The 72,089-nt window shown below is 39.4% G+C and overlaps 2 protein-coding genes across 6 annotated transcripts; both read left to right on the forward strand.

The window, feature by feature from the left end:
- The first annotated feature begins 6,539 nt into the window (after positions 1-6,539).
- Positions 6,540-33,453, forward strand: LOC131536494 (uncharacterized). Of its 5 annotated transcripts, XM_058769463.1 has the most exons (14): positions 6,565-6,675; positions 6,965-7,235; positions 11,766-11,850; positions 13,118-13,182; positions 23,241-23,568; positions 23,806-23,946; positions 24,023-24,165; positions 24,350-24,486; positions 24,607-24,700; positions 24,827-24,926; positions 25,092-25,345; positions 25,508-25,694; positions 25,881-25,963; positions 30,783-33,453. In XM_058769463.1, exons 5-14 carry the CDS (start codon positions 23,424-23,426, stop codon positions 31,098-31,100), a joined length of 1,602 nt encoding a protein of 533 aa, XP_058625446.1. In that variant the 5' UTR covers positions 6,565-6,675; positions 6,965-7,235; positions 11,766-11,850; positions 13,118-13,182; positions 23,241-23,423; the 3' UTR covers positions 31,101-33,453. The 5 variants fall into 5 exon arrangements, with proteins under 5 accessions (XP_058625449.1, XP_058625445.1, XP_058625446.1 ...); XM_058769466.1 differs by having other exon boundaries at positions 6,540-7,235; positions 24,047-24,165; XM_058769462.1 differs by having other exon boundaries at positions 6,540-7,235; positions 11,769-11,850.
- Positions 33,454-53,679: 20,226 nt separating this feature from the next.
- Positions 53,680-58,652, forward strand: LOC131536530 (macrophage mannose receptor 1-like). The gene is made up of 4 exons (XM_058769525.1): positions 53,680-53,835; positions 54,257-54,637; positions 56,855-57,205; positions 57,280-58,652. The coding sequence occupies exons 1-4, from the start codon at positions 53,730-53,732 to the stop codon at positions 57,555-57,557; spliced, it is 1,116 nt and encodes a 371-aa protein (XP_058625508.1). The 5' UTR covers positions 53,680-53,729; the 3' UTR covers positions 57,558-58,652.
- The last annotated feature ends 13,437 nt before the right edge of the window (positions 58,653-72,089 follow it).

Here is a 72,089-nt window from a genome sequence, read left to right on the forward strand (position 1 = left end):
TCAACAGGACCAGGACGACGCTTAGGGGGGGGGAGTGTGACGAGCGTCCCGATTACTCATCAGCGTCGCCCTGGAAACGGATCAGGAACACCTGCACTCCCTCATCACCGGCCGCCCGGTCACAGATGCTGCTCGTTATCAACCGGGCTATAAAGCCACGCCGAACCAAGCCACAAGTGAATTCATTCTCCATGAAGCAAGGACTAACGTCTCTCTCTCATCTCTCCCGCAGACAGCAGCAGCAGCTGACCGAGCGGCACACTCCTAAAGCCCAGACTTATCACAGAGCACGATCACACGGCCAAGGAACAGGAGGAGAGAGAGCACGAACAGCACAGAGGCACCGACTTCACTTTACTCACCCTGTTTGAGCACTAATAAATCCACCCTCCGGGGCATTTATACTGCATTCACTTGTCGTGTGATTCTTCACCCCGTGACAACTGATAAACAGAATAAGAAAGAAACAGACAAATATTAGCGTAGATGCCATTCTTCTTACGATGTAACGAGTACATTGTGTGTTATGGGGAGTGTTCCCGGTTCCGGTTGATCTAATTAATGCAGCCTAACAATCCTTTAACGGATTTGAATAATAGAAGCGTATTAGTGTGTTATGTGTACGCCAGGCTAAAGAGATGGGTCTTTAATCTAGATTTAAACTGACAGAGTGTGTCTGCCTCCCGAACAGTGTTAGGTAGATTGTTCTAGAGTTTGGGTGCTAAGTAGGAAAAGGATCTGCCGCCCGCAGTCGATTTTGATATTCTAGGTATTATCAAACGGCCAGAGTTTTGAGAACGCAGTGGACGTGGAGGACTATAATGTGATAAGAGATCGCTCAAGTACTGAGGAGCTAAACCATTCAGGGCTTTATAAGTAATTAACAAGATCTAAAATCTTAAAATCTATCCGATGTTTGATAGGGAGCCAGTGCAGTGTTGACAGAAGCGGGCTAATATGGTCATACTTCATGGTTCTAGTAAGGACTCTAGCTGCTGCATTTTGGACCAACTGTAGTTTGTTGATCAAGCATTACAATAGTCTAACCTTGAGGTCATAAACGCATAAATTAACATTTCTGCATTTGACGTTGAGAGCATAGGTCGCAGTTTAGATATGTTTTTGAGATGGAAAAATCAGTTTTACAGATGCTAGAAACATGGCTTTCAAATGAAAGATTGCTATCAAACAGCACACCTAGGTTCCTAACTGATGAAGAAGAATTGACAGAGCAGCCATCAAGTGTTAGATAGTGTTCAAGGTTATTACATGTGGGGTTTTTAGGTCCGATAATATACCTCTGTTTTTTCAGAATTACTCGTCATCCAGTTTTTTATATCGACTATGCATTCCGTTAGTTTCTCAGTTCGGTCTGTTTCATCGGGCCGCAAAGAAATATAGAGCTGAGTATCATCAGCATAACAGTGAAAGCTAACACCATGTCTCCTGATAATATCTCCCAAGGGTACCATGTAAAGCGTGAATAAATAATGTTTTGATATTTTAATCCTAAAACTTTGAATACTGATATTTGAAATTATTTCAAAAAAAAAAAAAGCCCTTAACTGTCACTAGAATTAACCCAAGAAGTGTGGAAAAAGTGTCTAAAGCCTAAAGCAAAATAATCTGCCAGTGGGGTAAGAAAAATAATCTTGTTTTCTGTTTGACATGAGATTATTTTTCTTACCCCATTGGCAGATTATTTTGCTTGTTTCAAGCAAAAACTCACTTAATTTTGACATGTTTTTTCTGAAAACAAGACAATGATTTTTACTCGTCTAGAAAATACTTCTTGATTTAATAATTTTTAGATATTTTGGCTGGAAACAAGACTAAAAATCTAAGTAAGAAAAGCATTTTTTTGCAGTGTAGCATCACTACTTGTAGCGACACTACTGCCATCACTGCTGATCTGCAGAAATAATGGCAACTAAATGTTTGATCAGTCCTGCACAATGACCCATTTCACAGAACAGTGTAAACACTGTGATGTTGGTGGGTTTCCTCACATCCACTTCCACATTGTCCTTCCACAACATTTCAGTTGGATTAAGGTCTTGACTTTGACTCAGCCATTCCAAAACATTAACTTTGTTCTTCTTTAACCATTCTTTGGTAGAAGGACTTGTGTGCTTGGGGTCGTTGTCTTGTCTCATGACGCACTTTCTCTGGACATTCAGTTCACGGACAGATGTCCTGACCTTTACCTTTAGAATTCACTGGTATAAATCAGAATTCATTGGCCCAAAACAGGCCCAAACCATGATACGACCTCCACCATGTTTCACAGAGGGTATAAGATTTTTATGCTGGAATGCAGTGTTTTTCTTTCGCAAAACATAACGTTTTTTATTTAAACCAAAAGTTATATTTTTGTCTCATCTGTCCACAAACCATTTTTCCAATAGCCCTCTGGCTTGTCCACACGATCTTTACTGCTCCTCTGCAGTTTGCTAATGTTCTTTCAATGTTCCAATGTTCTTGGAGAGCAGTGGCTTTCTCCTCGCAACTCTGCCTTGCACAACATAGTTCTTCAGTGTTTTCCTATTGGTGGACTCATGAACATTATCAGAAGAGAGACCTTTAGTTGCTTAGAAGTTACCCTGAGATTAGGGTACCCTGTTAGAAGTTACCCTGAGATCCTTTGTGATCTCGCGCACTATTACACATCTTGCTTTTGGAGTGATCTTTGTTGGTCGAGCAATCCTGGGGAGGGTAGCAATTGTCTTGTATTTCCCCCATTTGTTCACAATCTGTCTGACTGTGGATTTGTGGAGTCTAAACTCTTTAGCGATGGTTTTATAACAACAACATGAGCAACAACAACTCTTTTTCTGAGGTCCTCAGAAATCTCATTTGTCCTTGCCATGATACACTTTCTCAAACACATGTTGTGAAGGTCAGACATTGCTAGATCCCTGTTCTTTAAATAAAACAGGGCTCACACACTGACACCTGAATGTCATCCCATTGACTGAAAACAGAGCAGGCAGAGCCAAATTTCATCTTCAAATTAACTGCTAATCCTAGAGCTTCACATGCTTTTGCCACTCACAGATATGTAATTTTGGATCATTTCTCTAACTAAATAAATGACCAAGAATAATATTTTCTCAATTGTTTGATTGGGTTCTCTTTGTCTACTTTTGTGAACCATCTGATAATGTTTTGGGTCATATTTATGCACAAATACTGGAAATTCTAAAAACTTCACAAACTTTCAAGCACCACTGTACAGCTCACTCTTATTACTGTATATGCACACCGCCCAAATGATAAATGTGTTCAAAGTTCCTGTCTTTTTGCGCTATTATGAAGTTGGTTTGTTGGTTTCTATAAAACAGAAAAATGGATACATGGGTCACAAGGATTGTCACTGATATATGTTAAATATAACAGAACTGTGAAAAAAAAAAAAAAAACCTTAAATACAACTTACTGCTCTTGATGGATACATTTAGTAGTATTATTTAATAAACCATTTTGCAGTATCATATAATCTTAACCAAAAATGAAGACAATGAGAAATTTAAGTGGGTTTATTTAACATTGTACTGCATTCTTTTTCATTTCTGAATGACTGACTGGAAAGACATTTTATATTACATTGCTTTTAATAATAACAATACATTTTATTTAAAGGCGCCTTTCAAAGCACCCAAGGACACCATACATTGAAATGATAACATAACACAAAATCCTGATGGCAATACAGCAAATAACAATTATAACAATAAATCATTTAAAATTTATCAGAAAAAGCTAATCTGAACAGGTAAGTTTTAAGGCATGATTTAAAAGTAGTCAGGCAGTCACTTTCTCGAATAGATTGTGGAAGAGAATTCCAGAGATTAGGAGCAGCACAACTGAAAGCCCTTAGACCCCATAGTGGCTAGACGAACAGAAGGTACAACAAGGGAAACAGATGAAGAAGATCTGAGAGTATGTTTCGGAATGTAAATATGAAGCAAATCAGCAAGATAAGGTGGAGCAGAACTATGAAGAGCTTTGAAAGTGAGTAATAAAATCTTGTACTCTATGCGATATTTAACAGGTAGCCAGTGAAGGTAGTAGAGAACTGGAGTGATATGCTCGGTGGAAGAGGTTCTAGTAATTATACGGGCAGCTGAATTCTGGATCAATTGAAGCTTATGAAGAAGTTTATGGGGTAGCCCAAAAATAAGGGAGTTACAATAATCAATGCGTGAGGTAACTAGAGCATGTACAAGAGTAGCTGTTGAATTCGGTGTGAGGAATGGATGAAGACGACTAATGTTCCGTAAATGAAAATATGCAGACCGAGTGATATTGTTCACATGCTTTCCAAAAGATAAAGTACTGTCGAGGACGACACCCAGACTTTTAACCCGAGTAGATGAGCAGATTATGGAGTTATCAATAGAGAGAGAAAAATTATTGGACTTTGATAAGTTAGATTTTGTACCAACAAGGAGAACTTCTGTTTTATCAGTATTTAGCTTAAGAAAATTACGTGAAAACCAGGATTTAATCTCTTCTAAGCAGCCTAAAAGAGAGGAAGAAAGAAGGGTAGAATTTGGTTTAGAGGACAAATAAAGCTGGTTGTTGTCAGCATAGCAATGAAAATTAATGCCATATTTCCGAAAAATGTGACCAAGGGGTAGTAGATAAATAATAAATAAAACAGGGCCCAAAACAGAGCCTTGAGGGACACCAGTTGTAACAGGTGAAATGTAAGATTTGAAATTTTTAAGTTGAATAAACTGATTGCGCCCAGAAAGATAGGATCTGAACCAACTAAGAGGGACGCCAGTAATACCTATGGAGTAGAGTCTATCTAGGAGAACTCGATGAGAAATTTTATCCAAAGCTGCGCTTAAATCGAGTAGAATAAGTATAGTTAAAAGTCCAGAGTCGGCTGACATCAGCAAATCATTAACAACTTTAACCATGGCCATCTCTGTACTATGCAGAGGGCGGAAACCGGATTGGAATTTTAGAAACACTTAAAAGGGGTTGATAATTATTTTATTAATTTGTTGATGTTTGGTGATGTTTGTTTGCTTTTTAGATATGTTTTATAAAATTGTACAAGAAAGCTCCACACAATTCATACAGATTATAAAATACACACAAAAAGTCATAGACTTATTTCCATTGTGGTACTCTTTAAAATAAAAAAATAAATAAAAACTATTATTTGCATTTATTTATTAGTGTGTTTTGTTTAATAAATCCCTATTAGGTTACATGGCATCAGATGTGGACATTGCCCATGTCTTATACCACATATGATAATAGTTAAGGGCGGTGAAACATCAATGTATTTTCTGGGGGCTCACAATTCCAAGCTATGGCCCTGCATTTAACAGTCTTCACTGAGAAAAAAAAATAATAATAATAATAATACTCAGTTTTTCACTACACTGATCTAAAGAAAATAAGTCAGGGAGGACACACACCATCTCAATTACTTTTGCCAAATAATTAATAACTTATTGTAAAATGGAACGGAACTCTCCCACAAACCTTTTTATGTTCTACCCTTAAAGCCTCGCCATTTACAACATCTTAAGGCTGGATAATTAAATGTAAAGTTGGCAACACCAAAGCTCCAAAAGTATCAAAAATGTTATTTAAAAAAACGTTTGCATAGCGTGTGACGTTTCGAGCATGAAGGATCTTCATCAGACAAATTAAACAGCACTAATGTGCCACTCTTTATACCTCCAGGTGATCCAAGGTCACATGCAATGTTCCTCTAAGCTTCTTCCACCGCAGCCGCGCAGAGAAATAATGTGCCCCGCACACACAAAAATGAGTTGGGAAAGCCATTTGATTGTACTCTAGTTAAAACGAAAGAATTGCAATGCTCAGGTAAACCGCTATAGAGCTGGTGCCGCTATAGAGTTAGAACCGGTGAATGCTGTTTACAGGTTTCATAGAAAGAGAATGATGTGCACCAGATGAGTCGCTGTAGAAACCGAATACTTCAATGGTTGCGGACGAAAGAGCTCAAATCGAGAGCCAACGCAATGACATGTGAAAATCATGTCCTCATGTATTAAAGAAGAGTGGCTTGATTATTGGTCACATGACCTAACAAATAATAGTAAATGATAATAATAATACATCAACAAATGAAAACTAAATAAACCAAAACAATAGCATATCAACCAAGGAGAAAAAGAACGAAAAAACAAACCGAAAAAAACAAAAAAAAAACAACATGAAACTATGCAAAATACAAAAATATTATTTTCACTGTACTGTTCAATGTGACATGACATGATTGAGAAGTGTTCCCCCGATTGTAAAACTATATTTTTAGTCAGGCTCTCTCTCTCTCTCTCTCTCTCTCTCTCTCTCTGTTGGAGTGGATGCTGGGAGTGGGTGCGTGTGTGAGAGACACGTGTGGGAGAGCGTTTACTAATTTTGTTTTTCCAAGTTATTTTTTTATTTCTTGGTTTTCTTTATTTATTTATTTGTTTTCACACCTTTTTGAACACAGTTTTAGAAAATAGGGTAGGTTTTATATATCGCGTGGTGTGTGTGTGTGTGTGTGTGTGTGTTTGAGGCAGCATGACGTCTACCCCCGTAGGGGGTGCGTCGCCTCTCACCCTCCGGAATGGTTTCAGGTGTACACTGGAGATGAATACATCGATTGAAGATGTTCTCCTTGCGGTTGGAGCTGAGGTTGGTCATGAAAATATTAGTTCTGCTTCAAGAATGAATAAGGCAGTTGTTGTTTTTTTGAGAAATGAAAATCAGGTGAAAAACTTGATTGAAAGCGGCATTTGGATTAATGAAACGTCACACCGTTGTTGGCCCCGGCAACGAAAGTTATAATCTCTAATGTGCCCCCGTTTGTTGGTAATGATGGTATCATTAAAGAATTAACTAGATTTGGTAAAATTGTCGGCGCTATAAAAGAGATTCCGTTAGGTTGTAAAAATGCTGCACTAAAACATGTGTTATCTTTTAGGCGACAAGTTTACATGTTTTTGAGCGCTCCCACTAAAACGCTCGATGTGTCGTTTCGAGTATCTCATGGAGAGAACTCATACATAGTGTATGCTAGTACAGAGACTTTGCGGTGTTTTGAATGCGGAGATATTGGACACAAACGTTTCTCCTGCCCGCACAAAGCACGTAATACTGAAGGAGAAGGCCCATCTGAAGGCCCATCCGATAAGCCGCAGATTGTGACGGAAAGTACACCACAGCAACCTGAAAAGGCAGTCATTAACACTGAGGTAAGGCAAAATGTTTCTGAAAATATTGTGAATGATGCTGAGGTTCCAGGTTGTAGTGATGTTGTTGGTAGGGGAGATGTTTGTGGAGATCCAGAGCAGGAAAACGAAATGCTTGATGGGCAAAGTGAAGAAATGGATGATATGTCTGAAGCAACTGTAGAGAGTTGTAGAGATGATGATTCATGTGTTGACTTTGATGTGACTAATTGTGGAAGTGATTTGTATTCGGTTGAGCAAATTAATGCTTTCTTGGATGAGACAAAGGGTAAAAAAGTTGAAATTGGCAAGTTTTTTCCTAATCTAGATAAATTTGTGTTGTCCGTTATGAAAGCAAGACAAGAATCTAGCTTAGAAGTATTGTCTCAGCAGAAAAGGTTTCGATTAAAAAAATATATAACAGTAATTAGGAAAGGAGTAAAACCAGTCAGGGCAAAACGCCGGGCAGTGAAAAGTAAACTAAAATAAGTGCACAATGGGTATCAATCTTTTCTTTGTTTTTTTCACACTATTGTTTTCCTCTACTTTCCTATCCAATCTTATTATGGATATCCTAAGAGTGGGGTCCCTTAATGTAAATGGGATTAGGGATAGAAATAAATGGTTATTGTTAAAAGAAAGTATAGAGTTAAAAGAAAATCAATGTGATGTTTCTACAAGAAACACACAGTGATGTAAGTAATGAGGTAGATTGGGGTTTGTGGTCTGATGGTCAGTTTGTTCTTAGTCATGGGACAAATTTGAGTGCAGGGGTGGCAATATTATTTTCTAAGAATTTAAATGTAAAGATATTATCTATTAATGAATTGGAAAGAGGGCGACTTCTTTTAATTAAAGCTAAGATAAAAGATATGAGTTTTGTCTTTGTTAATATTTATGCACCAAATGTTGGTAGGGACAGAATTAGACTTTTTGAGATGCTTAATAATACTCTTGGTTCTCTGCCACAAGAAGATTTTTTAATTGTTGGAGGAGACTTTAATTGCACCCTTGATTTTGTTATTGATAGAAATGGAGAAGAACCACATCCTTCATCTGCAAAAGTTTTAAAAACAGTAATCGCTCAATTAGGGTTAGTAGATGTGTGGAGAGAAAAACATAAAAATGTGAGACAATATAGTTGGGTTAAAGTGGCAGTAGGTAGAATTAGTGCAATAATAATCAATGTAATAGGGTGATAGGAGCATATATCACACCTTGTATTATCTCTGATCATCAGCTTATTACTGTGAATGTTATAATTTCAGAAACAAAACCACAATTCTATTATTGGCGTTTTGATGTTAATTTAACTCAAGATGTTATTTTTTATGAGGATTTTAAATTGTTTTGGAATTGTTGGGTTGAGGAAAAAAAAGATTATGATAATCTACTTCAGTGGTGGGAAATAGGGAAAATTCAGATTAAACTATTCTGTCAACAATTTGTTGCATACACTTCATGTAAAATCAAACATGAAATGGTAAAATTAGAAAATGATATTTCAAATATTCAGAATATGTTAATTAATCAAAATGATGTAAATCTACAAGATGATCTTAGTCAGAAGAAACAAGAGCTAAGCAATATGTTAAACAAAAAAGTAAAAAAAGCTCTTGTTAGATCACATTATGTTTCTCTACAGGATATGGATGCTCCTACAAGTGTTTTTATACTAACTATATGCATGCATTACATACTCCTGATGGGAATGTGACTTCGGATCCTTTGGAAATGAGGAGACTGGCAGTTGATTTTTACGCGGACTTATATGCCAAAGAGTGCACAGGAAATCTTGTTGCAGATGAACTTTTTAATAACTTGCCTGTGCTGGAGGAAGGAGACGCAAAGAACTTAGACTCTGATCTGACTTTTGAGGAAGTTACAAATGCAATGAATCAACTTTCATCTGGTCGTGCGTCAGGTATCGATGGAATACCTGCAGAATTCTACAAAACCTTTTGGGAAATAATTGGAGAATACTTTTTAAAAAGTTTTGCAGGAAAGTTATAAAGCAAAGGTTCTACCAAAAAGTTGTCAACGAGCAGTGCTCTCTTTGATTCCAAAGAAGGGAGATCTTTGTCTGCTAAAAAATTGGAGACCAGTGGCTGTTTTATGTTCTGATTATAAAATTTTATCAAAGTGTTTGGCAAATAGACTTAAATGTGTTCTTGATGTGTTAATACAGAAAGATCAAACCTATTGTATACCCAAAAGATCTATTTATGATAATTTGTTTTTAATGAGGGCTATTATGGATTATGCTGGAATATATAATGTTGATTTTGGCCTGCTTTCTCTAGATCAGGAGAAGGCTTTTGATCGTGTAGATCATCAGTATCTTTTTAAGGTTCTTGAGTGTTATGGGTTTGGTGAACAATTTTTATCATGGATCAGAATATTATATACTGATGCTGTAAGCATGGTTAAAATTGGAGGAGGTTTAAGTGTACCAATTCAAGTGAAAAGAGGGATAAGACAAGGGTGTCCTATGTCTGGTCAGTTGTATGCTTTGGCAATAGAGCCTCTACTTTGTTTATTAAGAATTAAATTATCAGGCATTTTAGTAAGTGAGAAACCAGGAGCTGAAGCTATTAAGCTTTCAGCGTATGCAGATGATATAACTGTTATGGTTAGAAATAATTATGATATTCAAGGTCTAAAAGAAGCTCTAAAGATTTATGAAGGAGCTTCATCTGCCAAACTTAATTGGAAAAAAACAGAGGCTTTATGGTATGGCTCTGAAGGAAGCTCTTTACCTGAACTCCCAGAAAATGTTCAATGGGGGAAGTCAGGTATTAAATTCTTAGGAGTTTATCTTGGAAAAGATGAATATAGGATGAAAAATTGGGAAGGATTAGTAGAGGGAGTGCTTGTTAAGTTGTCTAAATGGAAATGGTTGCTACCCCAGTTATCCTATAGGGGAAGAGTCCTGATAGCTAACAATCTTATAGCCTCCACCCTTTGGCACAAATTGATGGTTTTAAATGCTCCTAGAAATATAATAGATGGAATTCAAAAGACTCTTGTTAAGTTCTTCTGGATGGGACAACATTGGTTAAAAGCTGCTGTCCTTTATCTTCCAATTCATGAGGGTGGACAAGGATTAATTGACATTTTCTCTCGAGTTGCTGTTTTCCGTTTACAAGCGGCACTGTAATCTATATCACTGTTCTATATCATCAGCATCAACAATGGATGGATGTAGCATGTGCTTTACTGCGAAAATACAGAAGAATGGGCTTGGACAAGCAATTATTTATGTCTCTTGGAGGAGTAAATCTGGATGGATTGACTGTGTTTTACCAGAGTGTACTGCAAGCTTGGCAGACTTTTATCCTTTTCAAGAGAATGGGATGGATCTAATCTGTGGGTATATGATGAGCCTCTGTTTTTTAACCCACTTATCTCCGTTGAGTTGTTGTGTTCTGATACGGTGAGGTCAGCAATGTTGAAAGCAGGAGTCTCCAAAATATGCCATCTACGCAGGGGACTGAGTTGGATATCTGCGGTGGAATTGGCACAAAAGATGGGCTTCAGGTCTGAACGCTTTATCAAGAAGTTGTTAGTTGTTAGTAAGACATTTTATGAAAGCTGCTCCTGTGGAGAATTGTAACGCTGGAATTAATACGTGCTTTCCAGAATTGCATGTTTCCATAAAGAAAGAAGACTGGCAGGAAGATGACAAAAAATTGCTTTCTATGGATACACCGGAACTTAATATTTTTAGTGTTTTGAGCAGACAAACACTTTATAGAGCTTGTGTAAAAACCATTAATTATCAACATCTTAAAAATGTAAGAGACAGTAAATGGACAATGGTGTTTGAATCAGGTTCTTCCCCGAAAGGTAGCTGGCGGTCCCTGTACAAAAGACCCATTGAAAAGAGGGTGGGCGATCTTCAATGGAGAATTGTACATGGGATTTTAGCTACAAACAGACACAAAGTGCTCATTAATGTTTCAGATGATGAGGGTTGTCCTTTTTGTCAGGTGTCTGAAACAGTTTATCATCTTTTTATTGAGTGTCCACGTTTGCAGCAAATTTTGGGTGTAATAGAAAATTGGAGTATGCAGTTTATAGGAAACTTTAATCAAGAATTATTTATTTTTGGTCCTAAATATTCAACAAAATACAAATCTAAAGTGGTTTTGCTAAATTTTTTGTATTCTGCAGCTAAGTTAGCAATTTGGTGTACAAGAAAAAATTAAGTAGAAGGGAAAGTGTGGATATTGTTTTGATGATGAGAGGTTTTATAAAGAAGAGATTAATGATGGAATATGCTTATTATAATCTTATTAATGATGAGTCTTTTTTTTCATGTGTGGGGAAAGGATTGTCTTATATGTGAAGCTGATGATCAGGGAGGTTTTGTATTTAATTTATGAGTGTAAAAAGGTGTTTTTTTTTTTTTTTGTATGAAAAAATGTAAGTATTTGTATGTTTGAATGTTTAAAAAAAAAATATATATATAGGTCTCAGGTTTTAATGAATTATTAAAGAAGACCTAAAAGTCAAAGTCTCCCTCCCTCTCTCTCTCTCTCTCTCTCTCAGCAGTAGTTTATCATTATTCATCGGCAGCGCTGCTGTGAGGACAGATGGCACCTCTGCTGGCAGACCGGCGTAACGTCACGCTGCTGTACGGATACATTTTTAACCCTCATCATAACGCATGCGTTCGTTTTGACCTGGAAGAGATGCACAACATTTTATTAAAATAAATAAATAAATAAAATGCATTGTTTACGGGTCATTTCTGGGATTCGGTGCCTTTTGTGTCCCCATTAAATGTCATGATATTATTTTCAACAACATCAATTTTAAAGTTGTCTTTGACGTAAAAAAAAAAAAAAAAAAGCAAATTTAAGTTTTTAATTCTATATAATTCTAAACATTTTACAGCATTTTAAACCACCAAATATCACCATTTTTTTCCTATGTCCCCAGGCCTGTGTCTGCCATTTTGATGATGAATACAACACTTAATATGTCACTTAATTTTCTTTTCACCTTCTTTGGTATATGAGTAATCAGGCATGTGCACACATAGATATCAAAGGGGGCTTGAGCACCTGCCCCTTTTCTTCCTTGAGAGAAAGTGCCCTTTTTTCTGAGAAGTTTTTCTTTTCTTTTTTTTAATAAATTAATATATGTATATTTGTGTGCCTGCATGTGTTGCTGTTTGCGCACAGCTTTCCCTGTCAAACAAAAAAAAAAATCAAAATATCAGGTCGGGTCTGACGTAGTGTCCGTGACGTCACTCATAGGTTTCTGAAGAGCATTTTTGAAGCCTAAAGTGGGCGGAGCCGACCACCGCCATCTTAGGAGCACGTTACCGCGCGTCACTCCCGGATAATCGAAAATGGGCAAAAAGGTGGGACGTGGGTGAAGCTGAGCTGAAACCACGCCCCTCTATAGTGACAGCAGTGCTGCCGTGCAAAGACAAAACACCATAATTTCGTTTTTGGTCGAGAACGAGTTATTGATCATTTAGGGACATTAATGACCTCCTTTATCATGTGTTAAGTATCATGGAGAAAAGCCCCGGAGAAACCAAGGCAGAACACAGTATAACATCAGTTACAGCTCTTTGATTTTGTTTTGGAAGGCTCAAATGAAGTTACGGTGCTCTGCATATGTTTGCATTCGTTCGTCAATATTGTGCCGGCCTGGAGTTATACGGTATTCTGCCTTTGTTTTACTGTCCATTAAAGTCTTATTGTGTAAGTCTATATGTGTTGGCACTTCATTAGACAAACAAATGAGAGAGATCATCGCGATCTCTCTCATTTCTCTCATAACAAACTGCTCCATATAACAAAGCACTGTAAGCAATAACGATTCGGTAACTTGGCAACAATAATTAATCGTAAATAATCTTTAAAGTGTTATTTTTTATATTGCAGATCATTCACTCAGTGCCAGCTGTCAGTCTGGGGCTGCTCACTTCTGTACGCGAGGACTCAAATGCGTGAGTGCGTATCACACATAAAATCAATAACTGTTCGCAATTAAATCCGTTTCCTTCCTTTTTTTGTAAGTTGACAAAATCCATTGCAATGAACGCCATCGGAGATGTTTAATTCACAATCATTCGGAGCATCATCCCTACTGATCTACACAAGTCGTTCTTATAGGTTAAGCTATTTTAATTCAGTTCGATGTGAAAACAATAGTGTAAGTATGTCTTGCATCCTGTTTACACTAAAGGTCTTTTTTCACAAAGACCTTTAGTGTAATTGTAAAAAAAAAAAACATTTTTAATGATACAAATAATATATCTTTTTTTTTTTGTTTACTTCTCATCTATACATTAATGCTGTGTTTTGGGAGATATGAAGTACTTTTGTACCTGTTTACCACAAAAATCATTAACTACACCATTAGCTTGCATGTGAAATATTAAATTATTATGAATAAATCTCTTAAATGATGATCTAAATTTAATTTAAATCGTTTCTGGATATTGAGCTGGGTGTTAGGTGTACAATTCTGCCATCTGGTGGTTAGAGAAAAACTTGTAGAAATCACAGTTTTTGAAAGAATAGTGTAATGACCATATATATCCAGCAGAGGCCCATAGAGAGCCATTCATTTTTCTGAAAGTGGTCAACTGCTCCTCTCACAACTTTTCTGATATATATTGAAACATTATAAAATACATTAAAAACAGTATTTTTGCCAAAGTTTTGAATTAGTTTTTGTGGTTTGATGTATTTTGAAGAGCCCGTTTTTGCAATAATGCCACATAAATTTGCAGAAATGCCACACAAGTTGTCACTAAAACGTGATTGCAGGTACATATTTATTTCAATCTAAAAAGTAAAATAAAAACATTTTTTTTTTTTACATAAATGTAAATAAAAAAAAAAAAAAAACCTAAACTAAACTAAAAAACAACAACTGCAATAAGCAGATATGAATGGTGGGTATATGTGTAAGAGAGAGTGTGTGTGTACGTGTGTGTGTGTGTGCGTGTGTGTACGTATGTGAGTGAGTATGCTCGTTCCACATTGCATTTGTGCTCTAGTATCAGGCTTTAATTTTTTTGTGTGGACATTTTCAGATTTATGCAGAATTTATAGATTTTATTTGCCAAATTCTATAAAAAATGCTCTTTGTTGCAGTCACACGTGTGTGTTTTTGTGTGTGTGTGTGCGCGTGTAGGTGTGAGTGAGCATGTCTTTTCTACATTGCCTTTGTGATCTAGTACCAGGCCTTCATTTCTGTGTGAAAATTTTCAGACTCATGCTGGATTTATTATTATTTTTTGACAAATTAAAAAAAAATATATAGGTTTTTTCGCATTTCCCATTCATTTTCAATTGGACCTTATTAGTAAAAAAAAAAATTACATACCTTCAGAACAACCGAATCAAGCCCTTTTTTTTTTATGTGAATACAGATAAAAAATGTTGAAAAGTAACAAAATCTTATTCCACTGAGATGAAGGGAAACATTTTTTTTTATCTAAAGAAAAGTCGATTGGGGTCATACTGACCCCAAGGTGCTTAAGAGGGTTAATGTTAGCGAACATTGCAAATAAATTGGTTGCAAAACGGTATCCACTCACGTTTAACTTTTTGTCTGGTTATGGTCAAAAAAAAAAAAAAAAGAATCACATTACTAGATGTTATAGCCTAGCCAATGATCACTAGATTTTATACACGTTACTACAATGATTCTGTAAATGGTGATCAGCATCCTATATAATGTGGAAGTTACCGCCTTTTGCCTTGGCGTGACATCTCACTTTTTGCAGACAGTGCAAAAGCAGAGTACAATATCAATATAGACGTAAAAATCAAGTTTGAGATCATTTTCATTAAAACATCTAATTGCCAGATTCCCAGTGTCCTGCCTATAATAATTTTTTCTGTACAAATACAAATCTTTAAAGCCAGTTTTCTAAGTTTCACAGTCTAGCGAGTTTCACACTCTGGAGCAGAGCAGCAGTCCACCTGTCATTCAAGTGTCCACACCCTTAATTATGCAGAACTTTAAGGCTTAATATAATTTAAACGGATGAGTTATAAAAAAAAAATTCACCCCCCTCACAGTTGTCACGAAGGGCAAAATTAGCTATATAGATCAAAATAATTTTTTGTACCAGGCTGTAAACATGTTTTTTTTTCTGCTGTAAAGTTGGGCATTTTAACATGGAGAGTCTATGGGATTGACTCCCTTTTGGAGCCAGCCTCCAGCGGCCAGTCGATGAATTGCAGTTTTAGTCACTTCCGTGTTGGTTTCAAGAGAGAGAGCAGGAGGTTGCCGCTTGGTCTCCACGCAGCACAGCATAGTAGCACACATTGATCAGCTGCACATCACAGACAGACAGAGCCGCAGAAGTGAAACCCTCCCTTTCCAGTTGTGTTTGTCTTGCTGTGGATATGAGTGGTGATGAACAAAAGACTAAGTTACCTGTGCCTTGAATTTACAGCTCATTATCCAAAAGGCAAATGTAGTTAATTTGTCTTGCTAACATCCATGACTCATGACAGCTACACAGTAAAATCAGCAGTGTTAATCAAGCAGTGTTATTCTATTTTTACTCTTAAGGAGTTAACTCAACAACAAATAGTGAAAGATACCCCCTAGTGTTGGTGAAAATGATCAGAGTTAAATTCTGCGTCGTTAACTTGACTCTGGTAAGCTCCGCCCCTCAATTTACCCCCTGTGAAGATCTGAACAGGAGTTCCCTATCAAGTTCGGTCTCTCGACACTGCGTAGCTTACGCTTGGGGGGTAATCCCCCTCCTCCCGAAATACTGAAGCCTTATTGCATCACGCCGGTAAATCTTACCGGCCAATGACGCTCGAGCGCTCGAGCTAGGGGCGGAGCCACCCACTATATAGGTCGACGTCCAGCGTCATTGCCCCAGAATCTTTCTCCTTCACGAAGCAAGCATCGAAGACTTGGAAAATTTACTCACCGCCGTTGACAACGCCCTAAGAGGACGCCATTCCTTTTTAGTTCCCCTTTGGCGATCCGGCAAGAAGACAAGATGTCGCTTAAGGAGTGCTGTGCATGCGGGGGCCCAGTTGAGCTCCCTGATGCACACGCGTGTGTCTTCTGTCTGGGCCGAGCCCACGCAGAGGCCGCGCTGGATGGGCCTGACTGTCCTTCCTGTGAGGAAATGTCAGTCAAAACCCTCCGGGCCAGGATTTCCGTTATCCTAAACTGCGCACCGGCTAATCCATTGCCTCCGCCCCCCGTTGCCGTCGAGCCGCGGGAGGAAAGGCCGAGGCAGCCACGTGCAGTAGTCCCCTCAGATGAACGCATATCGACTCAGTTCCTGCATGCTCATCACTCAAGAGAGCCACCTGTTTCTTACACGAGGTCCAGCCACCGCTATACTAAGCCGCCGCCCGTCGAGGAGGCAGTTGCAGCACACCTGTGTCCGTCCGCACGTGGGTGGAAATCTGCGCCATCGCTTCCATCGAAGCCGTGCCGTACCACAAGCCACATCGCGGATAAGGCTTACATGGCAGCCGGCCAAGCAGCGTCTGCGATCCACACTATGGCCGTTCTCCAGGCTTTCCAAGCCAAAATGCTGCAGACGTTGGATGAAGAGGGGCCGGACTCTGCCGCCTTCAAAAAGCTGCGTTCGGCCACTGACTTGGCGCTCAGAGCCACGAAAAAGACGGCCCAAGGAATTGGCCGTTGTATGGGCAATCTCGTCACGCTTCAGCGGCATCTTTGGCTGACGTTGACCGACATGAGGTAGTCTGAGAAAGCTCAGCTGTTGGACGCGCCCATATCCCCGCTCGGCCTGTTTGGGGATGCTGTAGGCTCGTTTTCTGAGAAGTTTCTGGAGGCCCAGAAGCAGTCGAAGGCGATGAGCCATTTTTTGAAGATGGGACCCTGTCCCTCTAGTGCTGGACCAGATCCTCAGCAGCGTTCCTGACGGGATTGGTCCGAGGGGGAAGCGGCCGTCCGGAGAGATGGACGACGGGCCGCTTCGCAACAGAGTTCATCCTGCTGTTTTTCACCTGCCTGTCCCCTTGCATGTTGCAGGCGACAGGGGGAAATATTTGTTGTCAATAAAGCTTGCACAAAAAAAGCACAAAACAAACACTGTTCGGCAAAAGAGCTCTTTTCCCCCTCAGAATTTTCCCCAATCGCGCGTTATGAGCAAAGTCCCGTTTCTGAGCGGCGCTCTGCAGGGCGCAAGCCCCACGCGCCCTCTCAGTCTAAGCACGAGTGTTCCCCCGGCTCATGCTGGCGGTCCAACCGGTGCGGAAGACGTATACGATGCCCCTCTGGTGGTGGGCGGCTTCCTATCATCAGACAACGAGCCGGTTCAGACGCGTCACGGGGCGCTTCTACCCCTTTCTCACTATTTGGACGCGTGGCGCACGCTTCCAGGAGTGTCAGAATGGGTGCTGAACACAGTTTAGAGTGGGTATACGCTTCAGTTCGCACGCAGACCACCCCGCTTCAGCGGCGTGAGGATGTCAGACGTGCAGAGCAGGGACGCACCAGTGTTGCGACCAGAAATTCTCTCTCTCCTTGCAAAACAGGCGATAGAAGAAGTCCCCCCGGGGAATATGGAGTGTGGCCTTTACATTTACATTTACATTTAGTCATTTTGCAGACGCTTTTATCCAAAGCGACTTACAATTTGGGGAACACATGAAGCGATTCATCTTGAAGAGGCAATTCGACAAAGGAAGTGCTTGTAACACCAAGTCGCAGGCATTGTTTAAATAAGTACAAGCTAGCAAGGGAAGGAATAAGTAAGGAGAAAGATTTTTTTTTTTTTTTTTTTTATGTGTAGGTTGAAGTCAAGTAGTGTCGAAAGAGATGAGTTTTCAGCTGTTGCTTGAAGATTGACAGGGATCCAGTACTCCAAATATGGGTGGGAAGATCATTCCACCAGCCAGGAATGGTGAACGAGAATGTTCTGGAGAGTGATTTTGAGCCTCTTTGTGATGGTACCACGAGGCGTCGCTCACTAGCAGATCTCAGATTTCTGGAGGGGATGTAGATTCTTAATAGTGAGTGCATGTAGGCGGGTGCTGAGCCTGTGGTTGTTCTATGAGCAAGCATCAGTGTCTTGAACTTGATGCGAGCTGCGATTGGTAGCCAATGCAATGAGATAAAGAGAGGTGTAACATGGGCTCTTTTGGGTTCCTTGAAGACCAGTCGTGCCGCCGCATTCTGAATCATTTGTAGAGGTTTGACTGTGTTTGATGGAAGTCCAGCCAGAAGAGCATTGCAGTAGTCCAGCCTAGAAATGACAAGGGCCTGGACAAGAAGTTGTGCAGCATGCTCCGTCAGAAAGGGCCTGATCTTTCTGATGTTGTGTAGTGCAAACCTGCAAGATCGAGCAGTCTTTGCAATGTGGTCTTTGAAGGTCAGCTGGTCATCAAAGATTACACCAAGATTTCTGACCGAAGTTGATGGGGTAATTGTTGATGAACCTAACTGGATCGTGATGTCATGCTGTAGAGTTGGAGCGGCAGGAAAGACAAGAAGCTCAGTCTTTGCCAGGTTGAGCTGGAGGTGATGTTCTTTCATCCATGCCGAGATGTCTGACAGGCAACCTGAGATCCTTTACAGTCGCCACTTCCTGGTCCCCAAAAAGGACGGGGGGCTTCGACCTATTCTGGATTTGAGACCACTGAACCGCGCGCTCGCAAAGCGCTCGTTCAAGATGATAACAGTGAAACAGATCCTCGCGCACATTCAGCCCGGGGACTGGTTTATCTCGGTGGACTTGAGACGCCTATTTTCACATTCAGATAGTCCCTCGTCACAGGCGCTTTCTAAGATTCGCGTTCGAGGGCAGGGCTTATCAATTCAAAGTTCTCCCTTTCGGCTTGGCTTTGGCCCCGAGGTCTTTTACGAAGTGTATCAATGCAGCGCTTTCCCCTCTCAGGCAGAGTGGAATTCGCATCCTGAATTATCTGGACGACTGGCTTGTTATAGCCCAGTAACGGGATACACTGGAAAGCCACAAATGTCAGCTTCTAGAGCATCTGAAGCACCTTGGTCTGACGATCAATATGCAGAAGAGCAAGCTTCGCCCCACACAGGCCATCGCATTCTTGGGAATGGATTTGGACTCGCAATCGATGAGAGCGCGTCTCTCTCAAGAGTGAATGCGAGCTTTGGCCAGCGCTCTCACCTCGTTCAAGCCGGGGAGAGTGGTGACTCTGAAATGCTTTCAGAGGTTGTTGGGCCGTATGGCAGCAGCAGCTGTGGTGTGTCAACTCGGGCTTCTGCATATGAGACCACTTCAGCTATGGCTGAAATCCCGGGTGCCAAACAACGCGTGGAAGAACGGTCAGTTGCGCGTCTTGGTGACCCGAGAATGCATGCAGACGTTAGCCCCCTGGTTCAACACAAGGATGTTCGAGCAGGGAGTCTCGATGGGCAGAGTGGTCAGCAGAAAAATTGTCACTACGGATGCGTCATTGACGGGCTGGGGAGCCCTTTGCGACGGCAGACCGGCTTATGGCACTCGGACGAATGCACAAGCGAGGTGGCATATAAATTGCCTAGAACTGAAGGCAGTATTTTTAGCTTTGCAGGGCTGTCTTCCACTGGTAAAGGATCGACACGTCCTGGTCCGGACGGACAACACGACGGTGGTATCCTATATCAACCATCAGGGAGGTATTCGTTCACGCTCGCTTCAAAGGCTGGAGGAACGTTTCCTCCTTTGGGCGGACAGAAACCTTCTGTCGATCCGAGCAGTTCATGTTCCAGGCAGCCAGAACTGCGGCGCAGACATGCTGTCCAGGGGTGTTCCAGTTCACGGGGAATGGAGACTGCACCCGCGGACCATCCAGCTGATTTGGAGCCTGTTCGGAGAGGCGGAGATCGACTTGTTTGCCTCAGAAGAGAACGCGCATTGCCAGCTGTTCTTCTCGCTGACGAACGCACCTCTGGAGGGGGATGCTCTTTCGAGTCGCTGGCCCAAGAAGCGCAAATATGCCTTTCCCCCAGTGAAGGTTATGCCGCTAGTGCTGCAGAAAATCAGAGAGGAAAGGGGGACGGTGCTTCTGGTTGCGCCGAACTGGCCCAATCAGCCATGGTTCCCGGAGTTGATAGAGCTTCTAACGGCTCCCCCGTGGCCGATTCCGTTACGGAGAGATCTCTTATCGCAGGCAAAGGGCTCGGTGTGGCACCCCAGACCGGAGCTATGGAACCTGCATGTTTGGCAAGTCAGCGCAGAGGGCAGTCGCTAAATGTATCTCAGCGAGTCTTGGATACAATTGCTGAAGCCAGAGCCCCGTCTACCAGGCGTCTGTACAATCTGAAATGGAAAGTTTTCACTTCATGGTGCATGTCGAAGGATGAGGACCCAGCCAGCTGTGATGTGTCTGTCATTCTATCGTTTCTGCAGGAATGCTTGGATGCTGGACACACGCCATCTACTCTAAAAGTGTATGTGGCTGCTATTTCAGCTTTCCATTCACCTATTTTGGATCGTTCAGTCGGTAGGCATCATCTGGTGGCCAGCTTTTTAAGAGGAGCGGAGGTTGCACCCCTTCGTTCTAATTTGGTACCAGTGTGGGATCTGTCCTTAGTGCTTAGTGCACTTTCTGAGTCACCCTTTGAGCCGCTGCTTTCGGCAGAGTTGAGAGTGCTCTCTTTAAGACAGCGCTCTTGCTTGCCTTGGCATGTGGTAAAAGGGTGGGTGACTTACATGCACTGTCTACGAACACTGCGTGTATGGAATTTGGTAAGGATGACTGTATGGTCAGACTGCAGCCAAGACGGGATATGTGCCTAAAGTGCTTTCACGCCGTTTAAAGCACAGGTCATTACGCTTCAGCGTTTGCTCCTCAGGATTCGAGCCAGCGACACACCGCTATGCCCAGTCCGTGCTCTGCGAGTTTATCTGAAGAAGACTAGTCATTTCAGACAAGCAGAACAGCTGTTTATATGTTTTGGTGGCCGTACCAAAGGACTGCCAGTGTCGAAGCAGCGGCTGTCACATTGGATTGTGGAAGCGATCACGTTGGCGTATGCTTCTAAGAATGAGGCCTGTCCGTGGGGAGTACACGCCCATTCCACAAGAAAAATGGCTTCGTCGTGGGCTTGGGCAAAAGGTATGTCGATTCAGGATATTTGTCTGGCAGCAGGATGGTCTTCACAAGACACTTTTGCTAGATTTTACAACCTGGAGATTCCGTCATTCGCACCGTTCGTTCTGTCTGTGCAGTGATGTGTCTACAGCTTGGCAGTTGGCTGCCGCCTGCACTTGGCCACGCCCCCCAGATGATCAGGGTGGTTTCGACTAGGTCCGGTGGCCTTAGACATGCCTATAATAGATATAGTCAGCGACTTCTACATGCGTTCGAGCTGTTGTCGACCGCGGTAGGTGCACTGATTTCTACATAAATCAAGTGGTAAATGCTGAATATGTACGTGGCTCCAGCAGCGCTGCGGCCAGTCCATGTGTGGTATTGTGCTTTATTACTGTGCTTAGTCCCGCTCCGCAGGAGCTGGAGGGCGTTGGTTTCCCTGAGTATCCGATGAAGCAGTTAACGGGCTCGGCTCTATTGGGCCCAGCTCTTTAGACTCTTCCTACCGGATGTGTGGAATGCAACACAGCGGGATTTTACGCGTTCCCCAAGCGCAAGCTACGCAGTGTCGAGAGACCGAACTTGATAGGGAACGTCTCCGGTTACATACGTAACCTCGGTTCCCTGAAAGGAGGGAACGAGACACTGCGCGCGCTGCTGTGTTGTAATCCTCAGAGTCTTGTACCCGTTCGAACAGCCGAAAGATTCTGGGGCAATGACGCTGGGCGTCGACCTATATAGTGGGTGGCTCCGCCCCTAGCTCGAGCGCTCGAGCGTCATTGGCCAGTAAGATTTACCGGCGTGATGCAATAAGGCTTCAGTATTTCGGGAGAAGGGGGATTACCCCCCAAGCGTAAGCTACGCAGTGTCTCGTTCCCTCCTTTCAGGGAACCGAGGTTACGTATGTAACCAGAGACGTTTTCTGATCGCCATTTTCTTTAAGCGCCAACCGACAGGTAAGCTCTTTTAAGTAACGTACTGAAACACAGTTTTAATATTTTATGTGAATAAATGTGCTAATATTACTGCATAGGTTGTATTTTGATGCAAGTTGTTTAGTTTTGTTGATTTAATTTCGGAAATTCCGAATAGGTAACTTCGTACATGGCAAGTTCATGCGTTGTAGAGTTGTTTTTCCATCACAATGTAGTGCTAAAGCTTAAATTATTCCAATGATCTAACTTTTTTTTTTTTTTTTTCATTTGCAATTAGCATTGTTATATCCGACTAATATGTTAATGTTGAAATATCTAATGTCACAATGGGGCATCAGCATTTTTATGTGTCGGATGGTTGAAATTGCGATGTTCCAGCTTGGGCTGTGTAAGTTTGCATCATACGTTATATGTCAATGTTTAGCATGTGTAATTCATGTAACTTAATATCGTTGCTGATGTAGGTTTTTTTTATTTTGAGCATGTATTACGACGTTAGATGCAGTCCGACTAAATATAATAATAAAAATAACAATATAATATATAGTCTTGTAATTGACACTGTTGTAATGTTATATGAACTACTTATTTGCAACTGTTCAGCTCACAGATTAAATATGTCCAACGACATTTAACACATTTTTTGAAGACATTTATTCGATCGCCACCATTGCATTTTTTTAAGTCACACAACGATAGATGGCGCTGTGGCCTTAGTGATGGTTCAACGCTGTGCAACGAAGGAAAAAACACCCGCTAAATTGTTTATCTAACCTTTCTTAATGTTATTGGTATTATAGTTTTATGTTATTGCTGTTAGACTCACAATTAGCCGACATGATCAGAGCTGTGTTAGTGCTAGTATAAGTAGGTGTTAGAACTTCAACCTGTTTGTAAGGAGTGACGTGTTTAAACGTTGTATATTAGAAAATAACGAAAACGCGCTTTAATCTTGAAAATGAAACCGAGTGTAGCAATATAATTGGCATGGCATAGCACATATATTGCACAATTAACGTATTATTGTCACAGTTTTAAATTCTCTATTTTAGGCAACTTGGATCAGAAACTGTATGGCATCACTAAATGAAAAGTGAAACACTAACCACTGTAAAGTTAAGTATTTACTAAAGTATTTGAGAGTGTTTGAACTTGTATGACCAATTCTTAGATCTAATCACAAATACTGAGGTGACTATGCAAACTATTGCAACACAATTTCTGTACTTATTTATATGTTGGGCATTAAACCTTTTTACACTGTAATCTGTGTAATACTCTGTCACTTCTTACAGATCATGCTGGTTAAGGTGAAACTTGGGGATGCCCAAAAATTTGTCAAGATAACTGAGCTGAGACTGGAGGAGTTTTTGTCTGCTGGTAAAAAAAAAATATACTTTCATTGTATTATTTTAGAAAGTTTTTTTTTTTTAAAGTTTTTTTTTTATTTTTTATCTATGTTACTTGATGGATGTCTAGTAATTTTATGAGAATATACTATAAAATCACATGTTGCATGTGCCTTGATGTTCAAAGTTCATCATCGCTATGTAAAACCTTCCAAGTCATGTATCCTTTCTCATAAAATGTAATACTTTTTTTTTTTTTTTTTTTAAGCATTTTTAAAGTTTGGTGTCCCAGCTGTACCTGAGAATGTGAAGGTTTTTGATGAATCAGGGACTGAGGTGGATGATGATATTTTTGAGGATGTAGTCAGTGATCCCTCAGTTGGAGTTCTTACCATAAAACATGGTGCAGGTTTGTATTTATTTCATTACTCATTTATTTAATACTACTAATTAATAATTCCCCATAAAAATGTATCTGCAACAAGACTTGGATTCTGCCTCTCCACAAGCCTCTCATGGGCAGTCAATCCTGTCTTCACCCGTCGACTCCAGTGACTCACAGGATACAGTCATAATTGAAGAAAGCACCTCCAGCAAACGAATAAGGCTAGATGGCGAAGCTAAAAAGGTGGGTATTCAATTTTTAGTACTTTTACATTTTGGGGGAAAAAAGTAAAAAAAAAGAAAGAAAGAAAAACGACTGTTGAAACTATTAAATCTATTTTTAAAAATTTACATGAATTTGACATTTCTGATTGAAGTTATGATTTTTAAGACTGATTTATATTTATTTTTTTATTGTAATCTTTCAGTTGGTGGAAACCATTCTTGTCCAGAAACCTGGTGGAGAGCGTGTAATAAATGAATACAACCGAACTAAGTCTTTGGGGGATGAAACAAGGAGGAAAATGGTTAACATCTTGGCAGCTGACATGATAGAAAATAATGGGTAATCTTTATAATCATTATCTGGTGTATATGATCTCTAGTTCTAACCTTTTTTGTTGCTGTTGTTTAAACTCATGCAAAGGACACTAAAAATATTTTTCCTTTTTTTTTTGTACTGCAGTACATCACCACCAAGGCAGGTGAAAGAAAAATATGCCAGAGGAATTGTGGCTTTGTTCCCTTACCTCAGTGACCCCTTTTCCAAAAATGGCTACGTAAGTCAGCTTTGAATTCTAATTCTGTGTTGATATTTTAAATGCTGCTGGTCTCACATACCCAAACTACAGGTGGTGTATTTTGCTGTTGAATTTAAAGACTTTGTATCTGTATTTTTCTCTAAGGAACATTATTATGATGGTGAAAGCGGTACTGGGTACTTAGCATGGAGAGTCAAAACTATACAGAGAGGCTTAGCTAAAGAACGACGTGCATCATTTAAAGGTACACAATGAAATTCTGAAATCTTCTACCTTTTGTTTTTTTATATAGCTCATTTTGCCATCTTTCACAGGAGTTCTGTTGCTAAGTTTCCTTTTTAAGGATTAACTTCATTTATCATTCTTTTAAGCAGTGTTGAAGCTTTTAGAATGTTTTTGTTGTTATCAGGACAAGGAACGTCTGCTGAAGCGGGGTCTGGAGGACCAACTGTAAGACGGCAGTCAGAGTTTAATCCAGAGACCATCTTGAATGAGGATGAATGCAAAGAAGCAATTGCATTCATGCGCCATTCTTCTGATGAGGACGCCATCAAGAAGAAAATGAAGTTGACATTCGACTATCGCCGCAACATGGTTCTTGACCCCATGCAGTCAAATGAGATACTGACAATCTTTCCACGATTCAAAGACATTAAAGGCTTGGTAAAGTGTTTATAATCATACTTTTAACAATTTAACAATACAATAAAATTTACTAATGTTTAAATATAAGTTTATTCAATGCCTACATGGGTTTATATCTATAATGATTTGTCTGGTACTTAGAAAAATAAATGTGGGTCATCCTTTTCTGCCTCTTCTTAGATTGAGCAAGACTTTGTTCTGATGTTTGGAGAAGGAGTGTCAGGCAAGCTACTGGAGAAGTGGACCACTGCATTCAAGAAAAAAGTGCTTCAGCAGTGCAAAAAGCTTCCAAACACCAGTGATTTGGAAGAACTACTGCTAGCAGCTGAATCTCCTACTGTTGACTCAGAAGAGGGTGTTAATTTTGGTAAAATGTTTAAGATTGATTTTATACTTTAAATATTAATTTGAAATATTATTGAACAAATTATCTAAGGAACTTAAGGGTGAAAGATTTATTCCCCATGCCTTTTTTTTATGTTCTTTATTCTATTTTTCACTTCCAGTTTGCATTATTGATCAGATTTTGCTAACATAAAATGTGTTTAAACAGCTTGGGACAGCGACCTCTCTTCCATAATACTTCTGTTGCATCTGATCCCACCTTCTGCCCAAGGCCGGAAAAGACCAGGAAAGGTGTCTGCCTCTCAAGCAGAAAAACGTCTTAGGTTACGTATGTAACCCCAGTTCCTCGAGGGAACGAGACGCTGCGTCCAAGAACGCTAGGGGAACGCCTCCAGCGTGACCACGCTCTGATACAAATGTAATCTGTCCAAAGGATGGGCGAGACGTCACGGGCGGGTGACGTAACGGCCAGGAGGCATAAAAGCACGTGCAGTGGAACCGGCGTCAGCTTCAGGAATGAAGCAACCGCTCGTAGGGATGCCGGAAGTATGGCCTTGAGACGCAGCGTCTCGTTCCTCGAGGAACTGGGGTTACATACGTAACCTAAGACGTTCCTCTTCAGGAACTCGAGCTGCGTCCAAGAACGCTAGGGGAACGAGATCCCCACGCCGCCAGACTGACAAATCCCTGCCTAGTGTGGATGGAGCACAGCTAGGGCGAGAGAAAAAAGGCCACAGGTGGCTAGGTGAGCGGGGCCTGCGTCCCGAAGGCCAACTTCTGAAGAGTGAGTCTTGATCCCCAAGAGGGGAGAGCAGAGGACTCGAGGCTATGGAATAGCATCCTGATCCACCACATAGCAAACGCTCTCTGACCGGAGGCCTCAGCCTCTGGAGGAAACATGTACTAGGGGGTGTCTACCCACTGAAAGGCCACCGAGAAGGGCGCGGTAGGCCAGTATAGCCGCCACGTAAACCCTCAGGGTGGAGTGGGTTAACCCTGCGGAGGAACAGGCCCGCACGAACTCCAGAACTGTACCAGTCGGGCAGTTGACTGGGTCGAGCTGGTGGTCTCCGCACCAAGAAGTGAAAAGTTCCACTTCAAGGCGTATAGTTTCCTTGCTGAGGGAGCTCTGGATTGGAGGAAGGTCTCAACAACCTCGGTTGGGAGACCGGAAGTTATGGGCTGTGCCCCTCAGGGCCACACCCACAACTTCCAGCTCCGGGCGGGGTGACAGACCCCGCCAGGAGAGGAGATCCTCCTGACGGGAATCTCCCATGGAGAGCCGTCGAGGAGAGAAATCAGGTCCGAGAACCATACTCGGCCCGGCCAGAACGGTGCTACCAGAAGTAGACTGACCTCGTGCCAGCGCACTCTCGCCAGAACTCCCGGGAGCAGAGCGATCGGGGAAAAATGTACAGACGAAGCCTCGGCCACGTCTGTACCATGGCATCCAGCCCCAGTGGAGCTGGATGAATTTAGAGAGTACCAGAGAGGACATGCGCTGTATACTTACCTGAGTGGCGAAGAGGTCCACCTGAGCCTGGCCAAACACTCTCCAAATGTGCTTCACCCCCTCAGGGTGAAGCATCCATTCCCCTTGCCTTAGCCCCTGCCTCGACGGGATGTCTGCTCCCACACTGAGATGCCCAGGCATGTGAACTGCTCTCAGCGAGAGGAGTTTGTCCTGGGACCACCCAAGGATCTGGTACGCCAGCCTGTGCAGGGGGCGTGAACGCAGACCTCCTTGGTGGTTGATGTAAGAGACCACCGCAGTGTTTTCGGTGCTATCGCACCAACACCGGCGATCTCTTGGTCTGGGAGAAAGTGTTTCTGTGAAACACCGCCAGCATCTCCAGGCAGTTGAAGTGCCACATGAGACGGGTGAGGGACACGTCCGTCGCTAGCGTACGCAGCAACACGGAGCTCCCAACACCAGGCCCTGAGACAAGAACCAAGGATGTCTCCACATGTCTAAGACACGTAGGCACCACCACGTGACCTTGATCATGTGAAGCGGTTTTCCCTTGGGAGAACCCTTGGTCTTGAGCCACCACTGTTGAGTGACTGGCCTTCTTTCACTCTCCTGACTGCTGTGAGGATTGACTCGATCCGAGCAGGGGACACACGTGCCTGCATCGTGGTCGAATCCCACACCACACCACACCAAGATAAGTGGTTCTCTGTAATGGAGAAAGCACACTCTTCTTGGCGTTCAGTCTTAACCCCAACACTTTCATGTGAGCACGAACAACATCTCGATGTTGAGCCGCCATCTGCTCTGATAGAGCAAGAATCAACCAAAGTGGATATGCAGATGCCTTGTAGCCGCAACGGAGCTATCGCGGCATCCACACACTTTGTAAAAGTGCGTGGTGAGTGTTAGGTCAAGGGAAGAACCCGATATTGGTGAGCTTCACCGAAAGCAAACCTCAGGAACTCCCTGTGAGTGGGAAGGATGGAGATATGGAAGTATCGTCTTTTAGATCGATCGCGACAAACCCGTCCTCGGACCTGATCTGAGACACGACCTGTTTGAGCATCTTGAACTTCAGTCTGCTGACTGAGTGGTTCAACTGATGCAGATCTAAAATGGGACGCCAACCCTTCATCCTTCTTGGGAACTATGAAGTACCGGCTGTAGAACCCGGAATCTCTTTCGTAAGGAGGGACCACCTCGATGGCCTCCTCTCTCAAGAGAGTACTCTACTTGTCGCTCCATTACCAGAACCTGCTCGGGGCCCACCAGAGTGGGATTCAACCCGTTGAAACGAGGCGGAGGAGAACCAAACTGGATTCCGTAGCCTCTTTCTACAGTATACAGGTCCCATGGAGACACATTTGGCAGTAGTTTTCACGCTGCCAAATAGTCTACTAAGGGAACCAGTTTCTCAAGACTGGCCTCTGGTATAACCAGGGCGGCTAGCTCGGTGTCCTGGAACGGCACGCCGGCAGGAGACGGCCAAACTAGCTGCTCTAGAAACCCCTGAAGGGGGTGGCGAGCATCTCAGCTCCGCCACGCTTCCGGGCGGAAGAAACTGAGATGTGTGCTCGCTGGAGATCGCTGCGCCCTGGAACACCGGCGTGGCAGGGTTGGCAGACCGATCTCCTGAGGGCACTGAGGAGAGACGGGCACTGCACCGCGGTGTACGCCGCTCTTCCCCAGAGGGGCCTGCCCTCATAAGTTCTGGGCCATGGGCACCAGGACTGCCTCAGCCAAGTCTACTATTGAAGCGACTGTCCTCAGACTCGGCCATCTTCAAGGAAGACTAGACTGGTAGAACCAGAGCCTGCAATGCAGGACCCAATGAGACACGCTTGGCAGGGGCTCCCACACCACCAGGTGCCTACTAAGGGAACCAGTCTCTGGAGACTGGCATCTGGTATAATCAAAGCGGCTAGTTCGGTATCCTGGAACGGCACACCGGCAGGAGAAAGCCAAACTAGCTGCTCTAGAGACCCCCGAAGGGGTGGCGAGCATCTCAGCTCCGCTACGTTTCCGGGCGGAAGAAACTGAGATGTATGCTCGCTGGAGATCGCTGCGCCCTGGAACACTGTACGTGGCAGGGTTGGCAGACCGATCTCCTGAGGGCACTGAGGAGAGACGGGCACGTGTATGCCGCTCTTCCCCAGAGGGGCCGGCCCTCAGAAGTCCTGGGCCATAGGCAGCAGGATGTTTTTAGCCAAAGACTATCCAGCGAGAGTGACGGTCCGCAGATCCGCCTTCTGCTAGAAGGCCTCGGCCCGGGAGCGCCACTCTGACTCCAACATACTGGGGAGTACGAGAAGTGACGCTCCCTATAGGAGGAGCTGGAACACGGTTGGCACGCCCAGCAGCCCCTGCTGACCACATCAACCTCCTCAGAGGAAGAGAGGTAAAACATTGTGCTCTCACTCGAGAAAATCCCAAGTTTTCTTAGGCTCCTTACACATACACATCTAACTTCTCCTAGTTAGATGAAATAGATCATTTAATTCCTCAAAATTAAATGGAGAAAAACAACCAGACAAGTAAACACGGTCTGATATGAAAGGATTCATGAAACGAACGAGAATGACATCGGCAACGCGCGCTGCAACAGTGAGCTCTCACTCAAAGGGGGAAGAACCGCACCGCGGGCTTCCAGCCCCGAGCGAGAGCGCTAGATCTGGGGATTGCAGGTGGAGAGAGGGCGAACCCGTCTCCAACCCGTCCGCCAGATCTATGTGCGATCCCCGCGATCTCATTCGCCGCCGTGCCTCAGCAGCGGCGGACCGGTTTCTTTTTAACCGCGAGATCATATGGCGGGGAGAAGCACGATCAGCCCCTTTTTTTCGAGCTGACAGCGCGAACTCCGTTCCTAAGCAGGGACACTGCTATAATGACAACCTCGTTCGTAATAAGCTTGTGCAAACACTGCGATTTTACAAAGCTCATCGACACCATTCACCACGTCTACCTCCTCGGAGAAAGACAGACGGAGCGTCGCGCCCTCTCTCTCTGGGGGGAAGTACCCGCGGGGCTTCCGAACCCAGAGAGCGGGCGCTGGATCTGATGAGAAGGAAGAAGATAGGGGCTCGCCCGTCTTCATTCCCTCCACCTGATCCATCTGCGATCCCCGCGAGCGCAGCCGCTGCTCCGCCTCGGGAGCTGACTCTGCGTGCTCTGCTCTCAAGCAGACCACACACGGACTGTTAGTGAAAAACACACAGCCTGTAATGCGATCTGCTCTCGCCCAAGTGCTAGTTTCTCTGCACTTTAGACATTGTGGAGCTTATTTCAAGTGACAAACAACACTAAATAAGACTCACAACACATATCGACAGACACACAGAGTAGCGGTAGCTGAATGACAAAAGCTGACGCCGGTTCCACCGCACGTGCTTTTATGCCTCCTGGCCGTTACGTCACCCGCCCGTGACGTCTCACCCATCCTTTGGACAGATTACATTTGTATCAGAGCGTGGTCACGCTGGAGGCGTTCCCCTAGCGTTCTTGGACGCAGCTCGAGTTCCTGAAGAGGAACACCTTGTTGTATTCAAGAAGGTTTGTTTGTTTTTATTTTTATTTATTTTTCTGTTTTATATTTAACACATCAGTGATAGTTCTCTTCAATTTGCTTGGTTTTCTCAGAGTGGAACAAACATTGAGGAGCATCTTCGAGAAATCACAGCTATTGCTCAGCCCTACCTCCTGGCCTTGGGACCTCAGAAGAATTCAGTTAACCAGTACTTCATCGTTCTTGATCAGCATGCCATTCCATGCAAGTCAACCTCCTCTCTTGGTGCCTTTGACGAGCTGTTTAAAGCACACTTTGTTTTTGGCACATCTTACAACATTATGCTACACAACATGTACACTTTCATTCAGACCACTGTGTACAACATAGATGTTGGCAAAGTGAAAGAGAGTCCTCGTGTTGCTGAGGTTAGAGCAAGGCTGCTTAGCTAGGTGCCTTAAGTTTTCTGTCCTCATGAAGTGTTTTGTTTGTCAGGCTGAGTTATACGGTTCAAAATTGCTTCTTAGGCACTTCAGATTAGTTCATGGTTTTGTTCCTGGAAAGAATCTTCGCCTTAAATGTGTAGAGGCAGGGTGTAGTTCTGTGTTTGGTACTTTTTCAGGTTTTAGAAAACACTTGAATACAAAACATACTGAGCAAAGTGACCAGAATTTTGACACCATTGACAATCGTGAGACTGCTGAGGCAGAAGGACAAAGTAGTGCTCAAACATTTGATCAGATTGGCACTGTTGGAGAGGTGGCCACAACATCTGTATTGTTAAAGTCAAATAAGAGCACTTTGGATATGTGTGCGTCTTCTGTTACACAACTAAAAGTTGCTGGGTTGAGTCAGTCTGCTATAAGTGGTTTTGTTTCATCTATGGAGGAAGTCGTTTTTGAGATTCACAATCAGGCCCAGGATGCAGCTTTGCTATGTCTGTCTCCACATGACATTGCTACTAAAAGGAAAATAGAAAGTTCAATTCAACATTTGGAAAATCCTTTTACTTTGTTAAATTCTGAAGCCAAACGAAAGAGACTTTTTACAGAGAAATGGGGAACTGTTGAACCAACCGAAATAGTGCTTGGCACAAGATTTAACAGCAGGAGAAATAAAACCACTGGAACATTTGATCAAGTTGTTGTAACAGATAAATATGCTTATATACCAATTTTAGAAACACTAAATTCAATTTTGCAAAATCCGCATCTTACTGATTTGTTTAAACCCAGGCATGTTCCAAAGGAAGGTGTTTATGTTGACTTAAGTGATGCGGCACATTTTAAAAGTAATCTTTTATTTTGCACAGAAAAAGATGCCTTACAAATTCAGTTATTTTACGATGATTTCGAGACCGCTAATCCATTGGGTTCCAAAAAAGGTATACACAAATTGGGTGCTATCTATTTTACGTTAAGGAATTTCCCCCCCATTTTTAACTCCTCATTGGATAATATTCATTTATGTGCCCTCTTTCATGCACAGGATATTAGACGGTATGGTTTTAATTCTATAATTGAGCCTCTAGTAAACGATCTAAAAGTGCTTGAGATTGAGGGGGTTAAGAATCCAGTATCTGGAAGTTGTGTTAGGGGTACAATTGTTCAAGTCACAGGGGATAACCTTGGCTTACACAGCTTATTAGGCTTTCTGGAGTCATTTGGGGCTCAATATTGTTGTCGTTTCTGTGTTCTTGAGAAAGATCGCTTTCAGTTTGTGTTTTCTGAAGATAACCCTGAGGTTGTACTAAGAACAACTGAGATGCATGCTATGCACTGTAAAAGGTTACAAGATGACTCTACACTACCTCATGTCTATGGCGTCAAACGGGTGTGTTTGCTAAATTCACTCAAGTATTTCAACACCGCACGATTTGGGTTTAAATGCCATCCAATCTTGGTGCTTGTTGCGCAACATGCCTCTGTTATTTGGTGATTTAGTGCAGAGAGATGATAAACGCTGGTATCTTTTGCTTTTACTTCTGCAGATTGTTAACATCGTATTTTCACCAGTCCTAACAGAAGGCATGACCATTTATCTTAAACATTTAATAATTGAACATCACCAGCTATTCAAAAAATTATTTCCCGAAAAAATCTGTTCCCAAAGCATCACATAATGATACATTACCCACAGTGTATAAGAAAAATTGGACCAATTCTGCACATGTGGTGTATGCGTTATGAGGCTAAACACAAGTTTTTTAAAACACAATTAAAAAGCTTCAAAAACATCACTAAAACACTAGCCAAAAAGCACCAGAGTTGTATGGCAATGCACTGGGAGTCTTTTAGCCAGTACAGATTGACTCTTGGGCCAGGGAAGATGATGGAACTCAGTGAACTTAAAGGTGGGATGGACATGGCTTCCAAACTAGGAGTGGAAGTATCAGAACTTGTCTATTCTGTAAAATGGATCAAACATCATGGCACAGAGTATCGCCCTAACTTTATTATCTGTACTGAAGTAGCATGCGAGATGCCTGTGTTTTGTAAGATCAAGACTATTGCTGTGAAAGATGAAAATGTACTGTTATGTGGAACACTGATGGAAACACTCTGTTTTGATGACCATTACCATGCATTTACAGTTAGACTGCATCCAGACCAAGTTTTAAAGGTAGCGAATGTTAACGAGCTGTGTTATTTCAAACCATTTGATCTTCAAATGAAATATGGCACAACAGATTCTGCACTGCATATAGTGCCCTATTGCCATTTTATGCAGATGTGATGTTTTTTTTTCAGATGTGATGTATTTGTTTTAAGCCTGACAGTGTTTTAATAAATGTTTTAAATGGTACATTGATGAAGTTGTTTTCTGTTCTATTCCATGTATTCAATGTCCCAAAAAAAACTCTGTAAGAGTTGACTTTGCACTATAGCAGAGAAAAGTAGTTACACCACAAAGTGAAATATTGACACTTACTGTTGTTTGATCAACATTTTAACCTATTGCAACACCAAATGGGTTTTAAAATTGTACTCACTGAGTGGGATTTTTTTTTCACCAATAAAAATGTAGATAAACTCTACAAAAGTAAAATATTAACACTAATTGGTGTTAATTTTCCTTTAGTGTTAAATTGTGGTAACACAAATCAGAGTTAATTTCCCTTAGTGTTAAATTGTGGTAACACCGTTTAGAGTTAATTTCCTTTAGTGTTAAATTGTAGTAACACTATTCAGTGTTGAGCAGTTTTAATTTTTTACTCCAAACGGAGTTAATTTTACTCTGAAAATTGAACACTATGACGAGAGTAATTTTATCACCTATTCTGAGTGGGACCAAATACACTCGAGTCCAGTGTTGAATTTAACTCTTAAAGAGTTATTTTAACACTGCAAAATTTACTGTGTACCATGTAAGTTAGCTAAAGTTTAGCTAAGGCAATAGGAAGTCTAGTAGGTTAGAGTCGGTGTGTGTTCTTTCACTGCATGATTCAGTTTCTTAAAATGAAATAAGAATGATCACATAATTCAAGATATGGGGGCAGAAATGTATATATTTATATCACTTCATATAGTTAATCAGTATCACACGAAGACTGATGTTTTTTTCCACCAAAAGTCAGCATGATTACAAATGTATTGATTTTATCCAGCAGTTCAATAAACAAGAATTTAATATTAAGACACTTATGTTTTAGACACAATATTGACTGTTTTTGCTCTATTTCTCCAACAAATATAATTCCAATTTGCATCTCTGAGCAACATGACGGTGATTCGTTCCTGAATGAATCAACCGTTTAAATGATTCGGTTCAATCACAATGTCTCACTTATTAACAGTGACTTGCTGCCACCTACTGGCAGTTTTAATTTCACATTTAAAGTATATTTAAATTTTTTTTTTAATAATTTCAAATATCATTATTCAACGTTTTATGTTTAAAATATCAAAACTGTATTAATGCATTTGTAACTGCAGGTTAAATACATTCATGTCCTGCATTAAACAGTGTGTAAATGCTAATACATCTAAACGCCCCTTCTAATGCAGCTTCTGTGTTTTCTCTGCATTGCAAAGATTAATTTTGTCAATACTGATTTAATTTCCTTGGTACCAGCCCAAGTGACTTATTATTCTAATTGACTGATTCAATTTAAGAATTTGACTGAAAAGATGATGCACACTTTTAGAAAAAATGGCTTTATAAAGGTAAAAATGCCCATAAAATGATAACGATAATTAGATGATATTTTTCTGAGTGTGTTATTATGCTGATATCTTAAGGACTGTCGTGGACAGCTGACTCCTAAAGTTTTTGATATTCTTCATATTCTGTGTGGTGATCGGTTCACAGCAGTGATAGAAAGGAATCTTTTCCAATAAGTTGAATTGATTTTTACGATAAAATCCCAGAAAATATTGAGATATATTTGTCGTCAATATCGCACACCCCTAATATATTTAAAGTTTTTTTTAGAAAAAAAATATATATATATATGATTAGTGCCCTTTTTTCCACTTGAGCCCTTGCCCCTCAAAATGTCTGCACAAGTTTCAAGTTTCCCATTTGTAGGCCTAATTATGACATTATGTTGGTGTATTCATGTGCGTTCAACTCGGAAATATGACCTTTCCTACGTGACTTATACGCACCATCAGATATCAGAAGCTGACACATAGGCCATGCAGAATGATGAGCGCAAACTGATGTCATCCTGACTCCTTTGTAGGTTTGTAGGCAAATGTAGCAAATGCTAGTCAAAACTGTGGTTGTGTCAGAAATAAACACAATGAACATTGACCATCTTCAGCAGGGTCTGCTCACGCCGGAAGTAGGGCTGTGTATTGGCAAGAATCTGGCGATACGTTACGCATCACGATACAGGGGTTGCGATACTGTAAGCAAAGCGATATATTGGGATATTTCTTATTTTAGGAATATGATATATTTTTAGGAAAGTTGTCATTAAAAACACACCGCCATATGCAAACCTAGTCAACAAAGACTCATTCATTGGACACTGATATAAAGGAGAGATATACAAATTATGATATCAACACAAAGTCCTTTGTCAGGCTAAAAGCATGAATATAAAAGTATGTATGTAAATGTTCCAACCTGATCACATTTCTGCTTAATCTTGTCATCTGACCCTCCACCATCACTAGAAATAAAACTGGATATTTACATAAAACTATGCAAATGTGGTTCCTCTGAAGCTGGGTGATGAAATTGATCTCCATCTAGCATGCAGAGATGAAGCCTACGTTTCATCACGTCTCTAGACAGCGTCCGTTGAGATAAAGTAAAGTCAGACCATCAATAATCACATGATCTGTCCTGACGTGAAGCGGATAAGGACTGCATTATCCCACATATGAGAGAGACATGAAACCAGCACAGATCAATCATACGGCTCATTTCAGAGATCCTGGACTAATCAAACACACCTGAAACAGATAACCAAGTTGCCCAAGTTCACTGGGAGAAAACATGCAGGTAAACTGAAGACGGCAGGACAGGTTTGATAACACTGCTTTAGAGTCATCAGATGCCAATTTTACATTACAGACTTCAAGGTTAGATTATTTTAATGCTTTATTGGGTGGTTGCTCTGTGCTCTTAATAAACAAACTCCAGCTGGTCCAAAATGCAGCAGCTAAAGTTCTTACTAGAACCAGGAAGTATGACCATATTAGCTTGGTTCTGTCAACACTGCACTAGTCTCAGCCTCAGACGTCATGCCTACGGAACGTGGGCTAAACGTCTGATGCATATGGCACACTTATCTGGAAACGCTTCAGGAGTTTCGAAGTCGTCGTCGGATTGGTTAGATTATAAGGGATTTCCGGGAGACGTGTGTGTCATGTTCTTTAACGTTCCGCCTGGAAACGAAAATGCCGTGGCGCCAAACCCCCTCACGAAAGAAGAAAACCATCATGTTTACAACTGACGACGAGCGCTTGTCAGGATCAACTAAACACTGACTTTTCAAAAGTACGTGAAAAATGTAAAGTTCGCGGCATAGAATCTTTAAAATTTGTCAGAGAGTTTTACAAACCGGTCTGTTATTGTGGCGACATTTCCACCCCCCTAAAAATGATGCGGCACAAAAATCGGCCAAAGTTCCCAGACCTTCAGCCGTCAGTCTGAAGGTCTTGCTACACGAGACTAACTCCCTATTAAACATCGTATACATTTTAAAATCTTGTTAATTACCTATAAAGCCCTGAATGGTATGGAATGTTTTTGTATTTGAGTGAGCTCTTATCACACTATAGTCCTTCACATCCACTGCGATCTCAAAACACATGGCATTTGATAATACTTAGAATATCAAAATCAACTGCGAGCGGCAGATCCTTTTCCTATTTAGTGCTAAAACTCTGGAACAATCTACCTAACAGTGTTCGGGAGGCAGACACACTCTGTCAGTTTAAATCTAGATTAAAAACAAAAGGAGCGATAATAGCCCACTAAACCCAAGAACCTCATCAGTTCTTTTTTAGTGACAGGTGAAATTACCCTGTTCATAAGGCGCTGAAATGTTGCTGGGGCATTTCTTAACCCAAAACACATAACTTTGAAAGAGTATAATCCAGAAGGAGTGATGAATGAAGAAATGTCCTGAGCTCGCTTAAGTCAATTCAAGTCAAGTCAAGTCACTATTATTTGTATAGCGCTTTTAACAATGCAAATTGTGTCAAAGCAGCTTTACATCAGCTTGATATAAAGCTGGGTGGCTTTATATCAGCTTTACAGTATTTAGATGGTCAGACAATTTGAACATCACAAAACATCACACGGGAATCAGACAATTTAAGATTCGATCAGAACATCTTGAGCTAAATTAAATGATTTACATATTTACCCTACAATGGGGACGTAGTTTGTTGAAATAGTGTCATTCTCCTCTGGCCAGACAAAATCAGCAGTTTAAATCTGGGCTAAAGCAGAGTCAGATTGTGCAAAGGACTCATCTGGTTCCTGTGGTCTTGTCCCGATGGCCGTCTAGGAGACAGGGTCTGCACTGGGGATCAGTCTCTGGGGCTCATCTAGTTGTCCTGGGGCCTGTACCATGAAGCCGGTTTAGCAGGCTAGCCAGGTAAGTTACAGTTTAGTTTGCGCCAACTCTGGGTTTTAGGTACCATGAAAGTGGCTTGGCTTTTAGCAGTGTTCATCGCCATAGTAACTTACGCTCCACAGCTAACCTGCTCCGGGGCAGGTTATGTTCTGGTTTAGAGATCTTAAACCGATATTTGACCAATCAGCATCAAGCAAAGTGACACGTCTCTGATGCAATAAAGCCACTCCTCCAGTTTCTCTTACTCCAAATTAAAGGACGCTACATAGTAAAACATTTTTAAAGATAAAATCATCTGATTTTTAGAGATAATTTTTAGAATTATTTTATATTATTTATATAATTATTATACCCTTAATCCATTACACAAGCCAGCTTAGTTTAATAGTAATTATTAAGCTTTAATTTAAAATCAATGTAAACATATAGATAATATGCAATATTAATAACTTTTAGAATCAATAGTTTTAAACATGACTACATATGAGCTTAGTTTTTAAGTGTTTTTATACCTATAAATATTATCAACTCTGTAAACTAACTTTAAACTTTTACTTGCACTTATATGGTAAGATAAGTTTTCCTCTTTTTCGTGGACAGATCGTTTCATGATCGTGCTGTGTAAATGTTTAAATTCTTCAAATTGTCCAATCTTTTAATCTTCGCACTGACTCTCTCACAAGAAGTGAATCAAAGTTTTAAGGCATGTGATTGGCTGCTCATTACTGATGTCACACTTTCATGTGCATGTGCTCCATTAACTCAGGATCAAGCCTGAGTTGACAGAGAAAGTTGATGATCAGCTTCATGGTACCAACAAAGCCGGATTGGACTGGTTTGGTTTTGTCAACTCAAAACTAATCCTGTAACCCTGAGTTTGTTCAGCCACCATCATGGTACGGGCCCCTGGTCTCCACTGACGTTCAGGGCTGTAGAGGTCATCTCTAGGTGCTGATCCACCATCTGATCTGGATACGGACTGGCTCCAGGTGGCTGCAGTGACCATCTGATCTGGATACAGTCTGGATCTGGGTGGCTACGGTGACCTCGGAATAAGAAAGAAACAGACTAATATTAGCATAGATGCCATTATTCTAGCGATGTAACAAGTACATCGGGTGTTTTGGGAAGTGTTCCCGGTTCCGGTTGACCTAATTAATGCATCCTAACAATCCTTTAACGGATTTGAACTATAGAAATGTGATAGTGTATTATGTGTAAGTCAGGTTAAAGAGATGGGTTTTCAATCTAGATTTAAACTGACAGAGTGTGTCTGCTTCCCAAACAGTGTTAGGTAGATTGTTCCAGAGTTTGGGCACTAAATAGGAAAACAATCTCCCGCCCGCAGTTGATTTTGATATTCTAGGTATTATCAAATGGCCAAAGTTTTGAGATCGCAGCGGACAGGTAAGGACTGTAATGTGATAAGAGCTCACTCAAATACTGAGGTGCCAAACCATTCAGTGCCTTATAGGTAATTAGCAAGATCTTAAAATCTATACGATGTTTAATAGGGAACCAGTGCAATGTTGACAGAACCGGGCTAATGTGGTCATACTTCCTGGTTCTAGTAAGGACTCTAGCTGCTGCATTTTGGACCAGCTGGAGTTCGTTTATTAAGCGTGCAGAGCAACCACCCAATAAAGCATTACAATAATCTAACCTTGAGGTCATGAATGCATGAGTTAACATTTCTGCATGTGACATTGAGAGCATAGGTCGCGATTTAGATATATTTTTGAGATGGAAAAATGCAGTTTTACAAATGGTAGAAACGTGGATTTAGAAGGAAATATTGCTATCAAATAGCACACATAGGTTCCTGACTGATGGCAAAGAATTGACAGAGCAACCATCAAGTGTTAGACAGTGTTCTAGGTTATTAAATGCGGAGGTTAGAGGTAATTAACACCTCTGTTTTTTCAGAATTTAGCAGTAAGAAATTACTCGTCATTCAGTTTTTTATATCGACTATGCATTCCGTTGAAATTGGTATGTTTCGCCGGGCCGCAAAGAAATATAGAGCTGAGTGTCATCAGCTTAACAGTGAAAGCTAACACCGTGTTTCCTGATGATATCTCCCAAGGGTAACATGTAAAGCGTGAAAAGTAACGGCCCTAGTACTGAGCCTTGAGGTACTCCATACTACACTTGTGATCGATATGATACCTCTTCATTCACTGCTACGAATTGATGGCGGTCAGATAAGTACAATTTGAACCATGCTAACGCATTTTCACTAATACCAAAAAAGTTTTCTAGTCTATTCAAAAGAATGTTGTGGTCGATGGTGTCGAACGCAGTGCTAAGATCCAGTAGCACTAATAGAGAGATACAACCACGATCAGATGATAGAAGCAGGTCATTTGTAACTCTAATAAGAGCAGTCTCAGTACTATGATACGATCTAAATCCTGACTGGAATTCCTCACAGATATCATTTTTCTCTAAGAAGGAATATAATTGTGAGGATATTACCTTTTCTAGTATCTTTGACAGAAAAGGGAGATTTGAGATCGGTCTGTAATTAACTAGATCTTTGGGTCAAGTTGTGGTTTTTTAATGAGAGGCTTAATAACAGCCAATTTGAAGGTTTTGGGGACATATCCTAATGACAATGATGAATTAATAATAGCCAAAAGAGGATCTATGACTTCTGGAAGCAGCTCTTTTAGTAGTTTAGATGGGATAGGGTCTAACATACATGTTGTTGGTTTAGATGATTTAACAAGTTTATACAATTCTTCCTCTCCTACAGTAGAGAATGAATGGAATTGTTCCTCAGGGGATCTATAGTGCACTATCTGATGCGATACTGTAGCTGATGGCTGCAAAGATACAATTTTATCTCTGATAGTATCGATCTTGGAAGTAAAGTAGTTCATAAAGTCATTACTGCTGTGCTCTTGGGAAATGCCAACACCTGTTGATGCATTATTTTTCGTTAATTTAGTCACTGTATTGAATAAATACTGAGGGTTATGTTTGTTTTCTTCTAGAAGAGACTAAAAGTAATCAGATCTAGCAGTTTTTAATGCTTTTCTGTAGGATACTTTCCCGCCAAGCTAAACGAAATACCTCTACTTTTGTTTTCCTCCAGCTGTGCTCCATTTTCCGGGCTGCTCTCTTTAGGGTGCGAGTGTGCTCATTATACCACGGTGTTGGACTCTTATCCTTAATCTTCCTTAAGCGTAAAGGAGCAACCGCATCTAAAGTGCTAGAAAAGAGAGAGTCCATAGTTCCTGTTACATCATCAAGTTGTTCTGAGCTATTGGATATGTTGAGGAACTGAGATAAATCAGGAAGATTATTTATAAACAGTCTTTTTTGGTAGAGGTAATGGTTCTACCATATTTGTAACAAGGGGTTGGCTTTACAGCTTTAGCTATATGGAATATACAGGAGACTAAATAATGATCTGAGATATCATCGCTCTGCTCCCAAATTTCAATGCCACTGACATCAATTCCATGTGACAGTATTAAATCTAGAGTATGATTTCGATAATGAGTAGGTCCTGACATGTGTTGTTTAACACCAATAGAGTTTAGAATGTCTATAAATGCTGATCCCAATGAATCTTTCTCATTATCAACTTGGATATTAAAATCACCAACAATTAGGACTTTATCTGCAGTCAGCACTAACTCCGATAGAAGATCAGAAAATTCTTTAATAAAGTCTGTATGGTGCCCTGGTGGCCTGTATACAGTAGCCAGTACAAACATCACAGGGGATTTATCAATAACACTTGTTTCTTTGGATAACGTTATATGAAGCACCATTACTTCGAACAAATTATACTTGAAACCCAACCTCTGAGAGATACTGAAAATATTTCTATAAATTGTAGCAACACCTCCCCCTTTACTTTTTGGACGCGGTTCATGTTTGTAACAGTAATCTTGGGGTGTAGACTCGTTTAAAGTAATGTAATCATCTGGTTTTAGCCAGGTTTCTGTCAGACAAAGCACATCTAGTTTATGGTCAGTGAACATATCATTTACAAAAAGTGCTTTTGAAGAAAGGGATCTAATAGCCAAGCTTTATCATGTGTTTATCTGTATTATATCGTTTTTTTTAATTTGTTGAACATCAATTAAATTGTTACTATTACTTTGGTTTGGATGTTTTCTGTATTTTCTAGTTCGGGGAACAGACACAGTCTCTATAGTGTGATATCTAGGTGAAAAAGTTTCTATGTGCTGAGAGTTAACTGACTTCTGTGACGTGAGGTGGCTAGCAGACGGTCGGTTTAGCCAGTCTGTCTGCTTCCTGACCTGGGCCCCAGTTAGTCAAATACAAACTCTAAGACTATGTGCCATATTTCTAGAAAGAAGAGCGGCACCACCCCAGGAGGGATGAACACCATCTCTTTTCAACAGGTCAGGTCTGCCCCAAAAATTCTTCCAATTGTCTATAGAGCTTATGTTATTTTGCGGGCACCACTTAGACATCCAGCCGTTGAGTGACGACAGTCTGCTATGAATCTCATCACCCCGGTAAGCAGGAAGCGGACCAGAGCATATTACAGTGTCTGACTCTAACTAGAGCACTTTCATCAGGTTTCTCAGTGGGTGCTTCACTGAGTGGGGAGAACCTGTTTGATGTTCTGATCGGAACGGAAGAGTGGTGTTTTGACCCGCGACTAGGCCGCTTCACAGTCACCCAGTTGCCCTGCTGCACGGGCTCAACCGAAACCGAACAATGTACAGAACTCCCTGAGCTAGTCGCATCCAAAGCAGTATCTACAGCCCTCACATTCTTACTGTCCTCAACTAAAGTTTGGATGCGTGTCTCTAGCTCTAAAACCTTCTCTGTCAGCCTAACTATTTCCCTGCATTTATCACATGTGAATCCCTCGCTGCTGACAGAGACAGATAAACTGTACATGTGGCAAACAGTGCAAACAACAATAGCAGGAGAAGAAGCCATTACTCACCGTGATTGATGAATGATACCAACTTAACTTACCACTTACCACTGTTGTTTGATGAGCTCGTGAAAAACGGAGCGAGAATGAAAAAAATTAATAAATAAAACAATAATAGGCGTGAATAGAAACGCAGATGGAACCACGAGTGACAAGCTAACTGGCTAACAAGCTGCACTCGCGGTTTTAAAAGCGAACTATCAAATTAGTTAGATTAGTTTGAAAGATAACACCAGAAATATGGTGAGAATTAAGTTATATATTATCACTTTAGACAAAAGGGAGTGAAAGTAAAGTAGAGATTCAATAAAAAGCGAAGGTACACGGAGCTACAATCACAAACCTCTCAGCAGCACAACGCTGACAACGCTGACAGCTTTACACACACTGTCTCCATTGTGCAGGTATGTTGTTAAATGTGTTAAATGTTTGTTAAATTGTTGATTCTAAATTAGTTGCTTAAGTTCACCGCTAGGTGGGGATGTTTCCTGTCACTGTGAGTTTAATTGTATTGCTCTGTATTTCATTGAGGATCTTCATTCATTGATTTGTGATTTATAATTAATTGAAAGTTTGTCATCTGTATTCAAACTGTTTATATTTACAACTGAAACACTATACGATCACAACGGTAAAAATAATTTAAGTGACAGAATTAAAAAATAGAACTGTTTTAAATTAAACAGGGCAGAGTTAACGAAGCATTGCTGTGGAAATGGTTTATTCTCGTACTGAATAAGTGAAACCCTATTTACACACGCTGTCTCCATTGTGCTGAAAGCAGGCCACCCAGGCAAGACCGTCACACTGGCAGTGGGAGGCAAAGAGTGTTGTTTTTCGTAGTATTATTCCAGTCCAAAAAGTGTTTAGTTTTAGTGTTTCTGCCAAAAATATGTTGTTTGAGCACTGTGCTGATCTGCTGGAGTTAGAATCTTAGAAAAATCTGAGAGAAGTACATAAAAAGAGAGCAAAGCATGGAGCAGGCAGCAAGAGCAAGCAAGTTCAGTCCCAGAGATATGGAAATCTCAATGAGGCTCCATATTCAGATTTTTTAATATTACCCATTTTCAATGGTTGAAATCCAAATGTCGATCAATTTGTATATAGCCGATACTTATTTTATTTAAAGAACAATGTCTGAAGAATAATGTTGAAATTAAAATTGTATCTTGTTTCCCTCTATCAAAACAATATGCATGGAACACATGTCTGAGTGCTAAAAATGCACTGAAATGGTCAAGTAGAGGCTCATTAACTTGCTCTCTGTAGTCTATTCATGAGATTCTATATTTGAATCAGTTTCAGGGATTTTTGGAAGAAAGGATTTTGTTCATTTTAACAGCTTCTGAAGCTATCAAGAGTTCAGATATGCAGTACGTAACATGTTTGAAACAAATCCCACGCCATTGGGAAAAGTGGTTGCTTTCACCACACATTGCATTCACATTAATAAACCAAAATGTACCTCACCTGGATTAATTAGAATTTATTTTTATTTTTTATTGTTGTAAATTGTGAAGTATAGTCAATCTACTGCTAAAGGACATATTTGGCAGAATCACTGATAGTACCTCAAACATTTAAGGTCTCTCACACTTGAAATAATTAACACTGGGTAATTCTAAACCCCAGGTAAATGGGATCCTGTGTAATCTTATTTTATGTTTCACACTGTTTGTATTTTAGTCATAATCTGACGTGTCACACTGCACATTCCTAAACCCTGGGTTACTGTTATTATTTGCATATTTAACAGTGACAACAGTGATGACTAGATAAACACAAAACCACATTTTGTTTTTGACCATTGAAAATGGGTAGGATTCAACAATTTGGACATGGAGCTGCACTGAGATCTCGATATCGCTGGGATTAAACTAGGCAGGGGCTTAAAAATGGAGATTTAAAAGAAAGTTTCTTAGTAACCTTAATCTAAAATCATATTAAATTTAATACTTCTTGAGTTACAGACATGCACATTGGAAAAATAATATTTATGACTCTCAAACAGGTAAGCCCTAAAAACATTTTGACAGAGGGAAACAAGATGCATTTCTACTTTCAACAATACTTATTATTCAGCCATTCCGCTTTAAATACAATATCAGCTGTATAAAAACCTACATTTGGTTTTCAACCACTGAAAATGAGTAATATTCAACAATCTGAATATGGAGCCTCATTGAGGTCTGCATATCTCTGGGACTGAAAGACGTAGGGCCTTGAAAATGAAGATTCCGAAAGAAAAGTTTATTAATAATTAGAATCTAAAATCATATTTCAATATCTTTAATACTTCTTGAGTTTTAACGATTTACTCCTGGAGCCATATTGAAATTCCAATATCTCTGGAACTGAACCATATAGGGCCTTAAAAATGAAGATGCCAAAAGGAAAGATTAAGACCCAATATCTAAAAGGGCATTAAGATATATTTTATACTTGAGTTACAGGCATGCAAACTTTGGAGAGAAAACTTGAAAAGTGCTCTTTCCCCATTTTTGAATGGTTACCATTGGCATATAATGCAACAAAGATTGCTAAAGTCAACAGATTTTACTAACAAATCTACCAATCTCTGTGTAAAAATAAAATAATGATGCTGCAATCTTTCTGAAGTCATTTTTAAGCCCCTGTAATTTGGCTCTGAATCTCAGGTGAAAATTGCAATTTTGACCCCCCTCTACAAAATAGTGGATTACTCAGTAAATATTTATCCACGACATTTAATAATTTGGCTTTCATTACTATACATGTTTATCTTTATTCAGAAAAAAAATATTAGCAAAATCAAAAATTTGAGCTGGGGAAGTTTCTGAAATTTGGTTGATTTGACACGGAATGACCCACCAGAGTTATCAAGATATGTGTAGACCCTCTGAAGCATGTACAGTAGATGAGAGTGTCGTCCACACTGATGTTAGGCAGGTTTGCAAACTGTAGAGGGTCAGTGAATGCGCACACTTTGGGCCTGATGTTGGAGAGGACCAGTTTCTCAAGTGTCTTCATTATGTGAGAGGTGAGGGCGATGGGTCTGTAATTCTTGAGGTCTGTCAGATGTTTCCTTTTGGGAACAGGGACCAGGAACAATGTTTTCGACAAAGAAGGAATCCTCTGCAACTGCAAGCTCAGATTAAACAGATGATAGAACATTTTACACAGCTGACTAGACCAGGATTTTAGAAGTTTTTGACTAATCCCATCAGGCCCAGGTAGGAAGATAGTAGGATAGTCAAATTTTTTGAAAAACATATTTAGATCATCAGCAAGGACTTGGTCACCGACGAGCAGTGATCCCCGCCTTCTGCTCAAGGCCCGTGATCTTTCTCCTTCCAGACCAGACCTGTTTCGCCCCATCCTGCTCCAAATGCTGTTTCAGTTTCTGTCTGTAATTTGCTGTCCTTCCTTAATTTTTACCTTCAGTTTTGTTTGCTTTAACCATGTCCCCAGTCCTGAAGGTCTTCAGATTTAACAGTTACCCACTAGTTTATTATTGGAGTAGTACCAAATCTCTCTGCTGGATATATTGATATCTGTACAAAACTTGATGTATTCTGTTACACAGTCAGTAAGACCATCAATATCATCCCCATAGGATTTAGTGAAGACATCCCAGTCACTTACTTCCCGGGAACCCTGCAAAGATTCTATGGATTTATGGGACCAGCATTTTACTGTTGTGGTGGTAACAGGCATTCTTTTCACAACAGGAGAATAAGTAGAGGATAGATGATCGAGTATGTGGTCAGAAACCCAGAGGGACGGCAGGGCTTAGCATTTATAGGTGTCTTTAACGTTAAAATATAAGAGGTCAAGTGTTTTATTTTCCCTTGTAGGGCAGTCAACGAACTGTTTAAATGTGGGCACAAAGTTGGAAAAGGAGGCATGGTTAAAATCACTGAATATAAAACTAAAGAGTCCAGATATTTAGCTTGCAATCTCGTAACAGTAGCATGCAACAAGTCCACAGGCTGTTTCCTCATGGGCAGATGGAGGAATGTGCAGTACATCAACATGTGTGATATCACTAATTGTATGTGATTACGAGGTCTCACTATCTCACTATATATATAGGTGCATCTCAATAAATTAGAATGTCATGGAAAAGTTCATTTATTTCAGTAATTCAACTCAAATTGTGAAACTCGTGTATTAAATAAATTTCGATGCACACAGACTGAAGTAGTTTACAGAAGCCACAAGTAGCTTATAATGATGCAATGAGAATCTTACTACGCAGGCCTAGATGTCATAGTGCAAGTGAAATGTTTGTGAGTGCGAGAGTAATCACTTTTAAAACACTGTTACAAAATCTTATGTATAGTTTTATCTGTCGGCTTAATGCTTCTAAAAATGAGATTATTGTGGGTTTATCAAATATAGGGGTTAGTACTACACGGTATCAGTCAAAGTTGTGGAGACACCGGTATTGCTGTATTTTGTAACTCTTTATGTCTGTGATAGATGCTGTGGGTTGTATATGTTGTCTACTGTCTTTTTTAAATCTGGACCTTGAGTCTGTAATAAAGTTTGATTGATTGAATACATTTTCTGCAATGGTTGTACTTGTTGTTAGAATGCTTCAAATTGGATCCAGGCTTGTTTTATGATCGTAATGTTGTTTGTCAAACTAGTCTTAAGTGATATCGTTCGCATTTTAAACAAGTTAAACAGGTTAATCACCTCTTTCAGCATCTATAGTTGTAATAATGCAAAACATAACTCCATTATAGGGTTTCCAGATGATAAAACAAAACTTAAGTATGTTGTTGGGAGTTTGTGGGAAAGCCGTGAGCGTGCGTGAGAGAGTTTGAAAGAAAAATTCTTTAACCTAAAGTTAAGATTTTACTATAAACTATAAACATTCTAACTTAGAAACACAACACTATTTTTTATTTTTTATTTTTATTATTATTTTTTATTTCCAACAAACCGGTTGTTCTTTTTTATTGATTAATATGATAGAATCATGCTGAATTTACAAGGATGTGTATTTATACAATAATGTTTCATTTACTCACTGGTTACTGTATACATATTCAAGAGAAATGCATAACCTCAGTTGTTTTAATCAATCTAAAGTTTTTAGTCTGTCATTATAATATCTTAAAAGAAAAGTCTTTCATACATTCTATTTTCATCTGGACTCTGTTACACAAAAAGCAACTGAGTGTGGTTCTGAATCCTATATGAAAGCTAAAAATGACCTTTTAAACTATTTTTAACAATAATATTGACCTTTACACATATTTTACCACACATGCTTATTTTTACATTTCAATTTTGCACATATCATAACTGTACATACATAATTGTCTGTATTATATATTGCGTTTTTGCTATTTTGTACATTGCCTATTTGTATATTATTATTTTATTATCTGTGTCCTGTCCTGTTGCACTGTGGAGCTTCTGTCGCTATAACAAATTCCTCGTATGTGCAAACATACCTGACAATAAAGATCATTCTGATTCTGATTCTCATGTCATCACAAACCGTAAGGCACATCAGTTTGGGTGATAAGATGGAGTTATCAAATATTTTATTGTTGCTTATATCTATTATTTGATCAAATCTTAGTGAAATAAAACTATAAAGAGCCAATTGTTTTTATTTTAATAAAATAAAACCTTATAGTGTGAAAAAAATAAATGTTTCATTTAAACAGCATGGTTAATAATACCATTTTTAAAGTGAGAAAGAAAGTCTAATCTGCTGTAAAGATTCTGTGAGGCATTTGTAGCACCTTGTTTAGGAATTACTTTTGTTGCGAACAACCTATGACAATTAATTTTCAGTCTAATTTAGGTCTAATTCATGAAGAAAATTATCTGTATTCATCACAGGATCGTTTGCCTGCTTCTAATCATTGCTTTAGAGGTTCATGGTTTTAGGTTTGAAAGATCTAAAAACTTGTTTGTTAAAACAATAGTTATATCATTGTTTAATCATGCTGCTTTTCATCATCTTGTAGAGATACCCTGTGTGATTCTAAAAGTTTTTATTTGTAAAAGGAGACATCATAAAAGTTTAAATGTTTAAATGTAGGGGATTGTTTGTGTATGTTTGTGTTTATGTTTGAGTATTTTCTTCCTAAACTATACCTAACTTTTAATTTAACCAGCTATGTGTCATATAAAAGCTTCAAAAGGGCACACATTCTTTGACCGGACAGTGAACTTTAAGTCTAAACTTTTGACAAAGTTCATACTCGCAGGTGCATGTCATAAAATGGTTAACGTGTATGTCGTTTGATCAATGAACAGCAACACCAAAGTTTACGATGCCAGATCCCCTCAAAAACCCGTTAGATTGCAAATGAGTTGCATCTCGAGAAACACCTTCAGATGTTTTACAACAACCCTCTTGATCTGATACGGTCGCGTCGTTAATCATACGTCCAGACACACAGCGCCATTCTCATTTCGCCGCGCTGCGTGAGACGAAATATTTACATTTCGTGCGATAATGTAAAAAGTTTAGCCGTCTAATTACGGCTGAAAAATCCAAAGACGTCCAAAACATTTGCTTTCATTCCGGTTTCCGCTCACATACGCGTGTATGCGTTTTAACTGATATAGCCTAGGGCGTACCTCCTCCGGAAGTTTTAAGATTGACAAAAATCAAAGAGTAAATAAAGATATTATACTACTAAAATAAAATAAAACAAGACAAACAACATTTTCCTGTGGCTTCAGAGGTGATTTTTATAAGAAAAAGCCGTGTAACCTAATTTTTAAAAGTGAAAAAGTCTGGGTAATATAACACGTCAGAAGTCTTAAACTTGACAAAAATCAAAGACCGATTAAAGGAATAGGTGAATTAAGTGTGAATAACTAGCCTGTGCCTTAGATGTGATTGTTTAGAAGAACATTTGTCCTGAAACCCACGGCTCCTCAACGACGCAGCCAGGCTGCAAAGGACCCCGTGAAGACCCATCTGACCCAGCTGCCCGGTCCATGCTCTAAGGACCCTTTGTGGCACAACAGCAGTTCGGCATCCTCCAGGTCAGCATTAACGGCTACCGGAACGCAACTCTGTGCCCTCCCCACTGCATGCAGTCTGCATCACCAGTGGAAGACGTCTGTGGAACGTAATTATAAACTTACCAAACCTCTTTCCTAAAGACCTTGGCTTAGTTTATACCTGCAGCCTATGTTTCTCTAACCTGTTTAGATAACATTTACTTGGGGTCAGCATTACGAATAATAGCTATATTATTTGTTCAGAGATAAATAAGCATTTATTTATCGTTAATTCCACCAGAGCCATTAAGTGGTTCCCATAAGCGACATTTCCATATAAATCTCTTCCATTGCTACTTTCAGCTCAACAGCATTGCATTCAGCCGTTCTGTGTTCATTCCATTTATTTGTTTCTGCGATTTACTCAGTATCTTCCTTCATATTTAGTTGTCTATTATTCTCTATTATCAGTGCATATTCACTTATTGGTATCATCACTAGTTGTATTTACTCTTGCATATCTATTGTTAATAAATTTAATTTATCTTATTACAATTGTGTCTTCTTTGTGTTGATGATCCAAGGCTCTACTAGCTAGCTAAACCACCAATCTTTCAGATAAATCAGTTGATCAGCTTCCTCCAATGTGTGCAATTCAAATGATTGAACAGCTTGTGGGAAACACGCCCACATTGCCAAATTACCAGTCTTTGACTGGTGCACTAAACTAAGTGAGGTGGGAACTGGTCATCTGATATACTCATAACCGCACCTCGAGTGACGTGTGACCCAAAATCACAACGTCTTAGGTGACGTGAGTCCCACATACTACAGTTGTAAGTGTGGTTTGACCTGACCCGGATGTTACCGTTCTGAGTCATCTTGATATTGTAACTATGGTGTATACGTCTTCAAACTGATATGCCCCACTGCAAGTTTTAAGATTGACAAAAAATAGAAGAGTAAATAAAGGTATTACTAAATTAAGTGCGAATATCTAAACTAAAGTAAATAAAATAAAATAAGCAACATTTCCCTGCGGCTTAGGTACTGTTTGTTTAAAATGAAAAACCTTATTTTAAAGTGAAAAGCTTTAGGATGAGTGCCGAATTGTTTCATTAATTAAGAAATGCTAAAGATTTATTAAAAATAACGTTCGTTCTAATGTTAAAACATTACTTTAATTCTTTTAAATCCTTGCGTCGGTCTCTCCTTACGCTGTTAGGGGCTGGCAGTAGGTGTGGTCTGGCCTCAGGAGCATAAAGTCATTCTGAGTTTGACACGGTCGTGCGAGGTTATCTGACGGAGGCTACGTAAGATAGTCTGCTCTTTTTCTTTCTTTCTTTCTTTATTTATTTTAGATCACAGTTATTTTTTCCCTTCTTTTCTAACTTGTAACAGGATTTTGACGAGTAGCTTATACTCTTACTTAACGGTGTGATATTTTTCTTTCACACCACGGGTAAGATGAGTCAGCTCTATTTTCTTTAACTTGCGACAAAAGCTACCTTTTAATTTGTAAAGTTAGACTATAAGGTTTTGACAAGTAGCTTACTTAACGTTCGCTTCTAATACATTTTTGTTTTAGAAGATGGTAAGATGAGTCAACTCTATATTATTTAACTTGTAATGTTATGCTATTGTTTCAACTAAGGTGTCAGATGCTTTGTTTGTTTTAAATAAACAAACACGTTCACTTCTGCTTCTTTTTATTTAACTTGTAACAAACTCTAACTATTTTAAAACGTTTTAACAACACTAGCAAGTCTAATATTTTTTCTTGATATGTGTGTGAAAAAACTCTAATAAAAACTTCCCTTTGTCCCGTTTAACACAGTTTCACAATTTAAAGTTTAAAACACATAACAATACCCCACACACAAAAACACGTTTCCCAAAACACACATTCCTTAGGATCACTGGACAGTAAAAACAGATGGTCATTTAGATGGGTGGGGGTGTACAAAACAGGTGTCCAGTTTGGGTGGGTGGGAGGGGTGGGGGTCGGTATTTTTATGCAATAAATCAAATTTTTGACATTAGGCACACTAGGGTCTCTCTCCCGTGGCAGAAACAGAGAAGCAGATAGAGAAAAGTTAGTGTAGCTGCTGTTCCAACCAAGCAAAAAAAATGATGTGTTCAACCCAAGCAAAAGAATGATAATGTAACATTTGAGCAGATATTACTGAAGTACTAGGTTATGAGATATATTGTGTGAATGTTTCACTAAAAAGATGTCTTTAATCTAGATTTAAACAGAGAGAGTGTGTCTGAACCCTGAACGTTATCAGGAAGGCTATTCCAGAGTTTGGGAGCCAAATGTGACAAAGTTGTACCTCCTTTAGTGGACTTTGTTATGCTAGGTACTACCAAGAGTCCAGAGTTTTGCGGCCTTAGGGAGCGGGTTGGATTGTAGCGTGGTAGAAGACTAGTTAATTAGACTAGCTAGTTAGTAATATTTTGTAACTGATACAGAATTTAAGATTTTGGACTGCCTGTAGCTTGTTTATTGAAGATGCAGGACAACCACCGAGCAGTGCATAACAATAGTCCAGTCTAGAGGTCATGAATGCATGAACTAGCTTTTCTGCATCAGAAACAGGTAACATGTTTCGTAGCTTGGCAATGTTTCTAAGATGGAAGAATGCTGTTTTTGTAACATGGGAAATATGATTTTCAAAAGACAAGTTGCTGTCTAATGTAACACCCACATTTTTGACTGTAGAGAAAATAACATTACATTAATCTAAACAACAGAGACTAATATTAAACAATGCTCTTATTGATTGGATAAAAGTGTCAGCCAAACGCATGAATGTAAATGCATTGTGCCGAAACTGGTTTATAATCTCAGTTAACACAAACTGTAAACATTTCATCTAGGTGTCACCTATAATGCACACCTTTTACATTTTTTATATTTATTAAAATCTACTGTAAATCATATGTAAAATTTGCTATTTTTCAGTACCGAATGGGCTCAAACGCAAAATATGCCATAATTTAAAGCTCAATAGCATTTGATGAGAATGACTTACAGTCATAACACAAACTGTAAACTGTTCATCTAGATGTCAACTATAATGCACGCCTTTTACATTTTTGATATTTATTAAAATCTACTGTAAATCATATGTAAAACTAGCTATTTTTCAGTACCAAATGGGCTCAAACGCAAAATATGCCATAATTTAAAGCTCAATAGCATTTTAGGAGAATGACTTACAGTTATAACACAAACTGTAAACTGTTCATCTGGGTGCAAACTGTAATGCACACCTTTACATTTTTGATATTTATTAAAATCTACTGTAAATCATATGTAAAACTAGCTATTTTTCAGTACCAAATGGGCTCAAACGCAAAATATGCCATAATTTAAAGCTCAATAGCATTTGATGAGAATGACTTACAGTTATAACACAAACTGTAAACTGTTCATCTAGATGTCAACTACAATGCACGCCTTTTACATTTTTGATATTTATTCAAATCTACTGTAAATCATATGTAAAACTAGCTATTTTTCAGTACCGAATGGGCTCAAATGCAAATTTAAAGCTCAATAGCATTTGAGCAGACTGGCTTACAAGCTTACATACCTTTCCTTTATGAAGTGGTGACGTCCTGGCTTTGAAAATGCATACAGTTTCAAAGTGTTTATCCAAACATCTCAGGAGATTCTCTTGCTCCCTGTATTTGGCGCACTGTGTTCCTGTGCTCGTGCTGTGCCGCTGGTTCAGTGGCTTGCGTTTTGTTTACCAAAATATGTCGCAATGATTTGTAATAATAGAGTTGTTATAAAGTCAAGTCCTGCCGAGTCATGAAGGTCAGGTCAAGTCAAGTCTCAAGTCACTGGATCTCAAGTCCAAGTCAAGTCATTTTCTTTATTTAGTCAAGCAAGTCACAAGTTCATAAATTTACGACTCGAGTCAAGTCATGAGTCCCCCACCTCTCGATATTTGTACTGGAAAACAAGACAAAAATACTGAGAAGGAAAATCATGTTTTGCAGTGTAAATATTTAGAAATATTAAGGCAGACTGATTTGTGATTTGAAGTTTGTCATAACTGGCAACAATGAATAAAAGAGCGTAACAGTTGGAGATCAGCAGTCACATGCAGGATTGGATGAGGTTTGATGGGAGGAGCTGAGAAAGAGAATAAGAGAGAGACAGATGATCAGACTGACACAAACTCATCAGAAATGGAGCTGGACACAGTGTTCACCATGCTTCTGCTCTCAGGTACGCATGTGTGCCTTTATAAACACCCTTCAAAAGTTTGGGTTCTTTAGGATTGTTAATGTTTTTGTTTACCAAGGCTGCATTGATCAAAAATACAGTACAAATTGTGAAATATTATTACAATTTAAAATAACTGTTTTCTATGTGAATATGCTGATTTGCTGCTCAAGGAACATTTCTGATTATTATCAATGTTGAAAACAGGAAACCATGATGCACTTTATTTGTCAGGATTAACCAATGAATAGAGAGTATAAAAGAACAGCATTTATTTGAAATAGAAATCTTTTGTGACATTACTGTCACTTTTTATCAATTTAATGTGTTTTATAGGTTTAATTGTTTATTAAAAGTATTAATTTCATAGTGAAGTTATTTTCAAACATGAAAACAGTCTGAAATGAACCCTTGTCCTCCGCAGCCGTCTTCAGTTCATCGGTTCCTCGTCAGTTTGAGTTTGTTCAGATGAGCATGAATTGCACTGATGCTCAGAAATACTGCCGTAAGAACTACAGCGATCTGGCCTCCATTGAAAACAGCGCCGATGTGACCAAGCTGCTGAAGAGTGTGAACGAATCTAGTGATGTCTTTCGTGTCTGGATCGGGCTGATGAACACTTTCAGAAGTGAATGGAAGTGGTCTCTGGGTGACCCTGTGTTTTACACGGCTCAAGATTCAGTGTTTCGCAACTGGGCGTCAAATCAGCCGAACAACAGTCAACATTACTGCGCTTATATGAGTCAGGATGGACTGTGGTGTGATGACAACTGTAATAGCCAAAGGTTTTTCATCTGCTACAATGGTGAGTCAATCACACAGAAATGCTTTTTTTTATTTTTTTTATTCTAGTTAATTTTATTGTATTGGACTCAAATCTACTGACTTCACAAACATTTGAAACTGACTTATTGATCTGAGCTTATGTACAGTTTTTGAGTGAAAATTGCCAAGATTATCCACAAATAATGTTTGTTTGTTTTTTTTCACTCATAATCTGAGGTGCATAAGCTTAGACCAATGAGGCCTACGATCAATCAGTTTCAAAAAAGAATTTATCACAAGTACATTTAAAGAATCTTTTATAGAATTTTACTCAGTTTTGTTTTTTTTGTATAACATCAGTTGGTAACACTTTAGAATACTGTTAGATTCTAGAATCGTTTAGAATCGTTAATGAATAATTACACTCTTAAAAATAAAGGTGCTACACGATGAATCTTTTTTGTCTAAATGGTTCCATAAAGAACCTTTAACATCTGATTAAAAAGATTGTATTCTTCAGATTATAAAGAGGTAAGAAATAGATGGTTCTTAAAAGAACCTTTGATTGAATGGTTCTTTGTGGAACCAAAACAAGTAACAGATGACAAAATCACTTCAATAATACCTCGAACACAACCACAACACACACACGCATGCACACACGGCGTAAACACAAACTCAGGAACAATAACAAAATTAACCAAGATGAGACCCAGGCAAAACAGCAGTGCTGTCACAGCAGTAGATGAATTCTGCCCCAAACTAACAATCACAGAAACCCTTGCATGTGCAGTTACCTGCCGAACATGGAAGAGTTACAATAAACTGGGCTAACAATTGTACGTAACACGAGGGCGTTATGGCGCCATACTACAAACTGTCACCAGTCACAGAAAATTGTGGCTATTTGGGCATGTTACTCTGAAAATGTAATTAAATTACTGATTATTCCTTTTAAAAGTAATCACATTACTGTTCTGATGACTTTATTTCAAAAGTAATTAGTTACATTACTAGTTACGTAACTTATTTATGTGACTACATCCATGAAATTTACATGAAATCCCAGCATAAACGCTCCTGATAAATATTTGCTATTAAAGCATCAACATTCACAGAACACTGTTATTTTTAACTAAAGCAAGCATACGCAGCTGCGTACATGGTTTGGCATGGCATAATGCCAGCAAATAGCGCTGCTTTTATAATCTCTAAAAAGATGACATCTCAGTTCATTGCAATCTCACAAAGCTCTGTTATAACACAATGAATATATGCATAATTAATCTTTCATAATGTCTACAATTCGTGTGTTGTAATGAGAGGATACTTTAGCACGCACATTTCAGCACTGCACTCCTGAGGGCCATTGCGTTCCAGTCAACATTGCTCAACGCTGCAAACACGTGTCATAGCCTAAATAGAAACTCGGCCTACGCTTGCGCCTGTTAATTGTTTTTTATTTTATATTAGTTCTTGTTGCTTTTGTGCAATAGATGAATAACAATTTATTTGTTTTAGATATTTTATGTTTAGATTTTTCTATTTTGTGGGAGTCCCGTGAATCATTTTATTCTCCCGCATCCCGCACACACACGAGTGTCTACCCGCCCGCACCAGCACTCGCCCATCTTGTCCTGCGCCGCTAAGTAATGCGTTACTGTCCAACACTGGTGACGACAAACTACAAACAAATCAGCCTCTTTTGTTAATGGCCAAAGTTCCTTCTAGCAATGAGACAAGCCTACATGTGAACCATTGTGAGCGTCCAACACACAGCAGCTGGAAAACCGGAAACAACGATCCTGGCGGTAACAAGTACACTGATATTACCATCCCATGTGTCTATATGCAAATTTGCAGCTGCACAGCTGCTACACCTACCATCAATTCACAACCTGAAATATCCACAGAAAGGGGCGGTACCACTGATGGCGTATCCCGAGACACAAAACACTCTCGTTTTTATAATCCCCAAAATGTGCTCTGATAGGTTTAAAGTTTTAGCATGACACCAGCCTATAGCAATAAGGGTTATACCACCGTGTACACAAGTAATAGCCAGTGAAGGGTGCAAGCAACCAAGTCATGATGATGTATCTTTTCAAAATGCTTTCACTGGATTCTAATGATCGTACGCAGTGTTTATATCTGCTGCAATGATTGATTCTCTCCACAGCATAGACATGTGCACTAGATCATCACTGGTAAACAAAGGCTGAAAATGAACATTTCTTGATTTTCTCTTCACATGCAGACAGCAGTAAAGGATTCACCCTCGTGCAGCAGTCGATGAGCTGGAGATCTGCTCAGAGCTACTGCAGAGGGAATCACACGGATCTGAGCAGCGTGAGGAACCAGAGTGAGAACCAGCAGATTCAGCAGCTCATGAACACTGGAGGAGTCACTGCCATCTGGATCGGTCTGTTCAGAGACTCATGGGAATGGTCCGACAAGAGTACATCCTCGTTTAGAAACTGGGCATCCACTGAACCCAATGACAATTTAGGCAATGAAGACGCCACAGTGCTTGTGATAAGTGGAGAGAGAAGGGGTCAGTGGGCGGACTGGCCTTGTAATACACTATTTCCCTTCGTCTGTCAAGAAGGTGAGTCGATACTTGGACTTGCATGTGTAAAATGAGAGAACGTTATCAAGCAAAATCTCAAATGTCTCTTCCAGATCAGTTCATACTCATCAAGCAGAATCTGAGCTGGAGTGAAGCCATGACGTACTGCAGACAGAATCACGTGGACCTGGTGTCGGTTCCCAGCCCCCAGATTGAGCAGCGGGTGATGAGCGCAGCGAGAAGAGCCTCGACGACAGCCGTGTGGATGGGTTTGCATCACTACTGCAGCATGAACATGTGGCTGTGGCTGCGCGGCGAGGTGGTCTGTTATCAGAACTGGGCCGTGGGGAACGGCACTGGACCACACAACTGTCACGAGCGGAGAGTCTGAGCCATTCAGTCATCTGGAGATCAGCGCTGGGTCAGCCTTCCTCCGACCATCAGACTCAACTTCATCTGCACCAACTCTGAGCCTTGAGTGTCTGTTTGCACTGCGAAGAATGACATCTTTTTTACAATACAAATATCTGAACTTCCTCAACACTCATAATCATTCATAAGACCATTTCAAACAAAAAATAAATAAATGTTACGTTTCCTGTTCTGGTCATTTTGACCCGGGTATGATGAGAGTACCATTAGGTGTCAAAATACTTTTTGTAAAGTGAACCCTGAAGTTATATTAGTGTGAAAACACTTTTGTAATGTATAGTTGGCCTTTTCCTCAATATCTCTTTTGTTTTGGGGAGGAATTTTGTTTTGATAAACATGAATATGTATTTCTATTGACAAACCATTTCAACATTCAAACCTTAGTAATGAGAAGTTATATGATCAGATACAATATAGTTTTAGTAAAAAAAATAAATAAAAGTTGTCTGTTTAATAAAATAATGATTCTTCAAGTCCAAATGGACCCATAATGCAAAAATAGTACAGAACATGAATACATTATGAGGATTAAATAAAAATGCATTCACTTGAGATGCAAGATATAAAGTAGTTTTTTCTAAAAAATGTTTAAAAATTAAGAACATTTTTACCTAAAACAAGAACAAATATCTGCACGTGAGGTCAGAAAAATAGACCTATTTCAAAGAGAAAAGAAGAGTATTTTTTGAGCACATTGACAACCATTTGTTCTTGTTTTCAGTTTAAACACTTCATTTTGATCACTTTCCCAAAAAACAAAACTTTTGTTCTGTCATTTTGCTTCTCAAGTAAATGTATCTTGATTTAAGAATATTTGTACTGAAAAGCAAGAAAAATAAACTAAGCAGGAAAATCATAGCAGTGTGTGCATAACCAATGTTTTATTCTTTATTAATATGTGTCGCATTCATGTAGTTCAGTGCGACAGTAACTCTGATTCTCATTTGCTTAGTTTCAGTGTTTTATTGGTGGTTTTTAGGGAATAATCTGTGAGACTTTAAACAGCATTGTATTAAATATATAATAAAATGATACACACAGCGTTTGTTGTGTGAGTCTGATCCCAAAGGAAAACTCTTTGCCGTTTACACCGATGGCATGTCATTGATTTTACATGATATTTGTTGTGTCTGACGTTGTGAGCAACTGAAGTGGTCGGTGAAGTTGAACAGAGCTCATGATTATGCACATGAGCAGTGATTATAGGGGCAGAGCCAGTGTAGGTGATTGATGCATCACAGACTCGCCCCCCTTGACTGCATCATGTGGTCATAATCATAGTTTGTGCATTCATTTCAGTATGACCTGTTGGTGACACTTTAGTTTCTTGAAATTTTAAAATCTTGCAAATTTTGAATTCAACAGAAGTTAATGTTGGGGGTAGTCATGGCCTAATGGTTAGGGAGTCGGGTTTGTAACCTGAAGGTTGCTGGTTCGATTCTCATGCCTCAGGCAGGAATTGAAGGTGGGGATTGTGAATGAACAGCACTCTCTCCACCTTCAATACCATGACTAAGGTGCCCTTGAGCAAGGCACCGAACCCCTAATTGCTCTGCATGTGCGTGCGTGTGTGCGCTTGGATGGGTTAAATGCAGAGCACTAATTTCGAGTATGGGTCACCATACTTGACAATACGTCACTAACTTAAAAATACAAAGTTACTGGGTATTGTATTCAGGTCAGTCTCTCCTGGCTGGTTTGTTAAATTTAGCTGTATTTGGCTGAGCCGTGGTTTGGGTGGCTCGCCGATGTTTTTGATTTCTGTAATACTTCAAATCAGAAGCTTGACCAGAGTTCTTGTAAGGAGAATAATTTATTGAAGGTGGTAGTGTAGAAGTTCTTCAGTAGTGATGTTGGTATGTCAAGAAACCCAGCCCAAGATACTGTCTGTGAGGAAAAAAAATAAAAATACAATAACACCCCGTGGAAAGCCCATGATACTTTAACCTCATGAGGACCTGGCATGACCTCTTCTATGGAGAGCTCATGATACACTATCCTGTAATTAAACCTATTACTAAAGTTATTAATCTTTCAATTTCCCAGGGAAAATTCCCAAGTGTTTGGAAGTTTCAATATACTACTGTATGATTGTATTGTGTAATTATTAAATTTTCTAGAATGTATTTTTGATTAAATTTTCTTTAGGGTGACTTGTAACATCTTGTCCAGGGCCTACGGATGAAAAATAGCCTTTGGCTAATTCTGGTACATTTACAGGAATGTTTTATTAATGTACAATGTCCCTGTCAAGATAAATAATAATAATAATAATAAAGTAGCTTATCAGTGGTGACTGTCAAGTTGATGTAGATATGGCAGAAATGTACAGTAAAAATCAGTTAATGATGTAATCAAACAGACGATGAACACTATTAACAGCAATGATTAAATGTTGCAATCAAACTTAAGGCAAATTTTGGTAGTTATGTTGTTTGAGGATTGGCATCATCTCTTCTAGTTAATACGGCTAGTTAATACAGCATGCAAATCCCGATAGAAGACTTGTTAGGTACGCAGGAGCTAAAGCATTAAGGGACTTTTAAACAAGTAGTCATATTTTGTAACTGATACTTAACTTAATAGTTAGCCAGTGCAGAGAAGTTGGGGTTGAATGATCATATTTTCTTGACCTGGGGTCCGTTCTTCGTACGTCACTAACTCAGTTGGCTGGATTTGATTGTTGACGATTTCGCTTGTTCTTGGTTCTTTGAAGCTCATCCTAGACATGTTGTCATAGCAACGGGTCCGTAAACTTAAACCTGCTCGGGAGCAGGTTTATTTCATGTAAACAGGATTAGATTGCACCTTTTTAAGCAGAATTGATACTTAAAAGCTGTCCTAGCCACCGCTACTTTATTACAAGAGTACCCTACTGGTCCAGGGACAATAATTTAAAATAAAAATGTAAAAATTAATTTGAAAATAATATAACAATATAATATAATGATGTTGTGTATTCTATAATACTATAGACACAGCCAGTTTTACTCATTGAAATATTTGATGAAATAATTACTTTATAATTGTATTGGAGTCTGAATCGTTAATTTGAGTGATGACAGATATTATGGGAGGGGCTTGATGGAGCGCAGAGATGCAAATAACTGGATCTCTAAGAAACTTTAATTAATGCTGTCACAACAAATTTGCTTCAAAGATAAAATTAAATTAATTGCTAATTACAACATTGACATAAAAATGTAAAGATTTTGATTAAAGATTACCAAAACAAACAACTATTTTCAAAGGATTAACTTGCACAGATTAATTATTTACCTTAAAACTAACAATGTGCACTAACAAAATAAATATTGTACATTTTGATTTCATGCGGACTCTAATATTTGTGTATTTTTATTGTTATTTTGTGTTTTATCCAAGGTTTTATCCAAGGTTTAAAATTTTACCTGAAGAATCCTGATGTTCCTGTCTGACTTTTTTTAAACACACTCACTTGATCATAAACTCATCATACAGTTATTACCAGGAAAATACCAGGGGCCTCATTTATAAAGCGTGTGTACACTCAGATTTGATCTTAGAGTGTGCGTACGCTTAAATCCACGCCAACGTTCATATTTATAAAAACGGTCTTTGATGTGGAAAAGTGCTTACCCAGCAGGCACCAGACGTCTATGTAACATCAGGTTGACGTTGGACATGACGTCGGACAGATGTTGCATTTTGGTTGAAAATTCGACGTTGACTTAACGTTGGATTTTGGTTGCACAACCTAAAAACAACAAAATCTCAACGTCAGCTGACGTCGGTATTGGACGTCAATTTAACATTGACATTAGACGTTGAATTTACATTGAATTTTGGTCACCCGATGTCGCAACCGAAATTTAACCAAATATCAACGTCTTATGATGTTGTGTGCCTTTTTTGTGCCTGCTGGGTAGCGTCACATCAGGGTCTGAGCAGACGTACGCACTTTTTTTAGTATTGCAGGTTTTTTAAAATATAAGCTGTTCTTGAAGCTTGCGGTTCTAAATTATGATGATTGGTGATATTTTATATGTCAATGCTATTAATTAGGAGTCGTTTACAAGGCAGAGAGCTGAAACCATTTAATTGCATGCAAGTTCAAGATCATTTGCGATTCATAGATTTCACATCTGAAAGAAACGCATACAAGCGCTTTCTATTCATACGTTCATTGTATGAATCGCACGTACGCATATCTGAGAAATGATTGTATATATAGTATTTTAGAGTTTTAACTTTTAGTTTTAGTTACTTTTTCTTATTTGTAAGTCGCTTTGGATAAAAGCGTCTGCTAAATGACTAAAAGTAAAGTAAGTAATGAAAAAGAGTTTTATTAATCAAAATATAACTTATTCGAGTATAATCAATTATTTATTTCTGCATTTCTTTGTCCGTAGGGTAAATAGCAATCTTTGAGGCCACAGTGATACCTTGTGTTGCCCAAACCAAATACAAGAAATGTAGCCTACATGACGTGCCTGTTGATAGTCTGAAGATGAAGGACTTACAGGTGCATCTCAATAAATTAGAATGTCGTGGAAAAGTTAATTTATTTCAGTAATTCAACTCAAATTGTGAAACTTGTGTATTAAATAAATTCAGTGCACACAGACTTAAGTAGTTTAAGTTCTTTTAATTGTGATGATTTTGGCTCACATTTAACAAAAACCCACCAATTCACTCTCTCAACAAATTAGAATACTTCATAAGACCAATAAAAAAAACATTTTTAATGAATTGTTGGCCTTCTGGAAAGCATGTTCATGTACTGTATATGTACTCAATACTTGGTAGGGGCTCCTTTTGCTTTAATTACTGCCTCAATTCGGCGTGGCATGGAGGTGATCAGTTTGTGGCACTGCTGAGGTGGTATGAGAGCCCAGGTTTCTTTGACAGTGGCCTTCAGCTCATCTGCATTGCTCATCTTCCTCTGTTCAGGTCAGGCGAGTTTGCTGGCCAATCAAGCATAGCTTTTGGTACCTTTCCTGTAGCTCAAATAGTAGAGCATGGCGCTAGCAACGCCAAGATCATGGGTTCGATTCCCAGGGAAAGCAAGGGCTTATATAAAAAAAAAAATGTAAAAACTGTAACTTGAATGCAATGTAAGTCGCTTTGGATAAAAGCGTCTGATAAATGTAAATGTACCTTTGGCAGTGTGTGCAGGTGCCAGGTCCTGCTGGAAAATGAAATTAGCATCTCCATAAAGCTTGTCAGCCGAAGGAAGCATGAAGTTCTAAAAAAGTACAAGCTCTAAAATCACCTGGTAGATGGCTGCGTTGACTGTGAACTTCAGAAAACACAGTGGACCAACACCAGCAGATGACATGGCAGCCCAAATCATCACAGACTGTGGAAACTTCACACTGGACTTCAAGCAACATGGATTCTGTGCCTCTCCACTCTTCCTCCAGACTCTGGGACCTTGATTTCCAAATTTACTTTCATCTGAAAAGAGAACTCTGGATCACGGAGCAACAGTCCAGTTCTTTTTCTCCCAAAGCTCAGGTAAGATGCTTCTGACGTTGTCTCTGCTTCAGAAGTGGCTTGGTAGCCCTTTTCCTGAAGACGTCTGAGCGTGGTGACTCTTGATGCACTGACTCCAGCTTGAGTTCTCTCCTTGTGAAGCTCTCACAAGTGTTTGAATCAGCTTTGCTTGACTGTATTCTCAAGCTTGCAGTCATCCCTGTTGCTTGTGCACCTTTTCCTACCCAAATTCTTCCTTCCAGTCAATTTTGCATTTAATATGCTTTGATACAGCACTCTGTAAACAGCCACACCTTTCAGTAATGACCCTCTGTGACTTACCTTAACTTTTTCACGGCATTCTAATTTATTGAGATGCACCTGTAGATGGGCAATATAGCAAAAATCTTATATCACGGCTTAAGTCATTTAATATCACCCTAACTGGGTGAAATGGATACATATGCTCTTTATTCTGGACATGGCCATAAAACATCGTCCGATCTGTATTTCTGAGATGTCTTGGGCTGGCAAACATGAACAGTAACATCTTCAACAGATCTGATAACAGGCACTCTGAAATGGAAGCTCTTGATATTTTCCACATTTGGTGTGAATGGATGGGGCTCTTAGCAGAATTAAAAGAATGCAAAAAAGTAATGTAATTGCTGTGGGAGGAGCTGATTTGCCAAAATAAAAAAAAAATATATCAGTTTTTAATATATCTGTTACTGCCCAGCAGGCATAAGACATTGATATTTGGTTAAATTCTGGTTGCGACGTCGGGTGACCAAAATTCAATGTAAATTCAACGTCTAATGTCAATGTTAAATTGATGTCCAATACGGATTACGGACGTCAGCTGACATTGAGATTTTGTTGTTTTTAGGTTGTGTAACCAAAATCTAACGTTAAGTCAACGTCAAATTCACGTCAAATATTGACATCAACCCGATTTTCATTTTCAACCAAAATGCAACATCTGTCTGACATCATGTCCAACGTTAACCTGACGTTACAGACACGTCTGGTGCCTGCTGGGTGGATCCAGATGTCAAATTTTAGTGTCTATCAAAAAAAAAGTGATTTTACATAGAAAATCAATTAAATGCAAGTGTCTATATGTTTCAAATAACTTTTGTGAAAATGTCAAAATATAGGTGAAATAATGTCTCATCATTCAGCATAACACATATATTTATATAAAACAACATAGTTATTCTGACCTGTACTTATTAAAATATGTAAAAGAAAAAGTGATCATACTATATTTTATTATATTTTAAATGATTAAAAAACTTCTTGCTAACAATTGGGTAAAACCTAGTGGTGAGAAAGCCCTAACAACACCCCCTTTGTGGCACGTAGGATGCTCAGTTACGAGCGGACATTTTTGCATTTTCTGCTAAACAGACAATCTCCCTCCATTCTGCTCATATCCACAGGCACACGTTACATCCCACCACAAAAATAACTGTGACTGGACTGCATCACTTTGCTATGCAGTGGAGATGCTCTAACGATATTTCGTTGTTAATTATTATGACAATGAGAATAAAGAATTAAATTTAATTCATATAAAATGTAACTTTTTTGACAGGAAATAGCATATTAATTATCATACATGTTATAATTGCTGTATCAGGAGTGTATGCGATAGTTTCACATTAAAATAATCAATCTGTCATCATTTACTCACCATCATGTAATTTCAATCTACTTAGAAAGAAATACTTTCTTTCTGCTATAAGACACAAGCTTGAATTTATGAGAATATATCTGAGCAGCTCTCTTTCAAGATGAACATCTTAATTCTCAGCCTTTTCCTCACATAAATCATCATATCAGTATTCATTATAATAAAATGAGCATTTCATGCATTCACTGTAAAAAGAAAAACATTTATTGTGGAGGAAAAAAACAAAAAGTATCTTGATGCAGTAAGACGTTTGAATTGTCTCAATCGTTTTATAGTTCTTCTAAGTAACAATAGTTTGTTTAGCCAATCTAAATTTATGTGTTCTTGTAATGATGGTCGTCTTATTTTGCAAATAAAGATATTTTTGTCACAGTAACTGAAACAAGAATTACTGTTGAGTCAATTTATTTATTTTTTATTAAATATTAAAAGTCACCCCATTATCCTTTTTAGGTTAGATTTTAGGTCTATTTACAAATGACATGAAGTTAATATATCAGATCATAACTGTATATAGTGATGTACAGCTGTAATGAAAATGACTCTGAACTCTATTTCCTCACCTTGATGTGTTCAACTGTTTTCTCAAACTCTCCTTTAATGTTTTCATTGTGTTGAAGTTTCTCTTGTAATTATTTCAGTGCTGCATTGAGCTCCTCCTAGAATTAAACAAAATAAAAATACATAAAACACCAGATTACAGTCAAAAAAGAAAAGACGAAGATACAGTGCAAAAGTATTTGCCCCCATCCAGATTTCTTCTATTTTTATGAACATCTCATACTAAATTAATTCAGAAATTAAAACCTGCCATAAAACAAAGGCAACCTGAGTGAACACAATGTTTGTAAATGATAATGTTATTTATTGAAGCAAAAAAAGTGGTTTCACTTTATTTTGATGGTCCCTTTAACACAGGGCTATTCAATTGGCGGCCCGGAAGCAACCTCCAAATGGCCCAGCCCGTGGTTCCGCCAAAAATGCACATCCCTACATAAATTCATACAGTAGTACAGACCACGTAGCCTAGCAACACGCAAACAATGCAGAGCGTGCCGGTAGCCTAGATTACTATCAATATGTCTTTCTCAACACTGAAACGTAAAATTGCCAATGAAAACCGTCAGTTTAACCCTGCCTGGACTGACAAATACTTGTTTATTTTACCGCCACATCCAAACGCCAAACCGATGCGTTTAATTTGTAATGAGTGCGTTGCAGTACTTAAAGATTACAATATGCGGAGGCACCACGTTGAGAAACACCAGACTTTCCACACCAATTTTCCAGAGGGATCTCAAGAGAGGGCAGCAAAAGTGCAGAGTTTGATTGCATCTTACAACCGGAGCAGTACTACCATGGTGCAGTCATTCACAGCCCAAGAGAGAGCTACCGCAGCATCCCTTCGTGTTTCCTGGATATTGGCAAAAAAGAAAAGGCCATTCACAGACTCTGAAACCGTGAAGGACTGTATGCTGGCCGTCGTGGATTAGGGTGATAAATGACGATAAAATTAAAACGAGCGTGGCATCTGCTATAAAAAACGTACCCCTGTCAGATACTTCCAACATTCGTAGGGTTGAAATTCTTGCTGCAGATGTGTATGAAACGCTGTTAGGGGACCTGATGAAAGCTGATACTATGTCTATAGCAGTAGATGAGTCCACAGACAAAACTGATACTGCTCAGTTGTGCATATATGTCCGTTTTTTTGACAGCAAATGCTTCAGAGAGGAGCTGCTCTGCCTACTGCCGTTAGAAGGACACACAACGGGCGATATAGTCTTTGGGAAAATTTCTGCTTTTTTTAAAGACAATGGTCTGGATATGATGCGTGTGTGCATGCTTGTGACGGATGGGGCTCCATCCATGACAGGGAAAATGAATGGTTTGGCAGCACGTTGGTCCGCTGTTGCACCTCAGTTGATCTCCTTACACTGCATTGTGCATCAGGCGGTGTTGTGCGCAAAACTAAGCGGAGCGCTCAAAACGACAATGGACAACGTGATGGCTACAATTAATTTTATTCGCTCTACATCAAGCCTCCAACACCGCTTGTTCCGCATGCTGCTGTCAGAAATGTCTGCTGAGCACCACGACCTGCTTTTGCATAATGACGTGAGGTGGCTGTCCAAAGGCAAAGCACTGGTGCGTTTCTGTGGTCTCAGAGAGGAGATCATAACTTTCCTCCGCAGCAGCAAGCATAAAAAGGCAGAAACGCACTTGAGTCGCATACTGACGACAACTTCATGGCTGATGCCAGCTTTCTGAGCGACATATTCAAACACCTGAATGATCTCAATTTGGCACTACAAGGCAGAGACAAAACTGTCATCGACCTTGTGGAACAGATGCGCATTCCCAGTTAAACTGGACCTTTTCGCAACTGATTTGAGCACAGGCCGAATGCTGCATTTTCCGACACTCCAAATTCATCTCATCCCCGCACAAATCACGGATGTGATGACAGATTCCATTGCGAGGCTGAAAATGAACTTTGCTGGTCGATTGGATGGACTTGTTCTGCCCTCAGAGGTGGCCCTTTTTGTCAGAGACCCGTTCACTGTTGCATTAGAAGGGGACTTATCTGCCAGAGCAAAGCAAGTGGTTCCTTCCATTGACGAGAGGAAATTCACACTCGAACTTGTTGACATGCAGTCATCTGTAACCATGGCACAGGAGCTTTGCACTAACGGGCCTACAATGTTTTGGACTGATGTCAACGTACATAAGTTCCCTAACATTAAGAAAGTAGCGATCGTCATGCTCAGTATGTTTGGATCAACATACACATGTGAGTCACGTTTTTCACACATGAACTCCATAAAGAGCAACTATCGTTGCTCCCTGACTGACTGTACTCTCCACCAATGCCTTCAGATTGCATTGACAACTTACGAGCCTAAAGTCACTGCTCTCGTTCAAAACAAAAAAATGTCACTTCTCCCACTAAATCAGCTGGGTAACTGTAGCCTACATCAATATAATGTTGGATGTGTTACAAAGGCATACCTAATTATAAATGTGGTGATTTAAAATATGTTCCCTCAGTATGTGCAATATGTGCAGTAGTCCACCTTGTATTCATGTGTTAGTTATAGCCGTGAATACTGTGGACTTTTTTATTTTATGCACTTTGAGATGTTCCTGGGTCAAATGTGAGCAAGATGTTTATTTTGTTTCAAAAGGAAACTTAATGTTATTGCTTATCTACTACTGTGCACTATTTTGTTTTATGCACTTTGTGATCAGATAGGTCAGATATGTAGCCTAGGTAGGCCTAGGCAAGAGGTCAGTTTTTTTTTTTTTGTAGTAGGGGCTACCTCAGATTATGTTCAGTTAACTCTTTTATTGTATTTTTATGCACCTTTTGATGTGCAAACTGACCAAAGTTAAAAGAGAAACAATGAATAAACCTTACATGTATTCAATAAATTTGTTTGTGTTGGTTTTAAAATGTGTCATTACGAGTTGCTTCGCCGCTGAAATAACTGGCCCAGCTAACCTTCTTGGTTTGAAAATCTGGCCCAACTGAATTTGTAATTGAATAGCCCTGCTTTAACACATTCTGTTGACTATAAGTAACATTGCCCCTACATTTATACTAACTCCCATTAGAGTGTTAGTAGAGCATTAGTAGACTGGTAGGGTTAGGGTTAGAATAAGTTGACATGTACTTGCAAAGTTACTTACAGTCAGTAGAATCTGTTGGAAGACCAACACACTAAAGAGTTAGTAGATATGAAGCAGACAGTCTTCTAATACTCTAATGAGAGTTTGTTGCCATGTAGTTGCAACATTACTAAGTGTCAACAGAATGTTCAAAAGGGACCATCAAAATAAAGTGTTTACAAAAAAGTTCTCCAATACCAACTGGGCCTGTATGAAACTATTTTCCCCCGTAGTTATTAATTCCCCAAATCTATGAAACTTTATTGATAATGAAGTTCAGCTGAACTAAACACAGCCAGCTCTGATCAATCAAATCAATACTTAAACAGGACTTTAAAACAATATGAAGTTGGCTAAAAGTTGTTTCTCTCACCTTATATGATGAAACCACTTCATCGATGGGTCTGAATTTATGATTATCATGTTTCTGTGAATTAATACACACTAAACACACCGGCTGTTTGTCCTCCAGACAGAAGAGTTTGAGTTTCTCACTGTGTAAACTGCAGATCTCCTCAGATCACCTCATTTCTCTCCTTCAGGAACGACTCACACAAGTTTTTTAACACAAGATTAAATGGAGGTTCCTCTCTTGATGATTTTTTGCACATTGGACACACCCGAGCATACGAGGTTCTCCAGAACTGTTGAAGACACTCTTTACAGAAGCTGTGACTACATGATAAAAGAACGGGATTCGTGAAGATTTCATGACACACGGGACAAATATAATCATATTCAGCGTCTGAATCCATTTCCTCAGTTTGAGCTCCAGCAATCTTTACTTTCTCTTTTTGAATGATGAAAAATAAAAATGAATAACCACGATTATGGTCTGATGTCAACTCAAAAATCCTTCTGGAAAATGTGGCCTTTTGTTCTTCATTGATCGCTGATTCCTTTTGATTTTGTCCTGAAATTCAGAAAAGCGTCAGTCTGAGAGAAAAGAGTGAAATAATGAGTCTCTCCCTGGTGTTTTAAGAGGGTGGATCAGTTTCTGATCATCTGTTGATATGTTTTTCAGCAGGTCAGACAAGAACATCAGGACTAAATGCATTTGAAATCAACACATTAGAAAATATACAGTCAAACCAAATTTAATTCAGACACTTTCAACATTTCTCACATTATCACAGTTTATTCACTATGGTTTAGAAAATGGTAATAAACTATGACAAGTACTCACGGCGTCAGAACAAATTCATCTTGATAATGTCTGAAAACTTTGATAGAAAGGTATATAATGAATTCGGTTGAATAGCTGTCAGCTGTTAAATTTAAGTGCACAATCAAATAATACCAATTTAGGTCAACCAATCACCAAGCAATGCTTCATTGTGATCAGTCTGTGGAGTAAAAAGGTTGCATTAGCAATTAAAGAAAAAACACTTAAGCAAAACATGGTCAGGTCAAAATGTCTGAATAATTTTTGGTTGAAAATTTGTATCAGTTTTAATTGTAGAACTGGGATATAATAGAATTTGGGTATGTCACAGTTTACTTTATTTTTCTCTCACTTACATAAAAAAATAAAATAAAAAAATAAATAATAATAATAATGAAAAAAAAAAAAAAATATATATATATATATACACACATACATACTGACTCCAAACTTTTGAATGGTATGGTGTATAATGTTACAAAAGCTATTTATTTCAGATAAATGCTGATTTTTGGATCTTTCTATTCATCAAAGTATCCAGACAAAAAATGTACTCAACTGTGAGTTACTATTACCATTACCTTTCTCCACAAGCTGGCATGCACTTCTACTTCTGACACTGGAAACGTTGCTGTGCATATCAGGCACTGGGCCTCAAGTGCATACACATTAAAGACAAAAATGTATGCAGAGCAAATTTAGTAAAATAAGAATTGATGATTGACAATGTTCGCTTCAGCTTTTGCTTGTGTACCTCCTGAGGGTGACTGCAACATTGGATGATGCTGCATCAGGTCTAAGGTTTTGCCTCCTCTATATTATGAATCATGGGCGTGGTCAACCTGTGACTTCAATCGAGAGTGACCAATAGAAAAAGGCCTTTGATCCTGGTGGGTACAGACCGCCCACTGAGACACAGCGTCACTAGCAAGCAAGTTTTAGACCCACAAAAAAAAGACAGCAGAAAAGAGAGCAACATTTGTGGTTTCATGATGAAAAGTTTTTGAAGTGCACAAAGAAAAACATTTTTTTAAAAAAAGATTCACAAACACTGTAAATAATTTTATCAATTTCAGAGTTTTTTTTCCGCTCTTTTTTTTTTTTTAATTACAAAATAATTAGTTTTGTTCTCAAACACAGAATTTTTGTTTGAATAATAAAGACACAAAAATAATTCCATACAAATCGCACATCTGTGTCAGCCTAACTCCCACATGAAGATAAAAGTGCAGTTAACGCATATTTACTTCGTGGGTTTTTGTGAGAGGAGAAAGATTTTGCCATATGGTGATATTTATAGTGTAATTTGGTTAATTATATTTAGGTTAGATTAAAAGTTATTATTAAGATATTGATAGATAGGCTTAATGTTCATTTTTCATGACCAAAATAACATTTATTTACAAAGAGTTCATTCAGATGTCAGACCGATGTTTCAACACATTACAATAACAGAACAATAAAAACACAAATTTGAAATGCTTATTATAATTATATGAATTAGAGCTTCACCCGGGATTCGAAACCAAGGTGAGTTAACACAACATACAGTACGCTATAATTCATCAATGCGTCTAACTGCTTCTCTGTCGAAGCTGTTTCAGAGCAATACTTGAAAGTGATCACTAGGTGTTACCGTAGAGACGGGTGTCGAATTGTTTCGAAGCCTCGACACATTTGCTTCGATTGTTTCAGTGTTTCACGAAGCCTCGCTCTGCCCACCACTAGCTAGTGCTTGCATCAGTCCACATATAAACAACTAATAATCCAGCTCGGAGAGGCGTGGGAAGGAGTATAAATAGCCATCAGGATGGGCAACAGCTGTGTGTGTGTGAGTAGGTGCACAGGTGTGTGGAGTTAAGGTAAAGGAGTCTGGGTGGATTGGAGATGGCGACCTCTGGTGGTGAGAGGGAGAAACACAGGGCCCGGACCCCTGACACTGTTTAGCGTTTATACCTTAAGCAACAGTTTGCTCAACAGTAGCTCAACAAATATGATTTTAACACAAGGAACCGTGTTTTGGTTTGTAATACTCACATTTGTAAACAGCCTCGTCGCTGTTCTCCGCCCTGTACGGTGATGACGTTTCCTCTCTCGTGGGCTTCTGGGATAGAAAACTTTATGCCACCTACTGGTGGTTTAGTGTCATTTATTTATCATAAACAAGCCAAGACCAGCACAAAAACACAATCAGCACAATATCCTGTAAGTATCATTATAGAAAAAAATCCCTTAAAAATCCCTTTTTTTCTTCTTCTTCTTCAAAATCACGCTGTGGGCTCTTAGCAGAATTAAAAGAACTAAAAAAAGTAATGTAATTGCTGTGAGAAGAGCTGATCTGCCAAAATCAAAAACATATATACATATATGCATACAATAAACATATCAGTTTTTAATATATCTGTTACTGGATCCAGATGTCAAATTTTAGTGTCTGCATCAAATTAAATTTACAAAAGTGATTTTACATAGAAGATCAATTAAATGCAAGTGTCTAT

This window comes from Onychostoma macrolepis, chromosome 03 (genome assembly GCF_012432095.1).
Source record: "Onychostoma macrolepis isolate SWU-2019 chromosome 03, ASM1243209v1, whole genome shotgun sequence".
In the NCBI taxonomy this organism is placed as follows: Eukaryota; Metazoa; Chordata; class Actinopteri; order Cypriniformes; family Cyprinidae; genus Onychostoma; species Onychostoma macrolepis.

Coding starts and splice junctions, on each gene's coding strand:
- LOC131536494 (XM_058769462.1), top strand. CDS start 23,424: ATGTTGGGCATTAAACCTTTTTACACTGTAATCTGTGTAATACTCTGT. Junction 24,166..24,349: donor TAGATGGCGAAGCTAAAAAG/GTGGGTATTCAA, acceptor GTAATCTTTCAG/TTGGTGGAAACCATTCTTGT. Junction 25,346..25,507: donor TCAAAGACATTAAAGGCTTG/GTAAAGTGTTTA, acceptor GCCTCTTCTTAG/ATTGAGCAAGACTTTGTTCT.
- LOC131536530 (XM_058769525.1), top strand. CDS start 53,730: ATGGGAGGAGCTGAGAAAGAGAATAAGAGAGAGACAGATGATCAGACT. Junction 54,638..56,854: donor GTTTTTCATCTGCTACAATG/GTGAGTCAATCA, acceptor CTTCACATGCAG/ACAGCAGTAAAGGATTCACC. Junction 57,206..57,279: donor TCCCTTCGTCTGTCAAGAAG/GTGAGTCGATAC, acceptor TGTCTCTTCCAG/ATCAGTTCATACTCATCAAG.